The sequence below is a fragment of the Pelobates fuscus genome, chromosome 3 (genome assembly GCF_036172605.1).
Source record: "Pelobates fuscus isolate aPelFus1 chromosome 3, aPelFus1.pri, whole genome shotgun sequence".
NCBI classification, from domain to species: domain Eukaryota; kingdom Metazoa; phylum Chordata; class Amphibia; order Anura; family Pelobatidae; genus Pelobates; species Pelobates fuscus.
In genome coordinates this window covers 37,092,478-37,164,566 of record NC_086319.1, presented here as the reverse complement: position 1 = coordinate 37,164,566, position 72,089 = coordinate 37,092,478, and positions in this window count along the sequence as shown.

Sequence of the window (72,089 nt, the reverse complement as noted above, 5' to 3'; positions counted from 1 at the left end):
AAAATCCAGTGCTAAAATATTTCTTATTGAACATGACATAAATGAAAAAAATGGCTAGTAAATGTGATGAAAAATATGGATTTTGGTAATATATCTGTTCAGTTCATTACTATGCTCAAAAATAATATGTATAAGTCAGTCACCTTTAATAATTTGTTTGGTGAATATTTAATCTGAATAGACCATGATCTCCATCTACAAACTGTGCGAATAATAAACAACTGTAGTACCAAACTGTTAAGAATGCTGGCATGTCAGATACCTGTTCGCTTCTGCTTTCTCACGAACTGCTAAAGGCTGAGTGAATATAGCTTGCAGTTCGGGTGTTGACTCAGATGTTCTCCAGAAGGCAATGCAGCATTCAGTAATTTCTCCCAGTAAGCAGACATATACCCATATATCAGCCTCAACTAGGTGAAGGATACAATAGGAATGCTTTTATCCAGGCCAACTGGTCTTATATGCAGGTCCCCATGCAAGGGGCACTCTCCCCTGGACTTGAGAGTAGGCTACAGTAAAGACATACACACTTTTACATTGGCTCTCAGGTCCAGGACACTCCCATACAAAATAGGTTAATCCCTCCCATGTGTCTAGGAGATAATTGAGTCAGCACTGTATTAAACTCAATTATCTCCAGGCACAAAAAAACATATATTTTTGCAAAACCCCCAAAATACATTTAAACACACAAAAACCCCACAAAAGTTACATCCCCTGATCTGGGTGACTAACATATCCCAAACTCACCCAGATCGGTTCACAAGTTCAGGAATTTCCTGGTAGTCCAAATTTGACCGACCACGCGCATGGTTCTATGCCCAAAAATAGTTCCACAGTTTCAGAGGTAGTGGTTGGTCTATTTCAGGAAGTCTAAAAACCGAACAAATTCACGAACTGTTCCTTTGGCTCATAGGTAGCGTTTGTTCCCCTAATTCAGGGAACAAAACTACCGAATAGCGCTCTCCTGGCTGCTCGGTGAAAAGAAGCAGGCATTCGCGAAGATGACCGACGTTCTAGAGGTCGAGTGTCCGATTTTAGTTCCAGACACTCGACGACCAAGTCCTGCTGTCTCTTTTTATGCGAACAAGATGGCCGTCACTTTCTCCAACATGTGGTGTTCGACTATACGAACGGCAGACACACCGGGAGAGCACTTAATCCTGCGGTTTTCTTTGTAGATAATGAGCCAGGGGTTGGTTGGTGTTCAGTAGTTTTATCTACCGAACGAGAAAAATTCAATTTAACAAACCAACCAGGGTAGTTTCTTCACACAAACATTATTATGTATTAAGCATTAAAAATACAACAAAAACAGCAAAACGTTTGCTGTATGAATGAGGCTTAATAAAGTAAGTGTACAATGTCTATATTACAAATTTACATACTCTATATCCCACTTTAGTATGATAATATGTATTCCAGATAGTTTGTTTCCTCAATGGAACAGCAGAGTCCACCTCCATTTTGTCACCTTCAGACCAGTATCCCAACATCTCTACTTCGTTTTTATTTTCCTTTCAACCTAGAATAACAAAATTTAGATATTGTCTCTCATCTTCAGACTTGCATACTTCCAGCCACCGCACTGCACTTGAAGACTTAAGTTGGTGGAAACACAGCGTTTCACTGCTCCACATGCAGACCACGTTCTGCATGTCAGTGACCTTATGATTTTGCCAGATCACCATTACAAACTTGTGTTGTATAGGAGTCCTTAAAGGAACACTTCAGGCACCAGACCACTTCTGCCCATTGGAATGGTCTGGGTGCCAACTCCCATAACCCTTAACCCAGTAGTGTAATTATTGCAGTTTTTTAAACTGCAATAATTACCTTGCAGGGTTAAGTACTCCTCTAGTGGCTGTCTATCAAAAAAATCCAATCCAATCCAAAAAAACAAAAACCCGAAAAGTGTTTTAAACAATGCTGGATGTCCTCACGCTATGAGAAAACATATATATATATATATATATTTAGGAGTCTAGCCAGCTCCCTGTCACAGATGCCTCATCTCAGGACCCTATTTAGCCTTGTGCTACCGAGAACTTGAGATGGAAGGATTTCCCCAAGTAAGTAGCTCATTTAGCAGACAGTTGGCTGTTAGAGTAGGACCTGCCAAAGATGAGGTACATTGACGTTGTGGCAGGCTTATGCAATGTATGATCATATAATGTAACTAAACCCCCATAATTTTGTGCCTAGATTAGGTATTTTTAATAAAACTAACAAAATCAGTCAGCACCAAAGTAGCTGTTTAGTAGATAAGGGAGTGCGCTGGATTTTCCTTTTTACTGTACTTATTGGCCCCCAGCAGCACCCTATTTAAGCATGTTCAACCAACCCCTTGTTTTCTCATATCCCTATAAATACGTCACACATTCTTAGGATCATTACCCTGTCATGGATTATTATTGACTGAGAGTGTGTTCTGATTACTTGTTGTTTTTTGTTGTAACTGACCTGGCTTCATATTGACCATTCTTCTATTCTGTATCCTTGACCCAGTCTTGTTTAATCGTGTTTTGAATATCTCTGGAATCCTTGACCTTGGCTTACTTACTGACCTTGTATTTTTGCCTATCTAGGGTACACGTTAAGCCCGGCCACTCTAAGGTCCACTTAGAGGTTCGCTTTTCTCGCTCTTTCTATCACTTCATTTGAGCTACTGCTTCTCCTTATTCTCTGTGTGTAGAGCAGCATTTCCCAATTGGTGTTCCGTGGAACCCCTGGAATTCTGAATTTAAAGCACAAGTAGCTGATGTGAAATCAAAGAAGACTTTCAGAATAATTACCCTTTGATTAATTTAGCGTAATATTTGCATTTTCGCTGCTAGACTACAAATAATATTGAATAACTTATCCTGTGTTTGTTTTATATTTATTTATAATTTTTTTTGGTATACACTAATTTCTTCTTCCAGTGGTTTTGTACACCATATCAGATTAAATGAACTGACAAATGACTAATAAATGTTTCTTATACCCAAACTAACGACGAGTTTATATTGCAAAGCATCAAACCCAGCAACCATGTGGTTTACAAAGACTTTCCTGTTTGCACATTATCCAACTGAGCCATCTCACTGAAAATAAATTAGACACAGAGAAACAAAATTTAGTGTATTTTTATGTAGAATAAAATGTCAGCCTTCCTTGTGTCAGCCCACCCTCCGTCAGTAGTTTTATATTCACTGAGTGATAGAGAGTGGAAGCATTCAGGTGCTCAGATCACAATATAAATTGATATAATTTAATGACATTTAGACTGATACTGCCCTTTAGATTAGTGTCCATCGTGACACCTGTGGATAGGTTTTTGTGCCTGGCTTAAAGGTCTGCATTAGAAAACATGTTATTTTAGTTTGGCTTCTCATACTTTTTTTTTTGTTAAACATATTTACAAATAATCTTATTTAAAAAAAAAAAAATATATATATATATATATATATATATATATATATATATATAGAGTGGAAGCATTCAAAGTCTCTTTTAGGTTTTCAGCTCACAATATTGGCCACAGGAAAAAGTATTTTGTTATAAAAAAAACAGCATCCATTGCAGTCAGGTAGTGAGATCTGTATTTTTCAGGTTAGAGAAGTGTTTCTTTCTTTTTTACCAACCAACAACCATGAATTTGGACATCTGGTCAAAACAAGGAACTATCAAGAGAAAAAATATTACTGCTTCAAACTGTTCGACAATTATAGAAACTGAGAAAGACGATACAACAAGAAATCAAGAAAACAAGTCTGAAATAGTTGAATCTACTGTTACTCAAATAGCAGAGACAAGTGACAAGTAAAAGGAAAAAAGAAAAGCACACAATGCTACCCAATCTTCTTCTCAAACAAAGAAAAGAAAATATGATGAGAGCTACCTCAAATTTGGATTCACAAGTGCCAGAAATAAAAATATTCCTCAAGCACAATGCTTAATTTTCAAAAAAATATTGCCAAAGAGTTCGTTAGCACCTGCTAAATCACATCGTCATTTTGAGCAAAACCACCCAGAGTACAAAGATAAAGACATTGCCTTTAGCTTCATGAGTATCATAAGACTAAACAGTGTATGAACAAAATATTTAATTTGGGGGTTCCACGATGTTGGTATACTATGTCAAAGGGTTCCACCAGAAAAATATATTGGGAACCCCTGGTGTAGAGGTTACCCCACCAGGATTGATTCTCAGGGGAAAAAAAATCCCAACACACTTGGATAACTTTAAAACATTATAAACATAATAAATCCTCTATTATGAATAAATATAATAGTACCATTACGGGTGGAAAGGGGAACAGTGAGGGCTAAGAATAAACAGAGATAGAGATGGTTTATTAAAAATACAACTTCAGTGCTGGTGAATACTATGAGTCCTGTAGACATATACTCAGATCAATTAACCTATCAGTGCCTCTAAAATTCATTGAAGCACTTTATAGAAACCACATAAAAAGCATAGTATCTACAATTGAAATTATTATATAATAAACATGCCCTTAATGGTAATATGTGTTACTGCAGGCAAATGTATATATCTAGTTTGACATCTGTCAGCCCACCAGGCTTCAAAATAATATTGCTTGTGTTTACAATATATAAATTATTTATACATTATTCTGCATTTTTGCTTCATGCATGATGTGAACAGACATAAAAAGCATAAAGAAGGGGCGGGGCTTGACCGCCAAACTAAGGGGACGCAAGGCTGGCGAGTTCGCACCATAATAGTTAAAAAAATGAAAAAAGCCTCACCACCAACTAATTGACTTGAACCATGATCTGGGGTTGCAAATAGGCTACCAGACCTTAATCGGGGCTTTGCGTAGGCGGAGAACACCTCAAGTTTTACTCGTGGCCCAGCAAGACCAAAGCGGAGGGGGGTGGTGACCGACCTCGCTGTCGGGAATTAAGCAGACTGCGCGGTGGTTGGAGTCCCATATCCCCCCCTCTGGACCGGCGGGGGTCATCCTGGTCCCATACAGCTCTGATCAGCTTTATGGAACCAGGCTACGATAATCGTGAAGCAGTACAGGCGCTGCATACCTAAAATGGCAGAAGCAGATATCAAGAGGATCCATGGAAGCAGTGCCGACCACGAACAGGTTAAGTGTGAGTTCCTGGCCCGCTTCGACCATGTGTAATGCCTTTAGGAAAAGCATATGAGAGAGACATGAGGCAGAAATCAAGGCTGAGCACCATAAATCGCAGATGAGCACCTCATGTAGTGCTGCATAGGTAAGAGCCGACAGATGTGGCGCATCTGGGCCCACTCAGAGACTGGGCAGAAGGGAGAGACGTCCTCCAAATGTAAAACAAAGCCCCTCAAGAGACTATCTACGTGACTTCAAACCCACATGCACCGTACCAGGGTCCCACAGTACCGAAGCAGGGCCGAGGGCCAATTCAAATGTGCCTTCCCCTATAGTGAACAGAGAGATGGCGGCATGTGCCCTAAGGGAGAAGCACACAGTCTTGGAGTGCAGCTAGGGAAGCACACTGACTCCCATTCCAGGACTAGATAAGAAATGTCCAAGCGGGGAATAGGCTGATTTATGTGGACTAGTCTGAGGACTCACACTGTTCTTAGATATAAGCAGTTATGGTCCCAATGTGCAGTGGACAGACCTTTACATGCTAATGTCCTTTTTTTTATTCCTCAGCCTGACTCACAGTTCTTCTTATTTACCCTGAAGTGCGAGCCTATTCTTGCAGCCTCCTCTGTGACAGTTGTAGGACAACTTATATCTTGTACTATGCTTGAAGAGTTTAACTTACTAACTTAGACACACTTGCCTAGAATCACTTATGTTGGCCCACTAGACTGTCAAGCGGATTAGCATGATATATCTACCACTTGTGTGTGTTTCTATCTTCTGACGTATTCTATTATTTAACCCCTTAAGGACACATTGTAAATTCCTGTCCTAATGTGTTTTACACCCCACCTCCTATAGAATGTAAGCTCGTTTGAGCAGGGTCCTCTTCAACCTATTGTTCCTGTAAGTTTATTTATAATTGTCCTATTTATAGTTAAATCCCCCTCTCATAATATTGTAAAGCGCTACGGAATCTGTTGGCGCTATATAAATGGCAATAATAAATAATAAATAAATAAAAACATGATATGTGTGACATGTCATGATTCCCTTTTATTCCAGAAGTTTGGTCCTTAAGGGGTTAAAAACAAAAAAAATGCAGTTTCTACGTGCCAAGATAGTATCCTTGTTGATTACTGCTGTGCTGTTGTGGCACTTTAAGCATGCTTGTAAAAACCCTTGCACAGAAAAATAAAGAATTAAAAAAAAACATAAAGAATATTAAAATAACTGGGAAAAATAAGCAATTTCATGGATATGCATATATTTCTACCATGGTATTACACATAACTATCACATGAACATTTTGTAAAAAAAAAAAATTAAATCCATATTTTTAGTGTCATTGCAAAAAATAAAAAATAATGATGGGGAAAAAAATCAGCCATTCGGTAGTGAAGGCATGAATGAAACGAGTGTGTCATAAACTAAAATAGGATTGGAACAAGAGGAAACAGGATATATTTTAGTTGAAAAGTGATTTAAAATACTATTAAACTTTTTCAATAATCAATTTTAAATTTTCGACAGGATGTATTAATAAATCTGCTAGTTGAGGGTAGGAGTTGCGTTCACTAGTTGAATAAATGCAATGACATTGGAGCATACCTAATTGTAATATATCACAAGATAATCTGTCAGGTCCCAGAGTGTTCGAATCCTGACACCCTCTTCATTCATTATTTATAAACGCTACGGAATGCAAGTCAAGAGAAGAGTAGTCTAGCATATAGGTCCTAGATCAGCTAGGTGGCATTTACACAAGTAATGTGTTTAGACATTTTCATGTCATTTCTGGATATTAATGTGAAGCATATGGGAGAAAAATAAGTGGAAAAATGACAAAAAATGCAGGCTGCTCGAGAACTGGTAAAACATAGTGGCTCCAATATTAACAAGACTTTATCTTCATTTGATTGTGTCATCTGCCTGAAAAACTCCAAATTCCTTTTTTAGCATTTATTTGTTAAAATATTGAAAGCATAATGTCATCCTTGTTACAGCATTTGCTATGTTAGCAAAAACGCTAACTAATACAACAAGCATTCATTTTTATTACAAAACTAGAGAGCATATGAAGGGTAATATATGTTTGGATGCGTATATGTATAGGTATTAATTATACTGAAAGTACCACTCTACAACCAAGGGTACATTGTGAATATGTTCAGGTACCTGATTATATCTACAGGCCATTAATGTACTATTTTTATCTACACAGACAGTGAATACCACCCGGGTGGACATTTTACAAAGTAAAAATGGTCAATTAGAGTTTAACATTAAATACTATAGTGTTTGGAGTACTAACCTGTATTACTACCACTATTATGTCCTCTTACTTGTTTATATTTAGCCACCCCCCCCTCCTTTTTCACCCTGAAAATAATAAAGAAGGTGTAGAGGCATATACATGGAGGGATTGCTTCCCAGTTTCTTCTTAATAATCCAATGCTCTTCTTAGAGGAACATTGGGGATGAGGTGAGCAATTGTAACGAATGTGTAACGAATGTCACATGCAAGTCCAATCAAATGCTTCTCATATGAAAGCATTGAGTTCAATGCTTTTCTATAAGCTTTATTTGGTCACATGACTGAATGAAACTCGGTCATTGCTGCGGAAGTACCTCTGTGACTGTCTGGTCTGGGAGAGGTGTGTCTAGAGGTGTGTTTGCCCTGAAATGTACTTCATTGGGATTAAGAAGTCTAGGTGACTTCAGTGGTCCTTTTAATATTTAATTGGCACACTGCACGCACACACATGCACACACAAAACAAAAAACCTTTCCATCTCAACCTAACACAGAGGAATAAGAACCCGTCCTTAACCTTTGTAAAAAAAAAAAAAAACATGATAGATATAGTTGAAAACCTTATTTTACATACACAAGCAAAAGCATTTAGATATCAAAATACTGCAAATAGTATTAAAGTACTTCATTAATATTATAGTTTGTTAATAGCCATCTTGCTGGTGTATTAATGTCCTAAGTTGGATGTAATAAATAAAGTCACACCATCTTTTGATTGTAATCTCTGTAGCTAAAGATGTTTTGCCTTTTCTGTTCCAGTTATTTGTATATTTAATTTGCCTTTTATAATGTAAAATGCACTGGTGGCATTCAAACCAACTAAATAAATAATGATTAAAAGTGTGTATTATCTCTAATGATTTGGGCTGTATAAGAAAATATTAAAAATTCAACTGGTTAATCTCGGTGAAGACGTTTCAAATGTTTAATTGTTATGCAAATTGTTGCAGATGATGTGCGCTGTGCGAAAAGCAATTCCCAGCAGCCAGAACTTTATACAATTCATAGCTAATACAGTGTGACGCGCACATATAATCTCTGACACCTGAAGGACTCTTAAATCTAACACACGTGGAGAGCCTATTCTGATCATAATAAAATGATTTGCCATATGGTTCAGATACTTGTGATCCTCTCAAGAAGAAGGGGACTATGTATGAGATATACAATCAAGAGTACCTGCAGCCAACTACACAGCTGGTTCTAATAATACTATCAAATGGGTTCATCGATGTCATTTAGGAACGGGCAAAATGAGATTCACCTCATGCTGCAATTAAAACCTCCATGATGTGTCGGTAAGGTGATAGTGGCACTGACATCAAAGCTATGCCAGATCCATTCGCATCTTTAAGTCCAAGAAGAAAGATTTTGTCATTTTCCCCTCTGTCTCCACTTTGAATTTCTAAGTACATACATCTACTTGTATGCTAAAGTCAGTCTAAGAAAATGTCTCACCTTACTCCATGCCTTTGTTGGTTCATAGGACTAGAGATCATTCACTAAGTAGATCCAAAGATGGGTTTTGTGCTGTTTTCTCTTAAAAATAAAATAAAAAAATAAGCAAGTATAATTTGAAAACAATAAGATTTTAGGAGTTTTTTTTGTTTATCAAATCTAAAGTATTTTTGCAGGTCTCTCGAAACCAGATTCCAAAATGTCATTAGTCCAATAGAAGTGGTAAAAGATACCGCAGTATTCATTTATTTTGCAAAAACATAACTGGACTATTATAGCTACTCCAAAGACTTTGCTAAGGGAATTAAAAAGTAAACTTAAAAACAAAGAAACCTGTGTGTGTGTGTGTGTGTGTGTGTATGTATATATATATATATATATATATATATATATATATATATATATATTTGTGTATATATATATATATATATATATATATATATATTACACTAATCAGCCAAAACATTAAAACCACATGTCTAATATCATGTAGGTCCCCCTCATGCTGGCAAAACAGCTATGATGCATCGAGGCATGGACCTTTGAATGTCCTGTAGCATCTGGCACCAAGACATTAGGAGCAGATCCTTTAAGTGATGAAAGTTGTGAGGTGGGGCATCCATGGATCAGATTTGTTGTTCCAGCACATCCAACAAATGCTCAATCAAATTGAGATCTGGGGAATTTTGAAGCCAAGGCAACACCTTGAACTCTTTTTCATGTTCCTTAACCCCTTAAGGACACATGACATGTGTGACATGTCAAGATTCCCTTTTATTCAAGAAGTTTGGTCCTTAAGGGGTTAAACCAATGCAGAACAATTTTTTGCAGTGTGGCAGGGTGCATTATCCTGCTGAAAGAGACCACTGCCCCCAGGAACACCACTTCCATAATGGGTATACATGGCCTGCAACAATATCGAAGTAGGTGGTATGTGTCACATGAATGCCAGGACCCAAGGTTTCCAAGCAGAACATTGCCCGGAGCATAACTCTGCCTCTGCTGGCCTACCTTCTTCCCATAGTGCATCCTGTTGTCATCTCAGGTAAACGAAGCACATGCACTCGGCCATCCACCTAACACAAAGAAAATGGGATTCATCAAACCAGTCAAACTTTTTTATTTCTCCATGGTCCAGTTCTGATGCTCATGTCCCCAGTGAAGGCATCTTTGGCGGTGGGCATGGTCATGGGTGCCCCGACCGGTCTGCAACTATGCAGCCCAATGTGCAGCAAACTGCGATGCACTGTTTGTCCCATTTTGACATTTTGATCACGGGTAGTATTATGTTTTTCATCAATTTGAGCTATAGTAGCTCTTCTGTGTGATGGGCTAGCCTTCGTTCCCTGCTTGCATCACTGAGCCTTGGGCACCCATAACCTGACACCAGTTAACCGGTCGTCCTTCCTTGCACCACTTTTGGTAAGTACTACTCACTGTATACAAGGAACACCCCACAAGATTTGCAGGTTTGGAGATGCTCAGACCCAGTGGTCTAGCCATCACTATTTGACCCTTGTCAAAATAATTCAGATCCTTTCACTTGATCATGTTTCTTGCTTCCAACCCATGACATTCAAGAACTGACTGTTCACTTCCTGCCTAATATATCCCATCCCTTGACAGGTGCTATTGTAACAATATTATCAATGATATTCACTTCAACAGTCAGTGGTTTGAAAGTTGTGGCTGATCAGTGCATATACATATGTTTAACCCCTTAAGGACCAAACTTCTGGAATAAAAGGGAATCATGACATGTCACACATGTCATGTGTCCTTAAGGGGTTAAATGCACTATTTGCCATTCATACAAGTCTCTTGTTAATATAGTACATAACATGTTTATATTTAAAATAGTGGTTTAAACACTAAATGTGGAGCAATCACCATGTGAACTAGTGGTACTAGCAGGCACATTTGATGATTCCTTACATTAACCATTTTGCACCATTTCTTTTGAAAGATAAACTTTGATAAACTTTTTTTAATTAAGATTTTTAAGATCATTATTAAGAATATAAAGCATTTTAAAAAGAAAAATAGAACTGATATACATTATAAAGCCAAAAGGATAGAAACACAATTGTATATAATGTAACAAAAAGCAGAGTAATGCATTATTAACAGTACGTAGGGAAACAACTTAATCAACGTGACTATCACATCAATCCCATGTGTCCAATACAGTATGCAAGCAAGCTCTTTAACCCCTTAATGGCACATGACATGTGTGACATGTCATGATTCCATTTTATTCAAGAAGTTTGGTCCTTAAGGGGTTAAGGAACAGATCAAATGATATAATGGTTTTGATTCAGTTATTGAATTCAGACGACCCACTGATCGCACAAATTTTGGATGAATCACAATTAGGTTGAACCTGAATACACAAGTCTAGTCCAAATGTGTTAACAAACATTCCAAAATATTTTTTTTTAGATGTTAACACACTTTTTGCGATTTACTGGTTAATTACAAAAGCGTAAAAAAATACAAAAATTAAATGAAACAATGAACATTTATCAGAAAATAAGCATTATAAACTCGAATACGAAGCTTAGTAATAATAAAAAAAATATAAGCATTTATCATTGTTTTCATGCATGTTCAATTAATGTAAACTTTTTGATTCAGTTGATTGCAATGGAAAATTTGGGTGGAATCGACAAATGGTACACAGAAACTAATCATTTAGACAAAGCACCAGTTATCCAAGTGAGAACACCAATGGCTTTTTCTTAATTATATGAGTTACCTGAACTATTAATATTAAATATAATATATTGGAAGCTTAGCGGGGTCATTGTTCTCTTTTGGTTTCCACATACAGCAACACACTTCAACAAAATGACTTTGTTTTTAGACAACTTCAAATCTGTACATTTTGGGTAATTTATTAATACGGCCGTAACATGATTGAATGAACCATCTTCAAAATGAAATAAACAAAAACATAAATTGCTGCATGGACAAAATGTGTGCGTGCAATTCATGTACTTGTATTTAGCTGAATTAATTAAAAGGAGGAAGCTACAGGCTCCCTTCTTGTCATTAGGTTCTAGAGCAGTGGTTCTCAAACCAGTCCTCATGGCCCACCAACAGTCCAGAATGTATGTATTTCCCTGTTTTATTAATGGAGATACTAACAAAACCTGGACTGTTGGTGGGTCTTGAGGACTGGTTTGAGAACCACTGTTCTAGAGGATCTTTAATTAAGGGAGCAGCTGTCAGAAGAACTTAACCAGGGATCATTCACTAAGAATTGATTTTGGATTCTCATATAAACCCTTTCACTACCAAAATTGTGATGCATTTTTTTTTAACTTTCATTCGCTTTGCAAAATGAAATTTAGTCCATAAAGCTTTATGCAACCTCATTTATATTCCAAAAAGTATTACCAGTTTGTAAAATAAAGATTTGCCAGAAGCAAATCCTATCCATTTAATGTCTGCAAAAGTGTTGAAAATGACAGCTTACTCCCTTCGACCCGAACAGTAGAATAAACTTTAAAGACCATGCCATCCCTTCCAATCTAGTAAAGATCGAACGGTATCTTTCTATTGCATTGTGCTCAAATGCAGCTATTTATTTAACATTATTTTGCCATTGTACTGCTAGCACTGCTTTATCATGGTCCTAACAAATATCTATAACCAAGGTATTTTACCATTTCCATTTATCTATTTTTATCACACCTACTGATGTGATAAATATTGTATTTGTTTTCTATATTAATATTGAAGACCCTGTGTTACATATTGCAAGATTTCAGCCATTTTTCAGCTTTTGGTCATGAATTCTGACTTATTTAGAGCCATTAGTACAACATTCAGTCATTGTTAAATATGCAGATTTTGCAGTCCGAATGGCACTATATGCAACCATCTTTGCCCCATTCAATATGGGTCCATGTGAATTTCGTGAATAGATCATTATAACGTTTGGCTAGAATACATTTTAGATAGATTTAGAAATGTTTCATTTACTGCTAGAAGTTGTTAGTATGGTATTTTGTTTTTTAGTAATAATTTGTGTATTGTGTTAATATTTGCTACTATTATACGAGAACAACCTAGAGGAAGAGAACTAACGTTACCTTGCACCTCCACCGCGCCTGACTATACCACATTCAATGTCTCTTTCGGAGACACAGACCCTACTTGACCCAAAACAAACTTTCCCGGACGGACTAATGGCACCTACCTGACTAATCATTTTCTCACGATCCAACCACTCAATAAATGCTACTCATAGCATTACTGTACCTGCTGTAACAATTGATATTCCTAGCGGAAAAGGGGAAGAAACAGCTAGGAAGCAAAATGTACAATGCACAAGTTCAATATCTTACGTTGTTAACCCCTAACCCTTCCTTTCTGTACCCCACCACAACCGAAAAATCTTTGAAAGAAATTAAGAATTTACAAAAAAATATATTTGCTACTATTATTTGTAGCAGGTCTATCCACATTAACATACATTAAGCAACAATCTAGTTTTAGTAATATTTTATTTTGGAATGCATATTTAAAAATGGCAAAGAATGTTGCACAGTGATGCTTAACATATGTCCTGTGGGCCTCTTGTGGCCCACCAGATTCCTCATTGGCAGAGTTTCAGTCAAAAGATCAACTGGTGTATGTCCTGTTTCATCACATCAAAGCTTTTCAGATGGAATTATAACTCTTTTAATGCCAATTTAAAGACTAGAATTTAACTTATTTCCAAAACATGTTGAAATTGCAGTCTGTAGAATATGCTCCTCAATATGTATCTGCAATGCCAGCTTTAGATCAAGTTCCAAAAGTGATTGCAAGATTTCTGTGCTTAAGAAAGAACCCTGAAAATGGTAACTAACCTCCAAAATAAACACAGAAACATAGAATGTGACGGCAGATAAGAACCATTCGGCCCATCTAGTCTGCCCAATTTTCTAAATACTTTCATTAGTCCCTGGCCTTATCTTATAGTTAGGATATGCCTATCCCATGCATGCTTAAACTCCTTCAATTTGTTAACCTCTACCACTTCAGCTGGAAGACTATTCCATGCATCCACTACCCTTTAAGTAAAGTAATACTTCCTGAAATTATTTTTAAACCTTTGCCCCTTTATTTAAGACTATATCCTATTGTTGTGGTAGTTTTTCTTCTTTTAAATATAGTCTCCTCCTTTACTGTGTTGATTCCCTTTATGTATTTAAATGTATCTATCATATCCCCCCCGTCTCGTCTTTCCTCCAAGCTATACATGTTAAGATCCTTTAACCTTTCCTGGTAAGTTTTATCCTGCAATCCATGAACCAGTTTACTAGCCCTTCTCTGAACTCTCTCTAAAGTATCAATATCCTTCTGAAGATAGGGTCTCCAGTACTGTGTACAGTACTCCAAGTGAGGTCTCACCAATGTACAATGGCATGAACACTTACCTCTTTCTACTGCTAGCATTTCCTGCTGCTTTATTACATTATCTGCCTACCTGTAAGTCATCTGAAATAATTACCCCTAAATCCCTTTCCTCAGATATTAAGGTTAGGACTCTTGCAAATATTCTATACCCTTGGGTTTTTACGTCCAAGATGCATTATCTTGCACTTATCCACATTAAATGTCAGCTGCCACAACTCTGTCCATTTTTCTAGTTTACCTAAATCATTTGCCATTTTGCCTTACCCTCCTGGAACATCAACCCTGTTGTTGATGTTTCAACAGTATCATCTTAGTATCATCAAAAGACATGCCTTACCATCAAGACCATCTGCAATATCACTAGTAAAAATATTAAAGAGAATGGATCCAAGTATAGATCCCTGAGGTACCCCACTGGTGGTAAGACCATGCTTCAAATATACTGCATTGACTACAACCCTCTGTTGCCTGTCACTCAGCCACTGCCTTACCCATTCAACAATATTGGAATCCAAACTTAAAGATTGCAGTTTATTGATAAGCCTTCTATGTGCAACAGTGTCAAAACTGAAATCTAGGTAAGAAATGTCTACTGCACCACCCTGATCTATTATTTTAGTTACTAAATTAAAAAAATCAATAAGATTAGTTTGGCATGATCTCCTTGAACTAAACCCATGTCTCTGATCTTGAAATCCATATGTTTTTAGATGTTCAACAATCCTATCCTTTAACATGGTTTCTATTACTTTCCCCACTACTGAAGTAAGGCGTATTGGCATATAGTTGCCCAACTCCTCTTTGACCTTCTAAGTGACTCACACCTGAAAGATCAGATTTTTTAAAGTGTCTTTCCTAAATTTGTTCCAATAGTTTGTAGAAAAGGGAACATTTATCAATTCGAGAATGCATGTGGCAAGAATATTCTCCCTCTTCAGAAGAACCTATTTATGGGAAGAGATGTTTTCCAGAATGAAGTACTCAGTCATATATTGAGGACAAAAATCTGGACCTCTGTCTTCAATTATCTAGCACAGAAATAGTTACTAACATTGAAATATTAATAAAAAATAGGTGTAATATTGATAGTGGTAAATTTCATTTGAAGAATCATCAAGATTAAAAAGAAAATACAATAAAATGGTAATATACACACACACACAAACACACACACACACACACACACATATATATATATATATATATATATATATATATATATATATATATATACCTTTTTAGATTAATGATTATATTTATAATGTAAACATTTGCATTTATTTAGCTACTTGAAGAGTCTGGTTGATTGTTTTTCTGACAGTATATTTAGAGGACAATAGGGGACATGGGACAGTAGGAAACAAACACTTTCTTTATTGTCAGAGTCTCCAGTAAGGTGCTTGAGTTAGTTTTGTTAGCTGACAAAAGAGATCTTTGAGAGGATGAACAGTGTCCCTGCAATATGATGGATTGCTCTGCCACCTTGTATGTTTTGAAGACTTCCAAGTGGCTGGGACAACTATCAGCTGCTCTGCCAACTCCTTTGACAAAGTGTAGAGTAACCCTTTGGATTCGCTCATATTTCTTTACAGCCAAAAATTGCAGTAATGCTTTCTGGACAGGAGATAAATACATTTCTATGATAATAGTCCTGACAGGAATTTCCAGTAATGAAGGACTTTGATGAGTCCTGACAATGATTAGACAACTATTTTGTTATTTTGAATTACTGATAGGTCATGCATGTTAAAGGTATTATAGTAGGGAACAAACAATAGATATTCATAAAACAGTTATTCTCTTGGCTGTATAATTTTCCAAATGTACTGATAACATGGTTTACAAAGAGTGCTGCTTCATTCCTACTGGAGAGAAGACTAGCGTCTTGTAGATGAAATCTCACAGCATCGCCTTCTGCTAAGACACTCGAATGATGTGATCAGACTCAGATGTTGACTAGTTACTTCTCACACTCTCTGGGCCTGCGCTCAGACAGCATTGGCTCCGCAGGGGGCAATCGGGGAGATACTTTGATCTCCATTGTCGGCTTCAGCCTATGGCCATCTCGGTGCACCAGGCATTTGCCCAGCTTGCCTGATGACCAATCCAGACATGCTTTCAACTGTTTAACAGAACAGTCCTGATTTAAGACTCCTGTATCTCAGTCTCTGATTTTTGCTGATGTCCCAGTTTTGGTCACACCAAAGAAAAGCCCACATAAAGCTCAGTGTTTGTGCATTATTAAGAAATCTTGCTGCTGCAAGAGGATATTTAAGGGCACTTTTCCCTGCACAAGAGTGTTTTACAAGCATATCAATCTCGTGCACATGTGTTCCATGATAGTATGCCCATCAAATGTGCCTCCAGTGGTATGTCCTCAATTATGGACATCTATAAGTATAGGAGCAGGTATCTAAGAATATACATTATATATGCCCTCCATCTTAAAATGGACGAATCCCCATTCTTTACCTAACCAACTGATTCATTCTCTCCACCATTCACTTATATTGATACCTATCAAATTCTTATATTGCCTTGCTTTTACGTCTATTGATTGTTTTTCTTCCATCTGTGTCCATCTTTAATCACCTGCTCCTCATTCTTTTTTTTTTGTCCATATTGTATATCTTCTTTCCTAACCTGTTGTCTCACATGTCCCCTTTTCATTTTCTTCTCATACTTGCGATAAAGACCTGATTTATCTATATTACAGGTCATCAGATATCGAGAGAGAGAGAGAGCTATTCCCCACTGTGAATAAATAAAGTACTGTACACAACACTCATCAATGGTTTCGGTAGAGAAAATATGAACAGCCAAATGTCCCTTTGTAATAGAAAAGTAAAACTAAATAAATCGCAAAGCCTTTCTCTTACTGGGAAGCATTTTGCTGTAATCTGTGTATTGCATGGGTCAGATTCTGCCCTTATTTATTTTCTTTTCAGAAAATATTTTTTTCCCCCCGAATCATGAAAGCATGTTTGATCTTTATTGAAAGATACTTATGGGCAATCTCAAAAGACCGTCATCTGCTTTTTCAATATTTTCATTTCATAATAATATAGCTGTAGCATTTTGTTTAGATCATAATTAAATTACATTTTAAACTGAAAGAGAAAAATAGCATCTGTTTCATGTTTCATTTATGTGGAATAAATGCAGTGGTACAATATAACTGAAAGACATCGTATTTTCTGAAAGCAACTCATTTTACGAGAACAGTAGCTGTAATAAAAACTCTTTGAGGCCTCTCCCTACAACAAAACACTGAATCATTGTATCAATATGGGAGCAGCATCAAACATCGAGCCAAACCCTACTTGTATCTCACTAGAAGCAAAATAAAGTTTATCTTTCTCATCTTGATGAAATAGAACATTCTTTTATTTTGCAATATGCAATTTACATTCTTTTTTGTAATAAAAAAAATTACATTAAGAAAAAAAACAAAAATTAAATTGTAGTTATTATATTCTCAGCTGGCTGTAGAAACCAGGGGGGCGGTCAGAAGTTAATTCTCATTACACTTCAGAGCAGTTAGACAGAGATTGATGTTCTATTAATACAGGGCACAGACCTTTCTCCTTTGTTACCGAACATTAGACAAATTAGCCCTTACAAATTCATGCCTGCCTCCACGCCTCCAAATCTAACTAGGGATCTTTGTCTAGTTATTATCGCTAATAAGATTCATTCAAAGGGAACTAACACATTAATAGGGGGAGGGATAGAGCCAGGAGTCATTGGAACATAATCACATTCACTATTGAGGACGCTTTACAACGGACCAAGGTGATGACAAATTATTGTGTTATTGTCCGTTCTAAAAAAAATAATAATTTTACCCACCACATTTTAGTGCCCATATTTATCTCTATGATTGCATTACATTCATTTCTGTCAAGAACCGAAAAGAAAATGTGCAACATAATTCAATAGATAATAATTTAATATATACAGCACACAAAGAAACTGAGCAGTGCCCCAGACTTACAAGCTGAGAAGAATGAAGCGTTGTTTGTTGTATTTTGTGATATTCACAAGATGAGTTTGTAAGCAGACAGGATAGCTATAGAATAGAAGGAATTGGAGGTCTATGTATTTTGATACATTCTACTTAATACATAGAATCCATGAATAATCTTTGTGATGTTACTAAAACTGTGGTTGGTTATAATGTATTGTCAATAAATAACAAATTCTGAATAGCAATATGTCATCTCTGCTAGTTTACTCTGTGCTTAGCCCTTTGTAAAATAGTGGGAGAAATGCAGATATAACTAGCAATATGGAGTTTATTTACCAAAACATAAACTGCTGCGTATTGAACTGCAAATATTAAGCAATAGCTAAGCAATGTTGTTGTTTTTAATTAGGTTATTTTTGTTTATAAATTTCTGTTCCCCTTTCAATTCTCCAGAGTTACCAATTTAGTGAATATGTTCCAATGACTACAGAGATTGTGAGCTCGTTTGGACAGGGCCTTCTCCACCTGCTGTTTCTATAGGTCATATATGTTTTGTTCGATTTAAATATTTGTCTTGTTTAATATTGTACAGCGCTGCAGAATTTGTTGGCACCGTAACAATAATTATAATTGCACATATGTTTAGCTCAAATTCTAACACAAAAGGTTTTATTCACTAAAAAAAAAAATTAATAAACATGTTTTACCCACTGTTGACCCTCTAATGGAAAAAAGAGAAGGAATAAAGGAGGAAGCAAGCCAAAACAAAACAAAAAAGAAAGAAAGTTTTGGACTAGAGGAATTCAGGGAATATAAAAATTAAATTACTTTATTGGTATAAAAAATACTAAAATAAAATAATCAAAAGGGAGGACCTAGAAGGACATCTTCCAAACATACAAAGATTACTTGCTGAGCACCAAAACGTTACTTTTTTTCCTTTTTACGCAATGGTTTTCACCATAGGTAGCACTTTTCTTGACTTTAAATAGTTTTTGCTAGGGCTTGTATCCAGTAGACATTGCACATAGCATGCCAATGTATGCAGTTTATGCAGTTAAATTCCCTTTTGGTGTCTATTTACAGCATACCTGCACTCCTCAGTTACCAACCGTGTTCGGTTCTTACGACTTGGTCGTAAAATTAATTCGTCGGTAAGTGAGGATGCGCTACGGAGGAAAACAGGTGTCTTTAAGTTAGGACCACCTGTATTCTATTGCATCTACAGCCTTGGTTATAATACCCTTCTGATAGAGATTTGTGGTCTCTCTAATGGATATTTAAGTGTATCCTTGCTCTATGGTGCACTGAGCTAGTAATAGTGTACACAGTGTGGAGTCTATAAGTAGCTTCTATCTCTCTCCTTTTATTCTCTCTCTCCCCCAGTGTATATAGGGAATTTCACTTGCATTACCTCTTTACCGTTTACTATTTGCCCCCAGTGTTTATGTAATTGTTTTGATCCAGTAGGAGTAGAGAAATGTGTTCAGGTTTATATGCCCTGACTCCCAAGTACTTATTTCCCTACAATTCTTCTTTAGTCCAACAGTATATTTTGTGAGGGTCATCTAAGGTTTTATTACACACTTGTTTTTCACTGTTTTTGCATCTTTGGGAGATATCCCCCTATGTCCTCCCTTTGATTTTCTTGATATTTAGATTTTTTTTTTATGCCAATAAAGTTATTTCATTTTTACCATTTTCCTTGTTCTCTGAATCAGTCTTTCCAGCTTTTATTTTATTCACTAAACTCTGAATTGTAGTTAACTGAAAAAACAAACTACACAATGCATGCAAAAGTAGCCAAGGTTTTGCAAAACTGTGTTATTTTAACATGTTCACAGAAAATAAAATTTTGAGTTTAAAATAGGTATTTGTCCCCATTCTAAATGACTAGTTTTCAGAGTTGCTCTGCATATAACTACTAAATGAAACATTAGAATGATATTATAACTGCCATTTCTACACAATGTAAATAGAATGGTACAAAGTTATTTTTTTTTTATTAAGAAAAAACACTGAGCCAAATAATTGCAACTTTATTAATATTAATATTAACAAAAGTGAAACGAGGAACTGCAACACAAGGGGTGCCAAAGCCTAACGTGTTTCCACCTGAGTAAGGAACTCTGGATCTGAAATGTGTTGGGCTTTGGCTTCTCCATGTGGTGCAGTTCCGCATGCCGTTGTTGTGCATACTAAAAATGCCGCAATGATTTGTGTACCCTGCGGGTGCATGCTTATTTTGTGTTAACCGTCCAGCGTTTTCTTTATCTAGAGACCATTCTATTCATCGGCAATTGGTTGAGCATCTGTCATCTATTTTTGATGATCTTTCATTTAATCTTTATTATGATATTAAAAATCTAATGCATTAATTCACAAGCACTAATCATACTTTATCAAAAAATCCTGAACTGCTCATATCTGATATGACTTAAATACCATATAAAGTCTGTGATGCAGCTCAAAATCTTTATTTGCAAGTTTATTTTCTCTCTTGATTCCTTGTGTCGTAATGTACATTATTCTTCATAACCTCACTTGCTTTATGGTGCTGCCAATATCAGATAGAGGCCCATAAGCAGGCTCTCTTCCCAATGTCCAATTTTACATTTCTCTATTTGTAAAAACGATATTCAAGAGCTAAACTGTGTAAGGCACTGAGATGAGACCACTTTATTAGACATGTTCAATAAATACAAGACTATTGTAAACTGTATTAGTGTATATATTATAGAAATAGTAGGGAAGACGAATAGTCTCACTGTACTAAAGTGAGAATTCAAGCTATTTCGACTTTAAATTTGAAATTTTCTTTGAATTCACCTTTAGTGAATAATCCTGTAAATGTAATTTAGTAAACACAGTACGATAACAACACAGATGTAAAACACTTAAACAAAACTAAATGAATCTCATTAACACATTCTATAAAATACTGAATCTTTAGAGTCAGGTAATGCTCAGATGAAATTAGAATACTATGTACGATGATAATGGATGAAAACATTGTTAATTACCAAAAGCAGGATTTGTTTTTTTATATAAAACAACTCCCTACAATGGTATATCTTTGGGAGTACGTGAGTGTAGGTAGAACACAAGTAATTTTGTTATTTTCGAACTTCTGCTACTACTAATAAAAGGTACAACTGTTTTTATTTCGATATATTTTCCAAATTACTACAGAGGTGTTTGTTGCATGTTGTTAAGAAGCTGTGAGATGGGAAAAGAAAGTTCCAGTATTTTAACGCTAACAAAGAGTGAAGAGTTATTTTAACAATCTGGGAGGATAGATGGCAAATGCAGAAACACATTTGTATCATCAAGGGAGTTCTGTAACTTCCACTCTGAGCAGTGTACAGTTTAGCTGTCTTATCGCTGTTTTGGAAGATTCTAGTCTCTTCAGTCACAAATATCGATTTAGCCTCTTTTTGACAAATAAAACAACACAAAACACAATGAAGCATGAACACAAATCCAAGAATAAACTGCACCATAGAGAGATTATTATATTGACGTGAAGGGTGTAGAAGAAATGGAATTTAATATTAACAATAACCCTGTTTCCACTTTATGTGCCTCTTATGTCCGTACAAGCTAGAGACTGACTAGCATACCAAATATTACCATCCATATAGACATAACATTTATAAAAATGAAAACAAATAATACAGCAAATGTCATCCACTTCAAAACAACTGACATGTATTCACTACAAATCCTGAATAAAATAAATCCCACTCTTGATAACCATAACATTTCTTTGTGTTCTAATTTTAAGAAGAAGCAATGTTTTATAGTATTAGCAATTAAACAAGTGAAATGTTTATCTTCAAGAACATCAGCACAAAAAGAGGATAAAGCAAACAGATCTTGGCATTCTAGACAAAAATTCTAAAAAAATTATCACCTGATCCTCCATATCACAAATGAGTCTAAAGAAATTAAAGAGCTCATAAAATGTTTCCAGCAGAAGGATGGAAGGTAAGTGCCCCCTCCAACCTCTACCCACGGGAGGCCAGTGATAAATTGATTGAAGAAAGTCCTATGTAAAATACTAAAAGATATACAAAAGTGAACACAAGCCCCTATAGTGAATAAAATATATAGCAAACCCTATAGTGAATAAAATTTAAAAATAAAAATAATTCTTTAGTTGATTGTGTATTCAGCAGCATTTGTTCCTTAAGAAGTCCCTGGAGGTGCCGAAAAGCGTAGGACTGTTTTATTTACTTTTTTTTTTTACTTATGTAAAGTGAAAGTAATAAAGACTTATTGAATTGGAAGTAAATTGGGGGATGAGCTTCCTGATAAAGATTTTATGAAGGATTCATTTTAACTGGATAATAGTGAGAGGCCAATGGAACTCGTGCACTGAGTGGCTATTGTGCACAATACCGCACTATGTTGTATTTCTCTTTTCTTTAGTGGAACTACCCATATACAGTAGTGTATTTTGGATTCCTGCTGCCCTAGGCATGACAAAACTCTGGCACCCCCTTATCTAAATTTGCCCCACCCCTTCCTGTCAAGGCTGCACCTCTTCCTATTTAAGACCTACATGCACTTTGACTGACAGACACACACTGACACCGCCACTCAGTGACAGGCACACACTCTGAGATACACATACACTGACATAAATACACTCACTGATTTGACACACACATTTACTGAAAGACAACCTAACAGACACACACACATTCACTGACAGACACACACACACTAACAGACACACTCACAGACATACACTGACAAACACACATTTACTGACAGACATGCACACTTACTCACAGACATACACTGACAGACACACACCCATCACTAACAGACACACACTCACATATATATATATATACTGACAAACACACTTGCTAACAGACATACACTAACAGACACACACACATTCACTAACAGAGAAACTCACTAACAGACATACACCACCAGACACACACAATCACTCAGAAACACACATACAGACACACACACCCACTGACAGACACACACATATTCACTGACAGACACACACACTGACACACTCACAGATATACACTGACAAACACACACATTTACTGATAGACACAGACACTCACTCACCACACATTCACTGACAGACATGCACACTTACTAACAGACATACACTGACAGACACACACCCATCACTAACAGATACACACACAAGCACCTTGGTCAGAATTTTTTGTGATTGCTTTTGTGGGAAGAGTGCCAGAGATTGCTGAATTATCTTTATGTATATATATATATATATATATATATATATATATATATATATATATATATATATATATATATATATATATATATATATATATATATATGTGTGTGTGTTTGTTTGTGTGTGTATCTGTTAGTGATGGGTGTGTGTCTGTCAGTGTATGTCTGTTAGTAAGTGTGCATGTCTGTCAGTGAATGTGTGGTGAGTGAGTGTCTGTGTCTATCAGTAAATGTGTGTGTTTGTCAGTGTATATCTGTGAGTGTGTCAGTGTGTGTGTCTGTCAGTGAATATGTGTGTGTCTGTCAGTGGGTGTGTGTGTCTGTATGTGTGTTTCTGAGTGATTGTGTGTGTCTGGTGGTGTATGTCTGTTAGTGAGTTTCTCTGTCAGTGAATGTGTGTGTGTCTGTTAGTGTATGTCTGTTAGCAAGTGTGTTTGTCTGTCAGTATATATATATATATATATATATATATATATATATAAATTCTAAAGAATGAGAGCACTCACTGGCTTTAGAAAAAAGTGTATTTAAATCTTAAGCAAACAAATGATTTGTTTGCTTAAGATTTAAATACACTTTTCTAAAGCCAGTGAGTGCTCTCATTCTTTGGGATTCTATATATGCACTGATAAACACACACACACATATATATATATATATATATATATATATATATACATAAAGATAATTCAGCAATCTCTGGCACTCTTCCCACAAAAGCAATCACGAAAAATTCTGACCAAGGTGCTTATCAAGGTGCTTATCAGTATATATATATATACTGACAGACAAACACACTTGCTAACAGACATACACTAACAGACACACACACATTCACTGACAGATAACTCACTAACAGACATACACCGACAGACACACACAATCACTCAGAAACGCACATACAGACAAACACTCACTGACAGACACCCTGATAGACACACACATTCACTGACAGACACACACACTGACAGATATACTCACAGACATCCACTGACAGACACACATCCACTGACAGACACGCACACTTACTCACAGACATTCACTGGCAGACACACAGTTGCTTACAGACAAACACTAACAGACACATACACACATTCACTGACAGACACACACGTTCACTAAAGATATACACTGGCAGACACACACACATTCACTGACAGACACACTCACTAACAGACATACACTGGCAGACACACACACACACATTCACTGACACACCCTGATACTGACAGATTCACACTCACAAACATTCCGTCACATACTCACAAGTTGTTTATTCATTGCATTAATTTAAATCCACCCAGCCTCCCTACCTTTGGGCGAGCTAGTGTGGATTATTTCCCTGGGGTCCAATGGGGCTGCTGGGCTGTCTGCTGCTGTTTCCTGGGCTGTGGATGGGCAGCCAGTCACTGCAGGCAGCGAGGGAGCTGTAATCTTCCTGCTTAGCTCCCTCACGCATCACTGAGTGATGCTGGGAGCCAGAATTACGTCATATTCCGCCTCCAGCAACATCTCTGGGTGCACAAGGTAGCTAAGCAGGAAGAGCTCAGAGGATGGCTCTCCCTCGCCGCCCGCCATGAGGTGGCCAGCCGGCAAGCTTTTGTGTCCCCCATGAAAGAGGCTAATAAGGCATGTGCCAGGGCACTTAAGGGGTGCGGCGTTTTTTGTCGCCCAACTTAAAGTGCAGCCCAAGGTGAATGCCTTGCTAGCCTCGCTGTAAATACAGCATTGTCCATATATACCATATATTATGTAAGATACTGTCAGATTACAACAGAAACCTTGTTTGAATTTGTCTATAAATGTATTTTCCTTTCCGCCAAGTAGCTGTCACCTCTATTGAGCAAACTAAAATGATTAGCACGCTGTGCTACTTTAAGATAGCATACTTTCTTGAATGTCACAAAAATATTTGTATGATTGTTCATTTATTGACATACAGAGTGGTGTAGGCTCACTAAACAGTACTTCCAGAAAATAACTCATCCATTCATTCTTAAATGTCAGAATAGATCCATAAACATAGACAGGGAAAAGCACTGTAAAAACTCTTGATGCATTACGTGTCTTTTTGGAGTTTAATCAAAAGTCAGAAATGATTAAAGAAGACAGACCAGCAATTTTTCTTTTTATTTACAAGAATTGTTTTTACCAGACCAGTTTAGTGCTGCTCATAGAAACCTTAAATGTTCTAGTGAAAATATACCCTCTGAATGCTAATTTACTATCCTATACAGAAATTAAAATTCCTACTAAGGTGAAGAGTAAGGGGAAGAGACACTTTAAACAGCTCTCTCTTTTCCCTAGTTTTTTTTTATATATATATACTTTTATCAAATAAAAAAATAATAATTAAGTTTTAAATTCTGATTGCAGCATGTGCACGCTGTCTAACCGGCACAAACATAACCCTTTCAGTGCACCATTAAAGAATGGCACAGTACAGAAACTGCACGTATAAAAGACAAAAATAAATACAATATTGCCATTCTATGCTGTCGATCCCCATATTACTGGAGAGCACTCTCCACTGTTGTGCTGAAATACCAAAGTCCAGCTTGCTTGGTTCTTGGTTATATGAGGACACTCATCATGTTTTATTCATATTTACATTATGCATGAGAGAGTTATAGCTCGAGTTAAAGGGAGACTGCAGGCACTGTTACTGTTTCATCTCATCGAAGTGGCTACAATTTCTGTAGTCCCTGGTGCCATTCTTACATTCAGTGTTAAACCAGTTTTAATGTTTTAATGCTATATTAGAGTTCCTTGATGCCCATTCCCCCTGTCCTGCTCGGGGTAATGAGGAAGCATTAGCCTGAGCAACAATGAATGTCTGTGATTGGCTGAGTGTGTCAGCTAACTGCTTGCAGCCTATCACAGTATCAATTAGGTATCAATTAGTATGGCTAGATGGAAGTGTGTAATCTCGGATTTAGCTACACCTCCAGTGGGGGCAGAGTTCTGGAAACCCAGGGACCCTCATTCAGAGCTAAACTGCACAAAAATGGTTTAACATTGCATGACGGGACAGTTACCAAGGATATCATGTCATCAATGAGATGAAATGGTTATAGTTCATACAATGTCCTTTAAATTGTTTATGCATATTCTGTAACGTTCACTTTGGCCTGTCACTCACTAGCTAGCTCACAGCAGATGAAAAGTCTAGGAAAAAGATAAGTTCTAATGCATGGTGATATTCGAAATCCATTATATTTGATATTATTTTCTTGTGTCCCACCCTGGATTGAAGAGTTTACAGATTCAGTTACAGCCATGGATACCAGCAGAAAAGGTTTTGTTTAAAAGGTCATATAAATGAATACTGGCATTTCGGATCTGGACTGCCTGTATGGGTGGGACCAGTCTGATATGTTTCAGTGAAGTTCTCTCTGTAATGGCACAAGATGAGCAAAAAAACAGCTTGAGAACTGAGCGGGGACCGACCGAAGGGCAGGCTATTTCAGCTGCTGCCCGTTCTCAGTATTCTCTTGCGACCCATTTTTTACTCTCCAAAAGTTTAAAGGGATAATCCAGACGTGGACCCCTTGCTCATGGTGCCTAGGGAGATATCAGCTATGCCTCACTGATGATGTCTAACAAGGCTGAAACGATCGTCTGGGGTTGCTGTGTCTCTCGTGCAGAGGGAACTTACTGGCATTTCGGATCTGGACTGCCTGTATGGGTGGGACCAGTCTGATATGTTTCAGAGAAGTTCTCTCTGTAATGGCACAAGATGAGCAAAAAACAGCTTGAGAACTGAGCGGGGACTGACCGAAGGGCAGGCTATTTCAGCTGCTGCCCGTTCTCAGTATTCTCTTGCAACCCATTTTTTACTCATATAAATGAATAGAACAGATATGACAGAAATACAAAGTGAAATGGGTCTCAAAAGATCAGAGATCACAGCCATGGTGCCAAAAAGTGTCTGTATCAAATTGCACAACCAATTTAGGGCTGACGGGTTAATCACAAGTGGGAAATATAGAATAGAAATGCATTGGAATAAGCAAGGGTCACATAATCCACACATAAAGGAAGGAAGAACATGGGAGTTAAAGAAACTAACACCTGCCTCCCTAATGCTTCTCATCTATGGACATGTTCTCAAATTAGGCTAAGTCCATTTATTTGCTCATAATTCAGAAGATGAGGCTTTGGATCAATAAGAATCACACTTGTTTTTCAAGTCCTATGTAGGGATTTGTTGCTGCCGAGAGTAAATGACAGATAGCCCTAGTCATGGGTGTAACTAGAAACCTCAGAGCCCCCTATAGTGCATAGGAGGCCAAACAGTAGATCCTCGGCTTCTGTACAAATCGCAGGATGCATTGCCAGCTGTGAATCTACTATTTATACATTACAATTTTCTATTTGTTGGCAGTATTTGTGTATATAAGCGTGTTTTTGAATGGAGTATATTTGTGTGAATATGTGTGTATAATGCTGATGTTTGAATGCAGGGCGTCTGTCTGTGTGTAATATTGGTTATTCCATGCAAATGTGCACTCAGAAATACATATGGACTGTCACGCACACATAGATGCCCACAGATATACTCCAAGAGATGCAGACAGAGATCGGCACATATACACAGTCACATTGACTCATTCTGGCATACATGCACAGATTCACACATGCAGATCCACAAACATTGACAAACATGCACTTACAATCTCTCTCAGTCCAGCTCTGCTGTCATGGATTCCATGGTGGTCATGTGGTGCATGAGACACCCCTGTCAAGGACTAATACGAACACATGCAAATAATGGAGCCCTTTCCCTATACACAATGACATATTACCGGGCCTTAGGATGGCCGAATTTAACGTAAATAGGCATATAGAAAAAGGCCAAGGTCAGGAAAGGAGACGGAAGGATAATCATAGAAAAAAAGCAAAGTGTCAAGGATACCAGAGTAATGGATAAACCAAATAAAAAATCCAAGGATTAAGGATACCAGAAAAGTCAGAACCATTGGAATGCACTCCTGGGCTTCAAAGACCACAACAGGGCAAGGAACTGATGTCAAAAGTAGAGCTTAGTATTAAGTCAGAGCGCAGCCTAGGGGATTTCCAACCTTGCCGGAGCCGCAAGGATGGGCATATGATAGAAAATTTCAGCAAGGGGTGCAGAGTGTCACATACACCACTGTCATGGAGGTGTCAGTTGTGACCTTTGCAACTCTGGTAATTCTGCCACAGTCCCTAGTAATAAATCATGCATGCTGGTCTAGTCTGGGTAAGTTTACAGCAGTGATGCTTAGCTTGAGAAGACATTTCTCTGCTTCTATGGTATTCTTCTAAAGGAGCATCTCTAAAATAAAAGACCTGGACAGTTACCAATAATGGTTCCTCAGAGAACCTGGTGGCTAAAGACCTTTTACCTTAGAGCTGGGGTCCTCAAACTACGGCCCGCAGCCAGATGGGCCCTATATCTTTAGGGGCCCGGTCAGTGCTGTGGCCGTGCAATAGCGCAACCGGGTCCCTTTTTAAAAAAAAAAAAAAAAATCTCAGCCGGTGGTCACTTCCTCCCAGCTCCCTCCGTGTGGGAAGAGAACCAGGCCGCGGGAGCCACGCCAACTCCCATCAGCCACAGCTACCCTCCTGCAAAAAAGGTAAGCAAAATTAGCTATGTATGTGTGTATGCATGTCAGTATATCTGTATGTATGTCAGTATGTATGTGTGTATGTATGTATGTGTGCATGTACGTATGTGTGCATGTATGTATGTCACTATGTATGTGTTTGTGTGTATGTATGTCTGTATGTCAGTATGTATGTATGTCAGTATGTATGTGTGTGTGTGTGTGTATGTATGTGTGTGTATGTATGTATGTCAGTATGTGTGTGTGTAAGTATGTATGTATGTGTGTGTATGTTTGTATCTGCATGTATGTGTATGTGTATGTATTTCAGTCTGTATGTCTGTGTGGGTGTGTATTTATGTATGTGTATGTCTGTGTCTCTCTGTATGTATGTCAGTAAATGTATGTATGCATGTCTGTCTGTGTGTATGTGTGTGTATAGTACAGAGATTTAAATCTACATTTTCTAGAAAGAGCGAGTAAGGTAAATTACATTCAAAACAGGATGATTACATAAAAAAAGCATTTGTTTAAATAAATTGTCTGCTTATAGAAAAATCTGATTTTAACTTGCTTTTGAAAAAAATAATAATAATCTGCCAATGCTGCACATGATATCATTAGACATTGTTTTCACAGAATAAACATATATTAGATTTGAAACAGTTTATATCTGTTTACCCATTTGAAAGATACAATTTACATAGCAATATATCGTAAATTCGGATGCTTTGCCTCAAAACTGGCATTAGACTTGAGCCATTGAATTTCTTTTGTATGATGAACAATGAGCCATGAATATATTATGTCCTAACATTGGCACAGTGTTAAAATGTGATATCTCAGTCAATATTTACTTTCTCCTAAGGATAATAGGAATTAATTAGGTCTGACAGCTGACTGATATTTAGCTTAGTGATAAGACGGTCCAAACCACTCTAGAAGCAAGAACAAATGTTTGCGCAAGACGATAGTCACTGCTTGTAGCATTATGTGTTAAACAAATAACTATAAAACTATATAATATTAATACCTTAGGGAAATACAACTGATCAGAGAACTTGTAGTGGATGTGAGTGTGACTATATGTAGACTATGTAGAGTCTATTCACAAAACAGTGAGCAGAAGTGGTTTAGGAATTGCAAAAATAAGACTGCTATATACGAGTTAGAAACATCTTCATGATTTGTAAAATGTTAATTTACTCCTGTTGGCACCATTACTGCTTTATCTCATTGAGGTGGTTATAGTATCTGGAGTTCCATTACACTGTTCTTCCATCCAGCATTAAACTAATTTTAGTGTTTTAATATTAATCAAGAGTCCTTAGCATCACTTCCCCTCTGTGCTACTTTGGCTAATGCGGAAGCATTAGCCTGAGCAACAATGAGTGGCTGTAATTGGCTGAGAGTGTCAGCTGACCATAACCAGCCTATCACAATGCCATTGCAGGTATAAATTAGTATCAGTGGCGGCTCTAGACTTTGTGAGGCCTTAGGCAAAGCTCAAACATGAGGCCTTACTAAGACCCATAGTGAAAAAGAATAGGGGTTGCATTGTGTGTATATAAGGAGCTGTAGTCATGTTGAAGGGTGGGTTTGCAGAGCTGGATACAGAGAACTAGTCCCTGTATTCATCGTTAAGAGACTTTCAGTGTCACAGCTTCCTGTGCCACAGTGTTGAGAGCTCTCTGACTGTAATGGCATAATTTGCAAACTAAATGAATTTGCAGCAAATTTAATTTGCAGTTATGCTAATCATTTATATGTGATTGTGGGTTGCATAGCCTGGCAGTCATGTTTACATTCACACAGTCAAAATGGCTGCCAAGACACGAATTGCGAGATCCTAGATAGCAGCTGCATGCTAAACCGACCCAGGAAACTGCACACTTGAAGGGAATGGAGGCTTGAACAACGGTCAGGACACAGTACTTCATCTTCTGAGGTCCAGGAGAGGCAGGAGAACACAGAAATATGGGGCACCGGAGCATGGTCTACGTGTAGTGTTTTAAAACAGACAGCAAGGTAGGATAGAGATTAGAGATGTCGCGAACATAAAATTTTCCGTTCGCGAACCCGGCGAACCGCCATAGACTTCAATAGGCAGGCGAGTTTTAAAACCCACAGGGACTCTTTCTGGCCACAATAGTGATGGAAAAGTTGTTTCAAGGGGACTAACACCTGGACTGTGGCATGCCGAAGGGGGATCCATGGCAAAACTCCCATGGAAAATTACATAGTTAATGCAGAGTCTGGTTTTAATCCATAAAGGGCATAAATCACCTAACATTCCTAAATTGTTTGGAATAACGTGCTTTAAAACATCAGGTATGATGTTGTATCGATTAGGTAGTGTAAGGGTTATGCCCACTTCACAGTGACAGACCAAACTCCCCGTTTAACACACGGTTGGATACCAAGCAAGCCATGTCCCATTCCTTGTCCTCACTGATGTCATTGAAGGTCTCTTCCTCCACCCAGCCATGTACAACACCAATGGTCCCCAAAAGGTGACAACAAGCCCCCTGGGACACCTGCTGTGTTTGGTCTTCCACCTCCTCAAATCCACCTTCCTCCTCTGACTCCTCTTTTTCAGACTCCTCTCTCTGCATTATTATAAGGTGTGTTAAGTAGTACTATTCCTATCAGTTTAATCCCTGTTACGTCCCCTATCAGGGGACGTGTATATGGCATCGATTTTAGGAACTGGGAGATGGAAAATGATGCTTGGTTGGTTCTCCTACTTCAAATTTGGGGCACTGCGCGTGTAATCTAATGTGCCACCAGATAGGAGTGGTGTGTTAAGTAGTACTATTCTTATCAGTTTAATCCCTGTTACGTCCCCCTCATCAGGCCTTTTTTAGTCGAATGTATCGCCCACTGTCAGTCCCTTCGGGATCCATCCCTCATTCATCTTAATAAAGGTGAGGTAATCTAGACTTTTTTGACCTAGGCAACTTCTCTTCTCAGTGACAATACCTCCTGCTGCACTGAAGGTACTTTCTGACAGGACACTTGAAGCGGGGCAGGCCAGAAGTTCTATCGCAAATTGGGATAGCTCAGGCCACAGGTCAAACCTGCACACCCAGTAGTCAAGGGGTTCATCGCTCCTCAGAGTGTCGATATCTGCAGTTAAGGTGAGGTAGTCTGCTACCTGTCGGTCGAGTCGTTCTCTGAGGGTGGACCCCGAAGGGCTGTGGTGATGCGTAGGACTTAAAAAGCTACGCATGTCCTCCATCAACAACATGTATGTAAAGCGTCCTGTCCTTGCCGTCGTGGTCGTGGGAGGAGGAGGATTACTTTCACCTCTTCCCCTGTTAGATTCCCGTTGTGCTGTGACATCACCCTTATACGCTGTGTAAAGCATACTTTTTCATTTATTTTGGAACTGCTGCATCCTTTCCGACTTGCGGTAATTCGGTAACATTTCAGGCACTTTCTGCTTATACCGGGGGTCTAGTAGTGTAGACACCCAGTACAGGTCATTCTCCTTCGGGCTTTTTATACGAGGGTCGCTCAACAGGCACAACAGCATGAAAGACCCCATTTGTACAAGGTTGGATGCCAAGCTACTCATGTCCCGTTCCTCGTCCTCAGTGATCTCACGGAAGGTATGTTCTTCCCCCCAGCCACATACAACACCACAGGTACCAGATAGGTGACAACGAGCACCCTGGGATGCCTCTTGTGGTTGGTCTTCCTCCTCCTCTTCCAAGCCACATTCCTCCTCTGACTCCTCTTCCTCACAATCCTCTTCCAGCGTTGCCGCAGGTCCAGCAAGCAATGTTGATAAGGCTGTTTCTGGTGGTGATGGTGACCACAACTCTTCCTCTTCACGCTCTTCTACGGACTGATCCAGCACTCTTCGCAGGGCACGCTCCAGGAAGAAAACAAATGGTATGATGTCGCTGATGGTGCCTTCGGTGCGACTGACTAGATTTGTCACCTCCTCAAAAGGACGCATGAGCCTACAGGCATTGCGCATGAGCGTCCAGTAACGTGGCAAAAAAATTCCCAGCTCCGCAGAGGCTGTCCTAGCACCCGGTCATACAAATAGTCGTTAACGGCTTTTTCTTGTTGGAACAGGCGGTCGAACATTAGGAGTGTTGAATTCCAACGTGTCGGGCTGTCGCAAATCAAGCGCCTCACTGGCATGTTGTTTCGCCGCTGGATATCTGAAAAGTGCGTGTAGGAACACCTGAAATGGCCATACACCTTTCTGGCCTGCTGCAGGACATCCTGTAAGCCTAGGTACTTATGCACAAAGCGTTGTACGATCAGATTACACACATGTGCCATGCACGGCACATGTGTCAACTTGCCCAAATTCAATGCCGCCAACAAATTTCTTCCGTTGTCACAAACCACTTTGCCGATCTCCAGTTGGTGCAGAGTCAGCCACTGATCCACCTGTGCGTTCAGGGCGGACAGGAGTGCTGGTCCGGTGTGACTCTCTGCTTTCAGGCAAGTCAACCCCAAGACGGCGTGACACTGCCGTATCCGGGATGTGGAATAGTACCTGGGGAGCTGGGGGGGTGCTGTTGATGTGGAGCATGACGCAGCAGCAGACGAGGACTCAGCCGAGGAGGTTATGGAAGAGGATGGAGTAGGAGGAGTAGAGGAGGTGGCAGCAGGCCTGCCTGCAAGTTGTGGCGGTGTCACCAACTCCTCTGCAGAGCCATGCATTCCATGCTTGGCAGCTGTCAGCAGGTTTACCCAATGTGCAGTGTAGGTGATATACCTGCCCTGACCATGCATCAGTGGTCAGATGGATCCTTGCCCAAAACAGTGTGCCAGACATGCAATTACTTCCTTTTGCACAATCGAGTACAGGTTGGGGATTGCCTTTTGTGCAAAGAAATTTTGTCTGGGTACCTTCCACTGCGGTGTCCCAATAGCTACAAATTTTTAAAAACGCCTCAGACTCTAACAGCTTGTATGGTAAAAGTTGGCGGGCTAAGAGTTCAGACAAGCCAGCTGTCAGATGCCGTGCAAGGGGGTGACTTTGTGACATTGGCTTCTTACGCTCAAACATGTCCTTGACAGACAACAGACTGTGGGCAGATGAGCAGGAACTGCTCAAGGCGAGAGACAGAGTGGCGGATGGTTGAGAGGGAGCAAGGAGGACAGCAGTGGTTGACGTGGCTGAAGATTCTGGACCAGGAGGAGGATGGCAGCTTTGAGTTTGTGTGCTGCTTGTACTCATGTGATGATCCCATAGGCGTTTGTGATGTGCAATCATGTGCCTTCGCAAAGCAGTTGTACCTAGGTTGGTGTTGGACTTCCCATGACTCAGTTTTTTTTGGCACACGTTGCAAATGGCATTGCTGTTGTCAGAGGTAGACGCACAAAAAAAATGCCACACTGCTGAGCTCTAAAATGACGGCATTCTGGTGGTGGCAACAGCATGCGTTGATTGGCGTGCTGTCTGGCTGACCCCGGGTGCCGATGCATGCTGTCTGACTGTGCCACTAGCTCCTTGCAACGACCCCCCCTGCTTCCAACTCACTCCTCCTCCTCCTCTCTGTCTCCCCATCTGAACTTTCCCTCTGTTCTTCTTCTCTTCTAGCGGGCACCTACGTGACATCCATGGACGCATCGTCATCATCAACCGCTTCACTTGTATCTGACAACTCAACAAAGGAAGCAGCAGCGGGTACAACATCATCATCATCACACCGTACGTCCATGTGTGTAATGCTGCCTGACTGAGACATATCCCTGTTATCTACATCCTCTGGCAATAATGGTTGCGCATCACTCATTTCTTCCAACTGATGTGTAAATAACTCCTCTGACAGATCAAGTGAAGCGGCTGTGGTGCTAGTGTTGGTGGTGGCGGCAGGCGGGCGAGTGGTAACTTGAGAGGTGCCCGAAGCTAAGCTGGAGGAGGATGGTGTGTTAAGGTTCCGAGCGGAAGCTGTAGAAGATTGGGTGTCCTGTGTTAGCCAGTCAACTATGTCCTCAGAACTTTTCGAGTTCAGGGTACGTGGCCTCTGAACACTGGGCATTATTTTAGGACCAAAGAGAATCACAGCACCATGACCACAACGGCCCCTGCGGGGTGGCCTGCCTCTGCCTGTCATTTTTTTTCGATTAGTGGTACTATGCATGCAAGCTACTGTGACAACAGATATGAGTGGCACTGTGCACTGGCAGAAGTTGGCAGAGTAGACACTGTAGGCCTGACATACAAGCTGGCAGACAACTAACTGCTATTCAATCTATTACAGTCCAATTTTTTTTTTTTTTTAAATGTACTCTACTGTTACACCAGATATGAGTTGCACTGGTGTGACACTGTGCCCTGGCAGGCCCTGAAACGCACACGTGTGAAGGAAACTGACTGCTATTATATCACAGTCAGATTTCTAGTTTTTTTTTTTTTTATGTACACTACTGTTACACCAGATATGAGTTGCACTGGTGTGACACTGTGCCCTGGCAGGCCCTGAAATGCACACGTGTGAAGGGAACTGACTGCTATTATTTCACAGTCAGATTTCTAGTTTTTTTTTAATGTACACTACTGTTACACCAGATATGAGTTGCACTGGTGTGACACTGTGCCCTGGCAGGCCCTGAAATGCACACGTGTGAAGGAAACTGACTGCTATTATTTCACAGTCAGATTTCTAGGTTTTTTTTTAATGTACACTACTGTTACACCAGATATGAGTTGCACTGGTGTGACACTGTGCCCTGGCAGGCCCTGAAATGCACACGTGTGAAGGAAACTGACTGCTATTATTTCACAGTCAAATTTCTAGTTTTTTTTAATGTACACTACTGTTACACCAGATATGAGTTGCACTGGTGTGACACTGTGCCCTGGCAGGCCCTGAAACGCACACGTGTGAAGGAAACTGACTGCTATTATATTACAGTCAAAAAGTTTTTCTTTTTTTTAAATGCAAGCTATTGTGACACCAGATATGAGTCGTGGCACTGGGCAAGTGGGCACAGTATACGCTGTGAGCCTGACACACATGCTGGCAGGTAGGCAACTGCAATTAGATTACAACAACAAAAAAAAGCAGACTGATGTTCTAGCCCTAAAAAGGGCTTTTTGGGGTGCTGTCCTTACAGCAGAGATCAGATGAGTCCTTCAGGACTGTAGTGGACACTGAATACACTAGCCTAGCCATCGATTTCCCTATTAAATCAGCAGCAGCTACACTGTCCCTCCTCTCACTAAGAATGCAGCTTCCAAATGAATCTAAAATTGATGCTGTCCAGGAGGTGGGAGGGTCTGCTGCTGATTGGTTGGAATGTGTCTGCTGACTGTGAGGTACAGGGTCAAAGTTTACTCATTGATGACGAATAGGGGGCGGACCGAACATCGCATATGTTCGCCCGCCATGGCGAACAAGCTATGTTCGCCAGGAACTATTCGCCAGCGAACTATTCGGAACATCTCTAATAGAGATATGTGTATGGGCTTTTTCCAGAGAAAAAAAAAAAGGTTGTCCAGAGTAGGGACAGGCAAATGGAGAAAGCCGTGGTAGTTGGAAGGATATGTAAATAGTTAAATAAAATATATTAAGTATAGAAATGATTAAATGACCAAGAAAATGTCTCCCCACAGAAGAGGAGAGCAGTTCTCTGCCCTGCGTCTTGTTGCAGCAGCAAAGAAAGAGAAGTTGCTTAATGTATACACCCCTTATAAACATTTTGCTTTTTTTTGATTGGTTGATTGTTGCTGTAATATTTTATCTGCTGCTGTTAGGATTCAGTAAAGAGAGATAAGCAAAATACGCAGCCTCCTGTCATGTTGTAAAATGTGATTTCTTGTGCAGTAACCATCGAATAATCTAATTCTTCCATCATTCTGTTATCATGCTACAGTCGCACATGTGCAAATATTTAATAAGGTTCAGGTTTATAATTGCACGTCACTGCCAAATTTTACTACAATGCTTGTTCCACGTAATTAAATAATTACTTGGCAATCTTATCAACATTAAAAAAATAAACAGTTTTAATTTAATTGATGCTCCCTTTTCATAACCACCATAGAGGATGAATTCTCATCTGCTTTTTCATTCAGCCTAACCAAGGCTAGAATAAACATATATCGTTCCAGCATTCCATGACCAAACAGTTATTCTTAAAGCGGCACGGTCATGGCCGAATCCTGATTTTTTTTTAACCCCCCTCCTGACTCCACTACATCTAATTGTCCCCCTAGTCACCCTCAAATGCACCTAAGTCCTCCATATTACCTATTTTTTCATCTTTAATTTGTGCCCGGACCTAGGTCCTGGGTGTCGCCATCTTTGTGTGGGTAGTTGAAAACCCTGGGAGACACGTCATCTGCCCACACTAGATAGCACTGTGAAATTCCTGCGCATGCCCAGTTAAACACTTGGGCATGTGAACAGGAATTTCATATATTCATTCATTTGTAAGAAAGACAAATAAATGAATAGAAATTTCAAACGAATGAACGAAGACCTCTTCGGTTTGGTTTATTACAAGGCGGGAACTTTCGGTGCGCAGCTCCCTCCTTGTAATATGCAAAAATAGAAGCAGCAGGGAGCAGTGCTCCCCGCCACTTCCCAAGCCCCCCCATGTCCTTCCTAACTCTATGGGGGTCAATAGTGCTCACTGTTGTAAAAATGAAAAAAAAACCCTCTCTAACAAATGCCCCCATGGTGGGGCATCTATTAACTAGTGGGGGGTACATAGTGTCCCACCCGTGCTCCACGAGTGGGGGCTATAAAAGTAAACGCAGGACATAGGGTCTACCATGGCCTTCACCCATCACCCATGAGCGGCAGGTGGGGGCCCTAAATATCAATAAGGGGGGGACTTATTGTCCTCCCCCCTGGCCCCCACCCATTAGCGGCGGGTGGGGGACCTAAATGAAAATAGGGGGCGTGGACACTAGTTCCACCCCCCATTTTCATTTAGGCCCCCCACCTGCCACTCAGGGGGGCCCTATTAGACTTGCGTGGGGCAAAAAAAATTCAGTTTGTTCACATTGATTTGTTGAAAGAAATGTTTACGGTGATTTGGGTGATTTTGTTTCAGATCAGATGAATTTTGCCCATGGAATTGTTTCGAGAAAAACAGTTAGAACAAACAAAAATGGTGTGAAAATGCACCTATTAGAGTATGCAAAATATTAGATCTATTTGGTTCATAGGACAAGTGAAAAAAGTAACCAATCGAGGGGAAAATATACAATATATAAATAGAGGGTTTTTTTTGTTTGTTTTACCTCATGTTTCCATTTTTTGTCAGTATCCCCATTGAAACAATATTGGTGTGTGGACAATTGGTTTACTTTGAGTACTGGGTTGGAAACCACTGGTCTTCAGAAATGGCCTATCTTAGCTACTCTGGGATTCCCTTATCACATATACAAGGCTATTAAAAAAGAGAAAAGAGAAACGTCTGTTTTCCCTCACCCAGCAACCCTTCAGAGATCTTCCATTCACCAAACCATCCAACTGAAAAAGTAGGAACTTCATGTTCTCCATACCAGCAAGCTTCAGGGGCCTGCATCACCAAACCGTCCAACAGAAAAAAAGAGAAACTTAATTTTCACTAAGCACTAATCTCCCTGCTCACACCGTTTTCAGCGTACTTTAAAGATTGCTTTGACAGCTGCTTGACATCTCAGTCAATTATCTAATCATTTCCTTTATATTTTAGCAGTGGCTGCATATCTTACCATCAAATTCCCCCTGCTACCTGTTATCTCTGCTCCACATTTTAAACTTTAGATTGTAAGCTCACAGGCTATACAGCTAAGTACTTTGTACAAAAGAGCTTTAATAGCCAGATCTCAGTTCTTCGCCCTTTGTGCTGCTCTGTGTATATTGCACTGCCTTTTCCCAGATTGTACAGTGCCATGGAATTTTTTATTTATTTATTTATTTATAAAATACTTTACCAGGAAGGATACATTGAGATCTCTCTCATGTTCAAGTATGTCCTGGGCCCACAAACACTGCAATATACCTATACATACACATACACACATTTATAAATTTAACACAGATAAGAAATATAGTCAACCATCATTACAAGTGCATTCTGTGTTGAAGTATAGCTGAGTTGGTGTATTTTTCAGTTTTTCTAATTTGTTGTATAATTCACTTTTAATTCACTTTGCGTTCCCAACAATTCACATGTTAGTAAATAACTCTGTAAGCCTATAAATCACACACATATATCACCACTAAACACTAACCAAAATGACCAATGATGTCATTGATAATAGAATCAGGTCACTTTACAGTTTTTATTGTTTTTTTTGTTTTTTTAACCTGAATACCATATGTAACACTGAACTTAATCTACTCTTTTTTTTTCTGCCCCCTTATAACCTTCAGATGCATTCTTGTTTCTTAGCGATCCAAATTCATCTCTCAATGCACTGTGAGTTTCTCTTGTTCTGCTACTTCAGCCTCCCAGATGCCTCTATTGTTCACAAAAGAAAATCTGTGCTTTTTCTGCCCACAGCTTTTTCTGCCAGGTGATTTTGAAAAACAGTCGCAAAATATTGAGCCTTAGGTCAGATAAGTGACAGTCTGTCCAAAGGTGCATAAAAATGGTTGTCAGATAGGAGGAGTCCGACAGGTAGGCAAGTGATTTCTTTAAAAAATACCTGGATATGTGAATTTAAAAAATACTAAATACGTGATTTGGTATGTTAAACCATAAATATTAGAATACAATAATAAACAAGCATGACAATGTTCTTTATAAAAACAATGTTATTCGATAAAATACACTGCTTATTTCATTACAATTGTGAACTTTCTTTTGTGTGTGTGTTTTTAAATCTTTATTTATTCTTAATCTAAACATTCGTGATGAGTAGTAATAACAAAGATACTAACAGCCGGCATAACACATCACGTCACCTAAGATATAAGAGGGGTATTTCTGGATCGGGGGTTTTAGTATATTATGTAGCATGAGTAAATAAATAAATAGATAAACAAATAAACAAAGTCTGCATATTCAACAGAAATCCTTGCGGAATTCATTAAACTATGTCTCTCAATACTGAAAAGCATATCTATGATATAAGTATTGATTATAATCACTGATAGGCTCAGTCTCACGTTGTCAACAGTAAACAGTTGGCTAAGAAGATAGATGGAAGTGGGTGAGGGGTTGTAGAGTACAAGGAGTTGTAAGGATGGATACATCTGAGTGTATAAGTATTACATCTCCTACTGACTCCCTAATGCATTGCATTAAACAAAACAAATATAACTACTGAGAATAACAACTTAAAATAAAGGGGAAAAAAAATATTAAGTCTGATTGTGGGACCCTGCCGATGGTTTATGAAGCAGATGAAGTTGCAGATTCTCTGAGTTATGCAGCTGGGACAGATGGCTTTGTTGTACATGGGTCCCAAGTGACTTTCTGCATTGGAAGCAAAGAGAAGGGCTGCTCAGTCTATTGTGGGGGGGAAGAGACCTATGCCCTTCCATAGGAGCTCTAGGTTTGGAAAGAAAGATAGTGTTAATGTCCTGCCCTCAAACCAGTAAGGTGACTTATTCTGGACCACAAACATAAAGGTAGATTCATCAGGAGCCTTAGCAGGTTTGGGTATCTAGTAGCATCTGTCCAGTGTCATGGCTTTTGCTAGTTTTGGTGAAAACAGTTGGGAGATTAGTCTACTAAAAAGATGAGGCAGTTCTGCCATTTCCATGACAGTCCTTGGATTTAACATTTTTACATCTCCTCCAGTGCTCCAACACAGTCAGTCATGTGTTCAACTGTGTCTGAACTTTATGCATGGCCTGGACCATCTACTCCAACTTGTAAATTTGGTCCTTACAGACTCCTGAAAGTTCCTCTCAAAGAGACCTTATTTTTCAGCACCTCCAGTGTATTGGACTCTGCCTCATTATCCAATGAGGTTTTGCTGAATGATCTGGAGAAGTTTATCTCCAGTGCCATGATCGCAGTCAAGTACTTGGAGCCACAGAAATGTGCGACTGACAAGGACCACAATGTTCTTTTATCCTACACTAAATATATTATATTTTCAATCTTTATTTGTCTCTTGCCTCTTCAAATGTCTCTTCATCATACCTCTGCTGTGATCCCTATCTCAAATTCTTGCTGAAAGTGCCCCTTTCCAGTTGCACAACTCTAACGATATACAGTATGAGTATCCCTCCCTTTCAAACTTTTACCTAGTTGACAGACCTAATATCATCAGGAAACCTACCCTAACGTACATTACAGAACCTTCCATGATAACTGCTCTTACCATATTAACCCCTTAAGGACACATGACGTGTGTGACATGTCATGATTCCCTTTTATTCCAGAAGTTTGGTCCTTAAGGGGTTAAAGCTTCTGCTTCTCTATAGCTACTGTATATCAAACATATAATTAGTAATATTAGTGACCACATTTAGTTTTGTACTAATTATATACTTGCCATATACCTTCCATTCTGATCTATTGCATTTTATTTTATTTTTGTTGCGTAATGGTGCTCCAATCCCTTTACACTGTATGTTATGTTAGCACATGAACCTCATTAAGTCTTTATCACCGTGTACTGTACGCTGTGTATCTAACATCAATTACATGTACCCATAGTCAAGGAATTAGCTAAAGCTTTATGATAAAATAACATTTTTATTTAAAATATTTTATTTATTAAATGTGACATTTTCTCAAATACAATAATCCCTGTATTTACAAACTATGTCTATCAAACACATCCTGTTAAAAAATAAAAAAAAAGACATAAATAAATAAACTATTAATATATCAGTACAAAAATATCAGATAATGCATATGTGTATACATATAGACATTTATACACTCATGTTCACACACACATATGAATACAATCAATTTAGAAATTAAATTGAGCAGATGTTTTTAAAAGCAACTTGCACGAGTCTTCATCTTGTAAAATACCCAACCTCTTGGATAAACAATAATGTAGAGGAGGTGATTTGGGGATTTGGGTCGTTCCGCAATATAACACAGAAAGATTTATGATGAGAGTTCTATTAATGCCTACCTTGTTTATCATCATAAAGTGTGCCAGCACAGCTGCTCACATATGTAAAAAAATAAAGGGACAAATATATATGTACATAACAAATATACATGAGCCACTTTCATGATTTATTAGCCATCCGTACATCTCTAGTTAGACAAATTCCATTCTCAGGGTCAGACATAACATGATTGGGTGATGCAGATGTAGCAATCCAAATATTAAGAAATGTCTATTATTTATTTCATCAAGAGAAAACGAAAAAAAAACAAAAACAATTATTCTAATGTCTGTCTAGTGCTCTTTATTCCGAAACATTACTGGTTTTGTGTGACTTTTCATTTTAACGTGGCGGTCCACTGTGTCAATTAGAATAGAAAAGAATCTTAAAAGGTTATTTCTGTGAAGAGAAATGTAACGACTACCGCCTCCGAATGAAACCTGATTAAAGAAGTTACCTTTGTATGTCATTTATTCTGACATATTTATGGATGCTTGGCAGATTTACATGAAGCTGATGATCGTCTGTTGGTCACAGGGAATAATTTCTCTCTCTAGGAAACTTTCATGGCGTTTGGTTTCATCGACATTTTCATACTAAGTGCATCAGAATATGTAGGTAAATATCTGATGTCTAAGAAACAGACTTATCTTCAAGTGTAATTAAAGTAAAGTAAAGGAGTTATTCACCAATATGTGGATTGTTGAACACTCAAAGGAAATTCAAAGTGAACCCTAATTATTGGCAATAGCCAAACTGGAAAATGTACAATCTACAATAGAAAAACTGGAAATTTTCTCCAAGTCTGCAATCTTACATATCAGCAATTTGGCTTAAAAAAGATAAATTTGCTTTGAATTCCTGACAATCACGCATATCAGAGAATATCCTGGCAAAGTATAAATATTAAAAATAAATGGGAAAAACAAAAAACAAATAAGAAATGTTAATATACAATACAATCCCTAATTCTCCATGGCAGTCCCTCTTCCAGGCTCCTTTCCCTCTGTCTCAGGTTTGTTTCCTGGTGTCCACTATCGGGAGACACCAGGGAATTATCATTAGCAACCTTCTTCTTCTTTAGTGTTCCATACATGGAGAGCCCTATGTAAGGCTGGCTAGAGATGCATGCTAAGCTATTACTTCCTTTCTCAGAGGCAACGATCCTGAATTAGGGCCAACTCGCCCATCATGAAGCTTTTACTGAAACTGCATAGCATGGGAAAGATCTTATAGGGCCCAGTCTGCGCAGAGTCCTCCATGGACAAACATGGATTATTTTTTATCTGTTTCTTTTTTTTACAACATCGCTGTGACTGTGATATTTTTTTTTTTGGCCTATTTTAGGAACAAAGAAAATTACTTAAATAAGAAAAAAAGACATCTGATGGCAAGTATATTTTTGCAAGTATTTAGACTTATTAGGCACCCCTCACTATTATCAGGGTGAGAAGATAGGTAGGTTATATTTTGTTATTGGCTGGGGGTGACTAGGGACTGCCAGGGGGAACTGATAAATGATATTTGAAACTCCATCTGCTGCCCATGGGTGAAGGCTGGGGGGCTATAAATTCCCCTGGGTTCTAAAAACATATTAGAGCCTTCACCAGCAGACCAAGAGTGTTTTTTTAAGTAGTTGGCAAAAACAGGACGTCATGGGGGGGGCAGTAGGATGTCCCCTGCTGTTTTGACCTGCCCATGCCCTCCCAATCCTGCTGTGTGTCAAAAGTAACTAGACAGTAGCTGTCAATTCACTAGTATTGTTCACAGTGAGAAGCTACTGGTTACAAGACAAGTGAGGGCTTGGGGGAGGTGTATAACCTCACTTGTTCTCACTTGCACTAATGTTCTACATAGCCTCTTTAACTATTTGCCTAATGTTTACTAGTGCATACACACAGTGAGTCACATCCACTGACCCACACATACACACAGACTGACCCTAACAGACACACAGACTGACCCATACAAATAAACACTGATACATATACAGACATGTTGACCCATACACACACAGAGACTGACCCACACGCACACACACACACAGATTGTACCGTCCATATACACATAAACTGACAAACACACACTGACCCATACTCACACACACAGAGACTGATGCGTACACACATAGACTGATCTGTACACCCACAGACTGACTCATAAACACATACACAGACTGGCTATACACATACAGACTGACCCATACACATGCACACAGACTGACCCTTACACACATAGACACACTTACCAGCAGCTTCATAGATTCCTCATTTTTTCCTGTCCTGTGCAAAGTTGAACCTTGTTCTCTCTGTCTCTCTCTCCTGTGCTGCTCTCAGTGACCAAGCCGTAAATGACGTGCAATCACTTCCTCCCAACATAGGGGGAACATCATGGGGGAACAGCCACCTAATTGCTGAGAACCCGGGATTGGCACATATAGAGTCAGAGTTCCAAGCTCTGACAGGGGCATAGACAGCCGGATAGCCCGGACCCTAGATGGCTGTCTATTCCATCTATAATATTCAATTTCATATTTATCAGCTCCCGGTAAGCCTTTAATAGCTGGTATTAAATCATTCCAAACTGATACAAAGCTTATCAGGAGCCAATAAACAGATGGTGCATGTGATTGGCTGAAATGTAATAAAGGCCTTAGTCAGGGAATCTAACATTCTAGGTCAAATTTTACAGTTTGAAACAGAAGAATTGAACATTTTAGGCTTAAAGCGACATTGTCATGCCGAATCCCGTTTTTTTTTTTAACCCCCCTCCTGCCCCCACTACATCCAATTGACCCCTTAGTCACACCCAAATGCCCCTAAGCCCCCCATATTACCTCTTTTTTAATCTTTATTTTCTGCTCCGATCTTTATTTAGGTCGCCGCCATCTTTGTGTGGGTAGATGAAGTCCCTGTGGGACATGTCATCTGCCCACACTAGATAGTACTGAAATTCCCGCACATGCCCAGTGAAACACCTGGACATGCGAACGGGAATTTCATCTATTCATTCATTCATCAGACAGACGAATGAATGAATAGAAAATCAGACGAACAAACTAACACCAAATATCAGTGTTCGTTTGTTCATTCAGTTTATTACAAGGAGGGAGCTACCAGCGTGCAGCTCCCTCCTTGTAATATGTAAAAATAGAAGCGGCAGGGAGCAGTGCTCCCCACCACTTCATAAGCCCCCCAGGTCCCCCCCTCACTCTATGGGGGTCAACATGACCCCCATAATAGTATAAAGGAGAATAAAATCTCTCCAATGCCCCTACTCGCTATACCGCGAGTAGGGGCATGTCCACTAAACGGTGAGCAGCCAGTGTTAAATAAAATCACTACTATCCGTCCCCCACCCCTGCGTGGCGGGTGGGGGCTGTAAATTACAATGGGGGATGGGGACCTACTGTCCTCCCCCCCCTGGCCCCCACCCTTGAGCGGCAGGTGGGGGCCATAATGATAATGAGGGGGGGACCTACTGTCCTCCCCCCCCGGCCCCCACCCTTGAGCAGCGGGTGGGGGCCATAATGATAATGAGGGGGGGGACCTACTGTCCTCCCCCCTGGCTCCCACCCCTGGGCGGTGGGTGGGGGCCATAAAGATAACGAGGGGGGCCTACTGTCCTCCCCCCCACCCCCACAGCTGGGCGGCGGGTGGGGGCCATAATGATAATGGGGGGACCTACTGTCCTCCCCCCAGCCCCCACCCCTGGGCGGCGGGTGGGGGCCATAATGATAATGAGGGGGGGGACACCGTCTGTCCTCCCCCCGGCCCCCACCCCTGGGCGGCGGGTGGGTGCCCTAAATCAAATAACCCCCCCTCTATCAAAGGTGACTAGGGGTCCCCAAGCCCCTAGTCACCCACCCCCCACCCAAATAAAAAAGCCCCTACCTACCCCCCTCACCCTAAAAAATAGTGAGGGGGGAATAAAATTACTACCCTGTAAATAAAATTAAACTCACCATTCGACGTCTTCTTTTTTCTGAAATCTTCATTCTTCAGCCCCAAAAAGGCCAAATAAAAATCCATTATACCCGTCGAACTTAAAATAAAATTTAAAAAACCTGAGCGCGCAAAAAAAAAAAACCTGCCGAAAAAGGAAAAACCTGATCGCAAAAAAAAAAATCCATCTTCACCCATGGAGGGCTCCGCGCAGATTGAGCTCCGCAGGGCGGGGGAAGGCTTATAAAGCCTTGCCCCGCCCTGCAATTAGGCTAAGAGCACTCTGATTGGTGGGTTTAAGCCAATCAGAGTGCTCCTTGTCATTTTACACAGCGTGGGAAAATTCCAAAGAACTTTCCCACGCTGTGTAAAATGACACAGAGCACTGTGATTCGATGGCTTGAAATCCATCCAATCACAGTGCTCTGTGTCATTTTACACAGCGTGGGAAAATTCCAAAGAACTTTCCCACGCTGTGTAAAATGACACAGAGCACTGTGATTGGATGGCTTGAAATCCATCCAATCACAGTGCTCTGTGTCATTTTACACAGCGTGGGAAAATTCCAAAGAACTTTCCCACGCTGTGTAAAATGACATAGAGCACTGTGACTGGATGGATTTCAAGCCATCCAATCACAGTGCTCTGTGTCATTTTACACAGCGTGGGAAAATGAACTTTCCCACGCTGTGTAAAATGACACAGAGCACTGTGATTGGATGGATTTCAAGCCACCCAATCAGAGTGCTCTGTGTCATTTTCCCACGCTGTGTAAAATTACAAAGAGCACTCTGATTGGCTTAAACTAACCAATTAGAGTGTTCTTAGACTAATTGAAGGGCGTGGCAAGGCTTTATAAGCCTTCCCCCGCCCTGCAGAGCTCAGTCTGCGCGGAGCCCTCCATGGGTGAAGATGGATTAATTTTTTGAGCGTCGGGGTTTTTCTTTTTTGTTGGGAATTTTTTTTTGCGCTCGGGTTTTTTATTTTATTTTTAAGTTCGACAGGTATGATGGCTTTTTATTTGGCCTTTTTTGGGGCTGAAAAATGAAGATTTTAGAAAAAAGAAGACGTCGAATGGTAAGTTGAATGTTACTTTACAGGGTAGTAATGTTATTCCCCCCTCACTATTTTTTAGGGTGAGGGGGGTAGGTAGGGGCTTTTTTATTTGGGTGGGGGGGTGGGTGACTAGGGGCTTGGGGACCTTTGGGGGGGAATTTTCATTTAGGGCCCCCACCCGCCGCGCAGGGGTGGGGGCAGGGGGGAGGACAGTAGGACCCCCCCCTATTGGAACTTAGGGCCCCCACCCGCCGCGCAGGGGTGGGGGCCGGGGGGAGGACAGTAGGTCCCCCCCATTATTCTTTTATAGGGCCCACACCCGCAGCTCAGGGGTGGGGGCTGGGGGGAGGAAAGTAGGTCCCCCCATTATTCTTTTATTGAGCCCCCACCCGCCGCGCAGGGGTGGGGGCCGGGGGGAGGACAGTAGGTCCCCCCTATTATTCTTTTATAGGGCCCCCACCCGCAGCTCAGGGGTGGGGGCCGGGGGGGGGAGGACAGTAGCCCCCCCTCTTATTGTAACTTAGGGCCCCCACCCACCACGCAGGGGTGGGGGCCGGGGGAGGACAGTAGGTCCCCCCCATTATTCTTTTATAGGGCCCCCACCCGCAGCTCAGGGGTGGGGGCCAGGGGGAGGACAGTAGGTCCTCCCCCCATTATTCTTTTATTGAGCCCCTACCCGCCGCACAGGGGTGGGGGCCGGGGGGAGGACAGTAGGTCCCCCCTCTCCATTATTCTTTTATAGGGCCCCCACCCGCAGCTCAGGGGTGGGGGCTGGGGGGGAGGACAGTAGGTCCCCGCCATTATTCTTTTATAGGGCCCCCACCCGCAACTCAGGGGTGGGGGCCAGGGGGAGGACAGTAGGTCCCCCCCTTATTGTAACTTAGGGCCCCCACCCGCAGCTCAGGGGTGGGGGCCGGGGGGAGTACAATAGCCCCCCTCATTATCCTTTAGCCACAGGCTGCTCACTGCTTACTAGACATGCCCCTACTCGTGGTATAGCGAGTAGGGGCAGATCATTTACTAATACTAAGTAATTTTTACTTAGTATTAGTAAATGTGGCTGAAAGACCAATTTAGGTCTTTCAGCCTTTTAGTAGATAGCTCCCTAATACCATGGGAATTAGGGAGTTATCTACTAAGCGGCTGCAAGATGCAGCCACAGCAATGAATAGGATCGGAGTTTCATTCATTCGAATGAAATTCCGATCCGAACAAACTCCCGAATTGCAGTCTAACACGAATGGAGAAACTGTTAGAATTTAGCAGTTTTGCCGGCGTCCTGTCTAAGTGACAGGAAGCATCGCGGGAACAGATAGATAAGCAAAGGATCATGGGAAAATTGCTGTGACCACCGGAAACGAAGCACACTTTGCTCCTCCGCTGGTCACCGCTGGTCACTGCGTAGGAAACCTCCATAAGAGAAATAGTCCTTACTTTGTCATATGTTTTAAAGAAAACTAGAGCAGATAGGAAGAAAAGAAGAACAGATCCTGAGAGAGGGAGAGAAGAGGAATATTTTGGGGAAAGTTCGGCATGACAGTGCCGCTTTAAATGGACAAAGCTGAAAACAAAATTTAGCCAATACGTTTCTCCCCCCTCCCCCCCCCCGTTCCCTCCCCAGCTATTACGTCCTAAATGTTCAATCTCCTGGTCAATTCCTCACAACTTTAGTTTCGCAAAGTTTAGTTTAGTTTAGTTTAGAAGACATGGCCCAGCATTGCTATTTTACGTGGTATTTTCAATGCCATGTGCAAATCGCTCTGATCTAAAATACAGAGATTTTCTTTTTCCAAGATTACAAGATGGCAGATGTTCTGTGCTAAACCTCCAAGATTTACATTGAGGTGCACAACCAAATCGCGAAGAGAGAAAAATAACTTAATTAGATGTATCTGGGCTTCGCATCACAAATATGACCGAAATAGAACAAATATAGCGAGTAGAACTCAAATTGGTAAAGAACCATCATCAATCTAACGTTTTAAAAAATCGATAGCATTTCAAACCAAGCACTTGATTTTGTGGCTGAAAAGAAAAGATGAGTTACACGGGATTGAGGATTAATATGTGATATTTTGCTAACTATATTTGTCAAACATCTCTGTGTATACGTGTTTATTTTGCTACAATGTGTCCACATATACATTTTAGGAAGCAAACGAAAAGCCCAGAGGTTGAAATCAATGGCCTCATTCTATTTGTTGAGAATTAAATCACTTCCACTTTGGCTAGTTATCTATGGTCTGCCATGCACCCACCATCCATTATGAACCTTCACTGCATGACAACATGAATGGCAGTTCCTTCCAGTTAAATAGATGATAAGAACTGGAGATTTGCAAAGAAGTTCCTGCGGTATCTCAGCTCTCTTTGTTCTGATGATCATTTGTGGCAGCGGAGCCTGATTCTGAGACAAGGAGGTCAGGTGCTGGCTTCACATGGAAATATCTCTGCATGATAATAAAATTCTTTGTTGTTACAAAATCAGATTTTTTTTTAAAATGCATATCGCAGACATTTACATGTTTCTTAAAATGTTTTTTTTCAAAAAAATGTGTTGTAATATAGGTTCATATGTGTACAGTGCTACCGCATTTGCTGGCGCAAAATAAATCATAATAATAAGCGAATCAGTTTTATAAAGAAAAGTGGAACGTTTTAACAACACAGCACAGAAATAATTGGCTTACAGTGCATACATTGTCAGAGGAGTTATGATAAACCTCACTCATAATCAAAGATTTCTGGCCTCGTGTTTTGTGGGCTCCATTTAACTGGCCAAAAAAAAAAATCAAAATATTTTTTTAGCTAGAATTATAGTCATGTGTTTTTGAGTAATACTATTGTTCCATCTATAGAATTGATTGATACAGAACTAGCCGAAATGTAAGAGAAAGATTTCAGGTTTATCCACTGAAGTGAGAATTCAAAGTGGCTGAAATGGAACCATATCTGACTTAGAGAATTTTTCCAGCTTCGACCTCAAATTTGAAATTCTAGTTTAGTGAATAACCCTGTTATTGAGTAAAAGGGCATTACAACATACAAACTGTTAAAATGAGAAAGGATGCTGTAGCTATATATATATATATATATATATATATATATATATATATATATATATATAAAAGAAATAACTACTGTCATAAAACATACCCTTGTTTATTTGAAATTAATAATAATGAGAGACAGAAAGACAGAGAGTAATGGATCTTCAATAGCGATTGCAGGACTTTGGTTGGTTTTAGTGAATCTTTTAGTAGTGCACTTCATCTCATTTTTAAATGAAATATTAGATCAGAACATGACATCACTACAATAAGAATAACAAAAAAACACAATAAAATATTGTTCTTGCTTACATCAAATATCAAACCATTTGTGGTCATTATAAATATTGAACTGTTTGACCAGTGATAGAATAGTTTTGTTTAACCATAAAAAAAAAAAAAACATTGACGCATCCTAAAAGAAACACATTGCCCTCCCATGGCTAGTTACTGGCAGAGGTTCTTGAGTCAATTCCGAATTTTCAGAAGATGACTAGTGTGACAGTTTAAACAGGAGCACATGTTTGATGCACAGCAAGATGTAAAATTAATTGAAACACTACTGCTCTCAGAAGACACCTCGAAGCTCGACGTAGATCATCAATATTAGAACATTATTAAACAACATCATAAATCAGTGCAGTCACATGGTGTAGGTGGATCTGGTGACAAAGGCTGTGTTTGGCCGTTGTAAGTGGCTCAGCCATTGTACCATCTGCCAATCAGAAAATATTGTCATAATGAAGAAAAAATATGCGCATGCACATACATAATGTTGGTTTAATATAGGTGCAGTATTTTGTTTATCACATTATACATGTTTTAGGAATAATTTGTTTCATGAGTTTTAAATATTCGCATATTTTACTGAATTATTATTTTTGTAAGACACAAAATATCTTAAAATATACAACTTTGAGTGTCAAAAAGGTAACGTAAAACGTCATAATCTAATATGCTACATACTTAGCTAAAGCACACAATTAGAATTTTAAATTGTATTTTTACATTTTTTTAAGGTTAATGAAACTGAATGGGGTCAGAGAAAAGCTGTTGATGTGATTTAACGTCCACATTTTTCATTGTCTGTTAACAGCCTTACATGGGTTAATGCAGTCACCAAAACAATGTCAAAGAACAGACTGCCATGTTTGCTACACATTGTCACTATGTATTACGGATTAGGTTCCAGCTTCATTGCTTTTGAAACATTTTAGTCAATTTGGGCCAGCAATGCCTTCAGCCAGACATAAAACACAAAATGCCATCAGGAGTAGGATGGAATAAGGACAGCCTTATGTCACATCCAATGACATTTTTTAGCAACAAATTGCAACACCTGAGTCTGTGTATAAATTTGCCCCAATTTACCGAAATAGCATGACCGACTTTTGCTTTGATATTCAATTATGCCTTAGCACTGTGACTCTAATTTTAGATGAATGACTAAAATGACAGATGGATAGAAGGTATTATTTTTATGATTATATTTGTTTCTAAAATGTCAAGTGACCACCAACTTACAAAAACATGGTTGAATTACAGGAGTTCTGTTTTATGAAAACAAAACTGCCTAAAGGCTTCAGAAACTGAAATTTGTATTATTTATGTATTTAATATATCTATTTTTTATTTTATGTAGTGTTAGTGTGTTAGGTTTGTAGTTATTGTTTTGGTTAGTGTTAGGGATAGAGTAATGTATAAGGGTGATGCAGGGTTAGGGTTAGTGTAGGAGGTGGGAGGTGAAAAGGAGGTGTTTGCTTTCAGAGCAGATAAGGGTTATACATTACTCACTGCAACCTGCGATTTGTGGGAGTTAGAGTCCTGAGAGGTACCTAATTCAGCTGGTGCCCTTAACTTCACTCTGGAACTCGTTAGATTAAAATGGCGCCATATGTTGCTCGGTAGTGTAACTCCCCCTATTCTTGGCAGACTGCGATATCTGTGTCCCAGTACGGACTAAGTATAGGGCACCCAGACGACACAGAGGTGATCCTTTCATAATTCAATAAAACGAACATATACAAAACTTGTTGACAAACATTACATATACAAAACATATGTACAAACATTTTGTGTGTGTTTGTGCGTGAGTGCGTGTGTGCATGTTTGTGTGAGAGAAAATAATACCACTTTTGAATTATCGGGATTAAGTTTTGCTACATTGCATGTATTTCACTCTACATGTATTTCCATGAGGGAAGAGAAAGCTGAATATAAAATGTGTAGTTTTTAAGACTTTTTCTATACAATATGATACGTACAGAGACATCATTCATTTATTTTATTTCTGCTTTCTTTTGTCTAAATTACAGTTCTTGCAAAAAATAATAAAGGGGTAAAAAGTGGTATTCCTTGTATTTTGCTGATTTTTTTGTCAGTGAATATTTGCTTTAATACACCTATGTGGAAGTGCTACGAATGAGTGTTTTCCATAAATCTCATTATCCACGTTAAAACCGGGACACATTGCACCTAATGCTCTGCATGTCTCACATCACTTTCAAGCCGCTGTGACAGGGAATCCTCAGATTAAAACCTGCCTCTTCACACCTTCACATCAAACCAGCAGTGTTCTTCTCTCTGACAGTGATGACATCTAATTTACAAAGCAGGAATTCCATAATGTGATATTTTTGAGAACGTTAGCATTTCAGAGGGATTCCCCTGGGCTACAATACTTTATGTATCTATAGGGATTTCCCAAGTCATGAGATACACTGGATTATTCATCTGGACAAAATCAAGTGAAAATTACAGAATTCAGACCGAAATGGCAATTCTCATATACGTTCGGAATTCGGTCAGGCCGAAAAATATCTTCAGCAATTGCATGCATGCATTCGCTGTCCAGATTAAAATCAGTGCTTTTGCAACCAAATCCTAAAAAAGGTATAGGATTCAGAGGATTCACAAAGCACCAATGCTTTAAAGGAACACTTCAGACCGCTAAAGCACTTTAGCTTGCTGAAATGCTTTATGCTTAAAGAGTGTGTCCTCTTTTTTTTAATTTTACAAAAAGTACATATTTTAATAGATACTGGCACTTTTATAAATAAGCCCTAGTTATAATATTAAGGGGGGGGGGGGGGCAAAAAATATTGACAAAGGCTTTACTTGGCTAGAACAGTATCACATCTTAACCTGCAGTTCCTAATAATGTTTGCACACAAAAAAATCTGAGTGCCCAGTTCTTGTTCTGTTTAATAAAAACCTTAGCTTCATTTAGTGATACTAATTGTAACATAAGCTAAGCTTTTTGCTCTTAAATTGTTAAGAAATTTGAAATAAAAACAAAATTGTCACTGAATTAGCTGCAGGTATTACATGTCAGAATTCATCAATTCAATTTCTGTTAGATGGAAGAAGCTTGTTCCAATAAATCCATCAACAGTTCCATGTTTCTCCATCTAAAATTAATTCAAGATATGTTTTTATTATATGATTAGAAATGTCCCAAATAGTTCGCTGGCGAATAGTTCCTGGCGAACATAGCTTGTTCGCGTTCGCCACGGCGGGTGAACATATGCGATGTTCGGTCCGCCCCCTATTCGTCATCATTGAGTAAACTTTGACCCTGTACCTCACAGTCAGCAGACACATTCCAGCCAATCAGCAGCAGACCCTCCATCCCAGACCCTCCCACCTCCTGGACAGCATCCATTTTAGATTAATTCGGAAGATGCATTCTAAGTTAGAGGAGGGACAGTGTAGCTGCTGCTGATTTAATAGGGAAATCGATAGCTAGGCTAGTGTATTCAGTGTCCACTACAGTCCTGAAGGACTCATCTGATCTCTGCTGTAAGGACAGCACCCCAAAAAGCCAATTTTAGGGCTGGAAAATCAGTCTGCTTTTTTTTTTTCTGTGTAATCTAATTGCAGTTGCCTGCCTGCCAGCATGTGTGTCAGGCTCACAGCGTATACTGTGCCCACTTGCCCAGTGCCACCACTCATATCTGGTGTCACAATAGCTTGCATTTAAAAAAAAACTTTTTTGACTGTAATATAATAGCAGTCAGTTTCCTTCACACGCGTGCGTTTCAGGGCCTGCCAGGGCACAGTGTCACACCAGTGCAACTCATATCTGGTGTAACAGTAGTGTACATTAAAAAAAACCTAGAAATTTGACTGTGAAATAATAGCAGTCAGTTTCCTTCACACGTGTGCGTTTCAGGGCTTGCCAGGGCACAGTGTCACACCAGTGCAACTCATATCTGGTGTAAAAGTAGTGTACATTAAAAAAAAAACCTAGAAATTTGACTGTGAAATAATAGCAGTCAGTTTCCTTCACACGTGTGCGTGTCTGGGCCTGCCAGGGCACAGTGTCACACCAGTGCAACTCATATCTGGTGTAACAGTAGTGTACATTAAAAAAAAAACCTAGAAATTTGACTGTGAAATAATAGCAGTCAGTTTCCTTCACACGTGTGCGTGTCTGGGCCTGCCAGGGCACAGTGTCACACCAGTGCAACTCATATCTGGTGTAACAGTAGTGTACATAAAAAAAAAAAACTAGAAATTTGACTGTGAAATAATAGCAGTCAGTTTCCTTCACATGTGTGCGTTTCAGGGCCTGCCAGGGCACAGTGTCACACCAGTGCAACTCATATCTGGTGTAACAGTAGTTTACATAAAAAAAAAACCTAGAAATTTGACTGTGAAATAATAGCAGTCAGTTTCCTTCACACGTGTGCGTTTCAGGACCTGCCAGGGCACAGTGTCACACCAGTGCAACTCATATCTGGTGTAACAGTAGTGTACATTTAAAAAAAAATATACAATTTTGACTGTAATAGATTGAATAGCAGATAGTTGTCTGCAAGCGTGTGTGTCAGGCCTACAGCATCTACTCTGCCAACTTCTGCCAGTACACAGTGCCACTCATATCTGTTGTCACAGTAGCTTGCACGCATAGTACCACTAATCGAAAAAAAAATGACAGGCAGAGGCAGGCCACTCCGCAGGGGCCGTCGTTGTCGTGGTGCTGTGATTCCCTTTGGCCCTAGAATAATGCCCAGTGTTCAGAGGCCACGTACCCTGAACTCGAAAAGTTCTGAGGACATAGTTGACTGGCTAACACAGGACACCCAATCTTCTACAGCTTCCTCTCGGAACCTTGACGCATCATCCTCCTCCAGCTTAGTTTTGCGCACCTCTCAAGTTACCAATCGCCCGCCAGCCGCCACCACCAACACTAGCACCACAGCCGCTTCCCTTGATCTGTCAGAGGAGTTATTTACACATCAGTTGGAAGAAATGAGTGATGCACAACCATTATTGCCAGAGGATGTAGATAACAGGGATATGTCTCAATCAGGCAGCATTACACACATGGACGTACGGTGTGATGATGATGATGATGTTGTACCCGCTGCTGCTTCCTTTGCTGAGCTGTCAGATACAAGTGAAGCGGTTGATGATGACGATGCGTCCGTGGATGTCACGTGCCGCTAGAAGAGAAGAAGAACAGGGGGAAAGTTCAGATGGGGAGAAAGAGAGGAGGAGGAGACGAGTTGGAAGCAGGGGGAGGTCGTCGCAAGGAGCTAGTGGCACAGTCAGACAGCATGCATCTGCACCTGGGGTCAGCCAGACAGCGCGCCAATCAACGCATGCTGTTGCCAGCACCAGAATGCCGTCATTGCAGAGCTCAGCAGTGTGGCATTTTTTTTGTGTGTCTGCCTCTGACAACAGTGATGCCATTTGCAACCTGTGCCAAAAGAAACTGAGTCCAACACCCACCTAGGTACAACTGCTTTGCGAAGGCACATGATCACACATCACAAACGCCTATGGGATCAACACATGAGTACAAGCAGCGCACAAACTCAAAGCTGCCATCCTCCTCCTGGTCCAGCATCTTCAGCCACGTCAACCACTGCTGTCCTCTTTGCCCCCTCTCAACCATCCGCCACTCTGTCTCTCGCCTTGAGCAGTTCCTGCTCATATGCCTACAGTCAGGTGTCTGTCAAGGACATGTTTGAGCGTAAGAAGCCAATGTTACAAAGTCACCCCCTTGCTCGGCATCTGACAGCTGGCTTGTCTGAACTCTTAGCCCACCAGCTTTTACCATACAAGCTGGTGGAGTCTGAGGCGTTCCAAAAATTTGGATCTATTGGGACACCGCAGTGGAAGGTACCCGGCCGAAATTTCTTTGCACAAAAGGCAATCCCCAACCTGTACTCGATTGTGCAAAAGGAAGTAATGGCATGTCTGGCACACAGTGTTGGGGCAAGGGTCCATCTGACCACTGATACCTGGTCTGCAAAGCATGGTCAGGGCATGGAATGCGTGGCTCTGCAGAGGAGTTGGTGACACCGCCACGACTTGCAGGCAGGCCTGCTGCCACCTCCTCTACTCCTCCTACTCCATCCTCTTCCTTAACCTCCTCGGCTGAGTCCTCTTCTGCTGCTGTGTCTTGCTCCACATCAACGGCACCCCCCAGCTCCCCAGGTACTATTCCACATCCCGGATACGGCAGTGTCACGCCGTTTGGGGTTGACTTGCCTGAAAGCAGAGAGTTACACCGGACCAGCACTCCTGTCCGCCCTGAACACACAGGTGGATCAGTGGCTGACTCCGCACCAACTGGAGATCGGCAAAGTGGTTTGTGACAATGGAAGAAATTTGTTGGCGGCATTGAATTTGGGCAAGTTGACACATGTGCCGTGCATGGCACATGTGTGTAATCTGATCGTACAACGCTTTGTGCATCAGTACCCAGGCTTACAGAACGTACTGAAGCAGGCCAGGAAGGTATGTGGCCATTTCAGGCATTCCTACACGCCAATGGCGCACTTTTCAGATATCCAGCGGCGAAACAACATGCCAGTGAGGCGCTTGATTTGCGACAGCCCGACACGTTGGAATTCAACACTCCTAATGTTCGACCGCCTGCTCCAACAAGAAAAAGCCGTTAACGACTATTTGTATGACCGGGGTGCTAGGACAGCCTCTGCGGAGCTGGGAATTTTTTTGCCATGTTACTGGACGCTCATGCGCAATGCCTGTAGGCTCATGCGTCCTTTTGAGGAGTTGACAAACCTAGTCAGTCGCACCGAAGGCACCATCAGCGACATCATACCATTTGTTTTCTTCCTTCAGCGTGCCCAGCGAAGAGTGCTGGATCAGGCCGTAGATGAGCGTGAAGAGGAAGAGGAAGAGTTGTGGTCACCATCACCACCAGAAACAGCCTTATCAACATTGCTTGCTGGACCTGCGGCAACGCTGGAAGAGGATTGTGAGGAAGAGGAGTCAGAGGAGGAATGTGGCTTTGAGGAGGAGGAGGAAGACCAACCACAACAGGCATCCCAGGGTGCTCGTTGTCACCTATCTGGTACCCATGGTGTTGTACGTGGCTGGGGGGAAGAACATACCTTCAGTGAGATCACTGAGGATGAGGAACGGGACCTGAGTAGCTCGGCATCCAACCTTGTGCAAATGGGGTCTTTCATGCTGTCGTGCCTGTTGAGGGACCCTCGTTTTAAAAGGCTAAAGGAGAACGACCTGTACTGGGTGCCCACGCTACTAGACCCCGGGTATAAGCAGAAAGTGCCTGAAATGTTACCGAATTACCGCAAGTCGGAAAGGATGCAGCAGTTCCAAAATAAATTAAAAAGTATGCTTTACACAGCGTATAAGGGTGATGTCACAGCACAACGGGAATCTAACAGGGGAAGAGATGAAAGTAATCCTCCTCCTCCCACGACCACGCCGGCAAGGACAGGACGCTTTACAGACGTGTTGTTGATGGAGGACATGCAGAGCTTTTTAAGTCCTACGCATCGCCACAGCCCTTCGGGGTCCACCCTCAGAGAACGACTCGACCGACAGGTAGCAGACTACCTCGCCTTAACTGCAGATATCGACACTCTGCCCAGCTTCAAGTGTCCTGTCAGAAAGGACCTTCAGTGCAGCAGGAGGTATTGTCACTGAGAAGAGAAGTCGCCTAGGTCAAAAAAGTCTAGATTACCTCACCTTTATTAAGATGGATCCCGAAGGGACTGACAGTGGGCGATACATTCGACTAAAAAAGGCCTGATGAGGGGGACGTAACAGGGATTAAACTGATAAGAATAGTACTACTTAACACACCACTCCTATCTGGTGGCACATTAGATTGCACGCGCAGTGCCCCAAATTTGTAGTAGGAGGACCGACCAAGCATCTTTTTCCATCTCACGGTTCATAAAATCGATGCCATATACCCGTCCCCTGATAGGGGACGTAATAGGGATTAAACTGATAAGAATAGTACTACTTAACACACCTTATAGTAATGAAGAGAGAGGAGTCTGAAGAAGAGGAGTCAGAGGAGGAAGGTGGCTTTGAGGAGGTGGAAGACCAAACACAGCAGGTGTCCCAGGGGGCTTGTTGTCACCTTTCGGGGACCATTGGTGTTGTACGTGGCTGGGTAGAGGAAGAGACCTTCAATGACATCAGTGAGGACAAGGAACGGGACATGGCTAGCTTGGTATCCAACCTTGTGCAAATGGGGAGTTTGCGGTTGTTTGCAGTGCGTTAAACAGGGAGTTTGGTCTGTCACTGTGAAGCGGGCGTAACCCTTACACTACCTGATCGATACAACATCATACCTGATGTTTTAAAGCACGTTATTCCAAACAATTTAGGAATGTTAGGTGATTTATGCCCTTTATGGATTAAAACCAGACTCTGCATCAACTATGTAATTTTCCATGGGAGTTTTGCCATGGATCCCCTTCCGGCATGCCACATTCCAGGTGTTAGTCCCCTTGAAACAACTTTTCCATCACTATTGTGGCCAGAAAGAGTCCCTGTGGGTTTTAAAATTTGCCTGCCTATTGAAGTCTATGGCGGTTCGCCCGGTTCGCCTGTTCGCGAACATTTGCGGAAATTCGCGCTCGCCGTTCGCGAACGGAAAATTTTATGTTCTCGACATCTCTTTATATGATTCCTTTTTTTAAGTGTTTTTAAAATGTTTTTGTGCTATCTTTGTAGAGCTATATATATATATATATATTTATTGTAGAGTGATTTTAGCATTTTAGGTGAAATTCCCCTATGTTAATGTTGTATGCTGATGTAAGATTGGGACTGCCTTTTCCATACCCTCATATGCATGAGGGTTTGCAGTTTAGCCAATTATAATACACTGTTCACAGACTTTAGGGCAGTTTCCCTACTCAGTGGACTTAAATTAGGTCTGAGGATGAAGCGAGGGCAGATCTGATGAAGCGAGCCTATCGGCGAAACGCGTCTTCACATTCACGTTTGGCGGCCGTAAATCCCGTCTCACAGAAGGAATACAGCGCAACCCAGTTCCTGAAGTCTCTTGTAGCTGGCAATGGATAAATGTACCAGAGGGCAGTCAAACTGGAGGGGCAAGAATTGTTAGAGGGTTTTACCTGCCTGTTACTTTTAAACCTGTTTGTGAATACAATTATTTATCTTTACCACAGCCTCTTATACCTAATAGAGCTACTATAGTTAAGAGCAGACTTTTCTGTTCTCTACTTGTGAGTGTTTCTCTCAATTATTACCAAATATATATACATTTTTTTTTTTAAATCTGTCTTTTATTGAGGCATTAGTTAATTGGGGTACAGAATAAAAGAGGGGGTGTACAGTTTCATACAGCTTGGGGTCACGTCAATACAGTACATCATCTCTCATGAGAAACTGCCTCATTTTATATTTTTAAGCATTCAATAAAATTACGAACACAGGGAAAGCATTTATAATAAAGTGGAGAGCCTTAAGCAGGTCACCAAAGCCTCTCTATGAGGTCAAAACAAAGGTTATATACGCAACTTGGATAGGTCGTGTAAAACAGGCTAAACATTGTTAAAGATAAGGTTGCTTTGGTGATAGTCAAGAGTAGGGTGCATGCTGGACATGGTTCAACTGCGAATACCTATGTGGTATCTGTTTAGGTATATGCTAGGTATTATGCAGTTGGCCCCGTGGAAATGCTAGTCGCTTACATAGGAGGTACACATGTTTTTAGGATTGGCCCTGGGAGTCTGGCCTGTAGTTAAGTATACGTAAAATATATATCATGCTATGCAGAGGCCAATGAGTGAGTGGTCGGGAGGCAAGGAAGACATACCAAGGGGAGCAAACAGGCATCCTACGCTAGTACGAGTTGCTGAATACATGTTTAAATACAAGCTAGATATGGGGGCTAGATAACCTGGCTCCTTAGACTCGTACAGCCTCACATGTGTGTCGTTGGTAGGGCAGGGAAGCTAAGACCGGCACCTTGTGTCCGGTACAGGTGAAACTTCGTTAGATTTCGCCCAGCGTCAAAGGTTATGAGGGGGCCAACAGGGTAAGCAAAAATGATAGTCTCGTCTTTTGGTATGGGCAAAGAAATTATACATGGTAAAGTCCCGCTTGGTGCTGCAGGCTGCCCAGTGTTGCATGCCCATATGTCCCGATGAGCGAAGTTCCCGCCTGCTGCGTCCCAAGGTATGTGCGGCATGTCTAGCGGTCGGACCAAGGCAATGTGCAGTGATGTTGCGTCCGGCTGTTCCGGAGATTTAGGCCCAAGTCCAGGTTACGTGGTATTACCCCCCCCCCCTGCTCGTCTGCACACTCCACCGGGTACGTTGTTGTGTTTCGAGGTGGATTCCGTCCGTCTTCCATTTTCCCATGTGTTGTGGTAGCACTACGTCCGGACGCCACTAGCCTTCAGCCTGAGGCCTTTGTAGGCGCTCGCGCCCTTATGCCATTGATCCCATCAGCAGGATCGTGGGCCCTGGGTGTCGATCCTCATCTTCTCCCAGGGTGTATGGCAGGCAGTAGAGGGGTTCCTCTCGTTGAGCGCCCAGCTCAGAAGAAGGGCGAGCGGCCTCGTGGGCGGCCCCATCCACGTGAGCTGTGCATCGAGCAGGGTCTGCGGGGCTTTGCGCCCGGTGAGTCTCTGGGCTTGGGTACCTCGTTGTGGTGTGAGTTGCAGCCTCGTGTGCCATGTCAGGATGTGTCTGCTCTCTGGCTCGGGCTCAGCAGGTTATTCCTCGCCCATGTGGTCTCCGCCATCTTGGCCTTGGGCCTGCACGGTGGTCTGGTAGTGCCTCCGATCTCAGTTTGGGGCATGGACCGGGATCACCCCCCCGGTCCGGTGGGGGGGGGGTACAGGGCCGGAACCGCCGTTATGTTTCATGTATGACATGCTCCGTTGGGCGGGATAGTGGAGCGGCGGCCGTCCACTCCACTCACCGCCAGGCTGGATCCCGTGAAATGCTTCAGGGAAACCCCCTCCGGGGGACTAGAGCTCCGGGAGCAAGCCTCTCCCCGGCTCCGGTAGCTTGTCTGTGTTGCTGGTCACAGTTGTTGGTCGCCTGGGTTCGTGAGAATCACGATTTATAGCGTGGGGAAGCCATACTATGCAGGAGCTGCTCTTCCCTGCGACCGCTCGGCTCGGCGGTCCGGCCCCGCCCCCCAAATATATATTTTCAAACATATTACACTATGAGCTTTTTCTTTTTTCTTATTCTGAGATATCTCATTGGGACATTGTGACAACATAAGTGGAATACTCTTTTGTGCGTAGAGTGCCAAGTTGTCTTAATCACATGTTGTGGTAGCACTTTGAATTTGCACAAAATTACACATAATAGTGTGTTTTGGCATAGTGTACTATAGTGTTTTTTACACATGTTGTATTATATTAGTTTATAAAAACGACACTATTTATGTATTGTTTTATGATTTTCATATTTGCACTTTAAATATCAGTGATAATAGCAATAGTCTTAAAGACACAACGCACTTTATTGTTTTGTTTATGACACGATACAAGGCTGACAATATGAGCATTTCCATGAAAATGCTGCACTGCAACCACCAGCACTGGTTCTATGAGATATTCAGCTTTCATCTCACTGGAACCTCTCGGAAGTGTTGTATAATCCTTCTCTCACCACCAATACTTCCAATTGGTATCCTTTTGAGAGAAATCCACTCTGAGTTGTGTATTAAGAGTGAATGTAATATCCCTGTATCACCTCTTCCAAGAACTAACATATATCTTTATCCCCTCGTCCAGATAAATATATGACTAGCACTACTAAGGTATTCTACCCAATATTACAAATAAACAGCCAACACCATAGTTCTTACCAGAGAGAAATCTTTACTTAGAATCTGCCCAGTTAAATATTACAGAAGACGAATGGTACAGAGTTATAGTTAAAATACATTCATAACACTCATACATTCCATCTATCTAATAATATCTGCTACATTGTGTATGTGCTGTGAGATGTTATGTGCAGCATGTGTGTCTTACCAAACATAGTCTAATGTGATGTCAGTATCTTCTGGTTTTAAAGGAATTGGTTCCCATGTTGTAAATAGCAAACTCCTCAGCTCAATTGATATGTAAATGTGATTTACTTTCCCAAGGCCCAAAGTGTTGTCTATCCTGTAGTGTTAACTTTCCCAGCCATCCCTTTTCCTCTAACCTAAGGTGTGATTTCCTAGATAGAGACTCCTTTGAAGACAATTTCTGACCTCCCATACACACAGACTTAATCAAGCACATATTAAACAGATATATATATATATATATATATATATATATATATATATATATATATATATATATATATATTATTTTCCCCAACAGGAAGGTAGACAAAAAAAACAATACGTGTTAACATGGCAAAATCTGGAATTGAAAATAAATAGTGAGTGGCTAATTAATACCAGTGAATTCTGTTGAATTTAAACCTTTAACTCTGAAAATAAAACTGCTCGACCACTTAGGTATCTCAATATATATATCTTAAATAATCAATTTTTCCCTGTATTTTTTTCTGTAGAACCCGCACAGAATTGCTATGCCGAAGATTTGACACCCCAGAATCTCATTGTGCATTTTGTCGTATATTTTTCAGTTTGCTTTTCTATAACAGCACCCGTGAAAGGGTGCCAGATAACATGCAATGCATTTAATATTTGTGCCACTACCCCTCTTTCTATAATGTGTAGAGTGTAATTGAATAGACTCCTTTTTATACTTACTTGCTTCCATTGCAATGACTTTTACACATTTCTACTCCATGTATCTTTAATTTTTGATACAAAGTTGATACATACCAATAGATACCTATCAACAGAGATAAGATGTTAAAATAAGGCAATAGAGATGTAAAAAGAATGTTCCTATGTGTATGTATATATATATATGGGTTAACCCTCTCTGTGTGCTGCTGACTGATAATTGCCCCCTTTTTTAGGGCGGATGTCAATTTGCAGGTATTTAATAAATATTGGTTCCATTTCTTTTTGTCTATGAGTCCATTTGTAAAATGGAAACATGACTGATGCGATTTTTAACCTTTTTTTTTGTCCAAAAACGTGGCCTGGCAGCCGACTTCACAGTATGCACTGGCATTTTTGGTTTTGTTAAAATATTATCCCTCCATCTACCTAGAGACCAGATTTGGAATTAATAAATCTAAATACAAATGCTTCGTTTTCAGCTAGCACAATGTGTAAACCAACACATTTGCAGATTGTTCATTTTAATATATTTGTTTATTATTTTTAAAAAGTCAACAATGTCCAAATTGTCAAATATAAAATATAAAATAAAGAAGGACACAAGTGTCCTACTGGGAACCCTTTATATTCTATATAAAGCCCTAGAACACGGGTGAGATAAGGTCAGTGGTTGAGATTATGTATACTCATCCTTGAAGGGGCCCTGCCAAGATGTAATGAAATTTTAAAACTAAATATGATAATGGTCTTGCAGACACTTCTTTGTACATAATGATATCAACTTTATTTAATTGTATTTCAGATGGGAAACAGCATGCTGTATTATATTGTATACAGAAAGCAAGGAATGTTTGTTATTGTAGGATACTTTATAACAAGCATTTCTAAAAACCATAAGATACATGTAAAATAATGGTTGAATTTTTCTCAAAACCTTGAGATTCATTATAACGATAAAAGAGAAGTGGTGTTTTACAAGAAGACATATTTTGTTGTAATTCCCGATGTTTCTTCTTTCTCTTGAAATAAATGTGAGCCTATGAAAGAGAATTAAATATGATAAAGCAAATTTATAGTAATATCTTATGAAAACAGGCTGTATAATAAAAATCCCTGTATGATATCTGGGTAGCAATTTCAATCTCATTAAATATAATGCTACTTACTTGCATAAAATATATAAAGTATGCTTTAGATTTTCCATTTAAATGCATTATTTTTAATTGTGTGTTTGGTTTTTTTAAAGCAGCATTAATATTTAGAGTCCGTCAATCACAGGGATTAAAAAAAACGATCTGCCATGTAGATTGTAAGCATCAAGCGTGTCTTTTCTGAAGAATTCAGATGTATTAAAACTTAGTAATTGAAGATTTAAGGAATTAGATGATGAAAATAGTCTCTAATGATGTGATTTAAAAGTAAGATGCTGGTACGCTTTTTTTGAAAAACATAAAATAAATATAGAAAATCTGCTTTTTAGTTGTTATATTGGCCACATTGGTTGTGTTTTAAAATATCTGAGCATGTAAATGAGGACAGGGCCAGTCCATATGGTGTGTGAAGGTGTCCATTGGACAAGGGTAGAATGTTTAACGGCAACACGTTAGGCATTAGGTTGGCAGACGATTCAGTTGCAAAACCTACAACAAATAATTGTTTCTGTTTACATATTGTCTGGTTAAAGCAGAGGTAATGACACTGCCTTAGAAGAGGGCAACGTAGGTACACGTAGGTACAAGACAACTAATAATATACATCTGCCTACCTTACCCCCTCTGTGACTGTGGGCTTGTTTGAGCAGGGCCCAATAATGAGTGTATGCCTGCGTGGCTGAATGAGTGTCTGGATGTGTGCATGTATGTGTGTTGCTTAGTATGTGCGACTGTGAGTAGTTATATATGTGTGTGAATGATTATGTATGTTTATAAATGTTGAATTGGTTGAGTGGTCAAGTGGTGAATTAGTTATGTATGAGATGTTATGGTATTTGCTGTGACATTTGATGCATGCACATGAGTGGGGGCAGAATTTGGTCCTTGGACTCCGGCCGCAACAAAATATCTTGGGCCAGCCCTGTATGAGGAGATACATTTTAGCTTCAGGATTTATGGTAATTCTAGTTCAGAATAAGAAGAGGTCTGACAATAGTGATAGCGATTCATAAAGGTCAATAAAAGACTCAAGTCCAAGTTCAACCTTTCAAAATCCATGTATCTGTTGTTGATCTGGAAAATGAGTGCTGGACTTTATTGGGAAGTGACTGTATTCTTTTCACAATGTTTGCTAAATGTATGAATTATGAAAACACGCAGTTCTCTAATAATCTGGTTTAGACAGAAGAAGAGCTGTACTTTCCGATCTTCAGATAACTGACATATTTACTTTGTTCTGTAATTTCCCTGGACATTTTAGTGTCAATATATAAAATAAACAATGTGAAAAGAATTCCCAGGCTGAAGATTTACCCAATGTAGTTTTTTCTAGCTGCTTCAGTAAACATGAATTTTCCAAAGGATTCATAAAACAAATGCTCTCATTTTAATAAGACAAAACTTAAGACTCAGAAGTCATGTAGCAGTTGTCTATGTCTTTGTTTCACAATTAGATCTCCAGAGAAAAAAGACAGCTCAACCTGTGTAACCTCATAATAAATTCATATTTTAACTGTATTTAATTCTATGCCCCTCCTGCCTTGCCTCCACCTTATGCCTCTCTATCCCAGCATTCCTTTCCATACCCCTCCTCCCAAGCCTCCTCCTCACACAATTTTATTCAGGTATTCATTCCATACCCCTCCTCCCAAGCCTCCTCCTCACACAATTTTATTCAGGTATTCATTCCATACCCCTCCTCTCAAGCCTCCACCTCACACCATTTTATTCAGGTATTCATTCCATACCCCTCCTCTCAAGCCTCCACCTCACACCATTTTATTCAGGTATTCATTCCATACCCCTCCTACCTAGCCTCCACCTCACACCATTTTATTCAGGTATTCATTCCATACCCCTCCTCCCTAGCCTCCACCTCACACCATTTTATTCAGGTATTCATTCCATATCCCTCCTCCCTAGCCTCCACCTCACACCATTTTATTCAGGTATTCATTCCATACCCCTCCTCCCAAGCCTACACCTCACACCATTTTATTCAGGTATTCATTCCATATCCCTCCTCCCTAGCCTCCACCTCACACCATTTTATTCAGGTATTCATTCCATACCCCTCCTCCCTAGCCTCCACCTCACACCATTTTATTCAGGTATTCATTCCATACCCCTCCTCCCTAGCCTCCACCTCACATCATTTTATTCAGGTATTCATTCCATACCCCTCCTCCCTCGCCTCCACCTCACACCATTTTATTCAGGTATTCATTCCATACCCCTCCTCCCTAGCCTACACCTCACACCATATTATTCAGGTATTCATTCCATACCCCTCCTCCCTAGCCTCCACCTCACACCATTTTATTCAGGTATTCATTCCATACCCCTCCTCCCTAGCCTACACCTCACACCATTTTATTCAGGTATTCATTCCATACCCCTCCTCCCTAGCCTACACCTCACACCATATTATTCAGGTATTCATTCCATACCCCTCCTCCCTCGCCTCCACCTCACACCATTTTATTCAGGTATTCATTCCATACCCCTCCTCCCTAGCCTCCACCTCACACCATTTTATTCAGGTATTCATTCCATACCCCTCCTCCCTAGCCTACACCTCACACCATTTTATTCAGGTATTCATTCCATACCCCTCCTCCCTAGCCTACACCTCACACCATATTATTCAGGTATTCATTCCATACCCCTCCTCCCTCGCCTCCACCTCACACCATTTTATTCAGGTATTCATTCCATACCCCTCCTCCCTAGCCTACACCTCACACCATTTTATTCAGGTATTCATTCCATACCCCTCCTCCCTAGCCTACACCTCACACCACTCTATCCCAGCATTCCATTCCATGCCCCTCCACTCTAATCTCCACATAATGACACTCTATCCCAGCATTGCATTCCATGCCCCTCCACTCTAAACTCCACATAATGACACTCTATCTCAGCATTCCATTCCATGCCCCTCCACCCTAATCTCCACCTCATGACACTCTATCCCAGCATTCCATTCCATGCCCCTCCCCCCTAATCTCCACCTCATGATACTCTATCCCAGCATTCTGTTCCATGCCCCTACAACCTAATCTCCAACTCATTACACTCTATCCCAGCATTCAATTCCATGCTCCTCCACCCTAATCTCCACCTCATGACACTCTATCCCAGCATTCCATTCCTTGCCTCTCATCCCTAGCATACTAATCCCACTCTATTCCAAGATTGTACTGCCCATACCCTGTAATAAGCCTGATGTAGTTGTACATTGTCTGCAAGGTCAGTTAGACACTCACTGTCCAGGCATAACGCTATTGGAATATGTATGTATAGAGGTTTTCCTTTTAGCAATACTGTCATGTGGGTGTAAGAGTTAGCCTAGTCTGGACTATTCCAGTCTGGACTATCAGCCAATGAGACCCTTGTATCTATAAAATCTTTGATGACAGTGACTTGAGACGTAAAACTTAAAAATGCATTTTAAAATATCCAACTAAATCAAGCTCAGAACCAAATGCCTAAAAGGCCTTTAGTTCCAAGGACACAAACTAAACCCGCAAAAAAAAAAGAAAGAAATGAGAAAATGTGACTGTTCCTCTTCAAGTCATGTATTTATTTTTATGTTTTACTGAATAAGCTGAATAAGGCTCTCAGCGGCCCATAGATGAAGAATTAAGTCTTAAATGCAGGGTGTATGTGTGAATATTTAAAAGCAATATTGCTTTACCACTCATAATGTTAGACAAAAATAGAAATCCAGTAAATCTTTAAGTGCTGCTGTTATCCATACGCAGCTCTGTGTATTTTTAATAGCTCGGTCCATGTACAATTTAATTTAATCGAGAGGACTCGTCTGGCATATTGGGCCTACACTGCCTTTAGGGGTTAGATAATTCAATGTGTGTCAATGACACAAGTGACTACAATAACCATAAGCAGGCTTAGCTCATCAGCTCATTATTGGGACACTGTAGTGGTTATGGTGATTGGAGTGTTCCTTTAATTAAGAATCGTCTACTCCCAAGTCTCCCCTGAACCAAGTTTCAGGGAACTCTTTTGTTCTATCCGCAATTCTGTGACTATATCATGCCCTATCTCAAACTTTTAGTTAATTTGGCACTTACTGAATAACCCTCCTTCCCAAATGATTCATAAAACTAGAATGTGTAGTCCTTCAAAGTTCACACTACAAAGATGGGGGAAAAAATAAAAGATCTTAATGGTTTTCCAAAAATAAACAAATAAAGATGGCCGCCAAGATATAAAATAAAGAAAGGACTCAAGCATAGTATTTCTTTATTGTCTTCTATGTACTCTATATAACAAATTCAACTTGTTAGAGTGCAAGACTGATCTACCAACCACCAAATATTTTTTATATAAGACGGCAATGTATTCGGAGATAGAAACTCCATCATATGGGTTTTTTTTTCCTAAGCATTTACATTTGATAAATGTAAATACAGGAAAAAAGTTACAATGTTGTCATTTAGTTTAGTATATTGTTATATTCATTGACCTGGAAAGTGACAGCTATTAACCAAATTTTAATATGTTTCACATCATCTTGAAATTTTCTCATAGGATATTTTCATTTCCTTTGTCTAGCGGAAGGAGAAAGGTGCCATTGGCAATAAGAAAACGTGTAAAATAGATTGACTGAAGTGGAAAATTCCAAATGTCAGTTTATGTATTTCACTAGCTAGATTATGACAGTGGAAAGATCAGACAGACGAAAATTGTACTTTTACATTTGTCTATGTGTCAACTGATTGTCTTGTCATTTCATAGAGACATTGAGTATGACATTACTGAAGAAAAACAACTGCCACTTCCGATAATCTGCCTTAACTGGCGTTACACGATTCAGTAATTATTCAGTATATTCTCTATTAAATCATAAAGATAGGGAAACGTTTACCTTGTTAAAACCAAGGAAAGCAATTACTGAAAGATGTGCCAATAACCTAAGGGGAGTCCAATTATCCCCAGAACTGTGTGTCCAAGATTTCCAAATACAAAGATAAATGTAATATGGCCACCTTCATTTATTGAGTTTAAGTATTGTCATACAGCAATTGTTCTACAGTAAACGTTACAGCGTGCACAACAGCAATCAAACAGCAATCAACAACCATTTTACAGTAACATACGATGAATAAAGATAGGGGTCATAGGGGAAAGGGGAAGCAGTGTTATAATTATGGAAATTTAAATTGCTCGTTGTTAGAGAGTTGACATAATAAACAACTCCACCACAAGCTATTGGTGTTGCTTATTCCATCAGTAAATTGTGACCTAGGTTAAGGTATGCGATAGATGTGTAATTTTAGTGCCTTATCAATCTCATGTCAGACAGAAATCAAAACATGGCTGGAGAGTGTTCTAATTAGGAAGGGAGGTTTCAAAGAGGGTAAGAATCTCAAATTTGTCAGAGCGTTGATCAATGTAAATCATCATCGCAGAATCACTCAAGTGCTGGGCAGTGTTGAATAAGCAGGTTTGTGGATCTCTGTGGTATTAGATAAAAGGTGATAAATGTGATAAATAGTTTCTTGGAGGGCTTCAATTGCTTAGTAGTACAATATGTTTATTTATTTTTTTAGAACATTAGACATAGGATATCAGAGTCAGAGGGATATGTCTGTTTAATTAATTTTTTTACCATGGGGTCACAAATTAAACAATGTTTTGGACTTTATCATTTCACAAACTATACAGGTAAATATTACCTCATAACAAGTACAGACACATTTGTAACATTTGCATTCTGTACAGACTTAACTGAAAAATTGGTTTAGCACAGGTTCATCTGACAATGGGATTATGGGAAAAAATCTATTTGGTAGTATTTCAAATATTTCCAGTTTGAGGGGTATATATAGCATATATATATTCAAGAATAGATGGAACACTATCACCTCTATGGTATGATCCATTGGGGACCCAGAGTTTGATTGAGGCATCGATCGGGTCATAGATCTCCTTGAGAAAGAACTTTAAGGTATGATTCATACTTTGTTAAGAAACCTCTTGTAAGAACAGTTTGAATGCATAGGGATACATGGAAATGTATACAGATATAATTTTCGATTCTTTTTAGACATCCTTTTAGTTGTTTTTTTCTGTTTTTTTTTTTACATTCAATCACTTATCTATTTGGTCATCTAAAAAATCGGTTTGGTTCAGTGAAATTTTAGTGTATTTACCAAATCTTGGCTGACTTTAATCTCTGTGACCCGCTGGCTGCGTAAGCACACCGCAAGCAAACAGTTTAAATAATCAAATAGCTTAAATAACCTTCGGTTGCTCAAAGGTTAACCATGTGGTGGCTGGTACTAAACACATCTACTAAACAGTGGCTGCTCACTGTATGACCAAATGGCCTAATGACATCCAGTTTGTGAGCCATGAATGGAGGTTTTATATTAATTTTTTAGTCCTGCTTTTTTTTTTTTTTTTTGGCAAAACCATTTACGAACAAGATATCTTCCTGGCATCCCTAACTCTACCCTTTCTTGAGCTGCATTAATAAGACAGAAATGGCACATTTACATGATAAATATAAAGTCTGGCTAATCAGAAGAGCAACGATGGACTATTAGTTAGAACATTGTTTTCAGCCTATCAATGCTGTCCAGATTAAATAAAATGGCTACTAAGAACGCAAAAGTAGAATTAACTAAGTATCAAGGCACAGGGTATGACAGGGTGACGGGACGACCTCCGATTTTTAAAACTTGTCTTGGAAAAAGTTATCACAGTTCCTAATATTGGCTTCACAGTTGCCAAAAATTAATTAAAAATTCCATATATGCAGAACATCTCAATGATTTAAATAAGGCATGACAAAACTACTATTGCCACAAGGTAAAAATTAGCCCCAGTCCTGCACTGGTTATGTATTTTTAATACATTTTGTTGTACTTTTTAACATGAAATTGTTCAATTTTCGTAATTTAGTTGTTTCAAGCACAATTTTCATGTTTTTCATGCCTAGTTATTTCTCTTTCAATAACAAGAAAAAAAGTTTGCACTGTAGAAGTATTTTAGAATGTTCAGAACAGAATGAAATCGGCCTGTGTTTACTTGACCTGAAAAAAAACTCCAATACTTTGATAAAAGTTGTCATCATCAAAGCAGATTTTCATTCCTTTGATGTTTCAACTGTCTCAGGTCAGTACAGCATATCCCAAACCGCTCACTTGGAGATGGTGCTTTTTTGTTCTCACTTAAACAAGGCATGATTTTTATTAAGGTCAGCATCTTAATTTCTCGACAATTTTGTGAAAGTTACTTTGAAAGTTGAATAACATTTGACTGCAGCAAAAGGAATGCAGAGAAATGCTCTGAATCAAACAAATCCCAGGTTAAATAGATGTAGGGCACTCGCAGAAACCGTAGTGTATGTATGTGTGTGTCTGTGTGTATTGTTCAGTCATGCATTCGCTCATATAGCACGTTATTAGTTGATACCCGAATGATCATGAATTGTGTGACAATGTTAGTAACCTGACCTTGAAGTACGAGAGAGGTAAGTACATTTATACTTACCTTAGATTCACTCCTTAACTTGATACATTTTTCAACAGCAGTTATCTGAGTGAGAGAACTAGGAATTGTCACTATCAGAAAAATTGACCGATCCTCTTTTAACTCTGGAATGATAGAAGGGAATTCATACCGGCATAATTCATACCAGGGAAAGTGGGCAACAGCTTGCATGGTAGGGGGTTGACTGATATGTAGTTAGTTAAGGAGCAGGTGTACACAGGAATACCCACCTAGTCTATTACTTTAATATGGATTCCATCACACATGTAGGAATTGTAAT